Source organism: Chiloscyllium plagiosum, unplaced genomic scaffold (genome assembly GCF_037043375.1).
Source record: "Chiloscyllium plagiosum isolate Xiang-an unplaced genomic scaffold, Cpla_swu_hap1 HiC_scaffold_11, whole genome shotgun sequence".
NCBI classification, from domain to species: domain Eukaryota; kingdom Metazoa; phylum Chordata; class Chondrichthyes; order Orectolobiformes; family Hemiscylliidae; genus Chiloscyllium; species Chiloscyllium plagiosum.
In genome coordinates, this window is record NW_028270149.1 from 13370937 (window position 1) to 13431065 (window position 60129).

The 60129-nt window shown below is 40.8% G+C and overlaps 1 protein-coding gene across 3 annotated transcripts; it reads right to left on the reverse strand.

Moving 5' to 3' along the window:
* Positions 1-4227: 4227 nt before the first annotated feature.
* Positions 4228-45776, reverse strand: commd5 (COMM domain containing 5). 3 transcript variants are annotated; one of them, XM_043705161.2, is made up of 8 exons: positions 45655-45776; positions 43714-43823; positions 40689-40849; positions 40094-40122; positions 27207-27257; positions 21509-21604; positions 20497-20572; positions 4228-4406 (listed from the first exon to the last, which is right to left on the reverse strand). In XM_043705161.2, exons 2-8 carry the CDS (start codon positions 43820-43822, stop codon positions 4311-4313), a joined length of 618 nt encoding a protein of 205 aa, XP_043561096.1. In that variant the 5' UTR covers position 43823; positions 45655-45776; the 3' UTR covers positions 4228-4310. The 3 variants fall into 3 exon arrangements, with proteins under 3 accessions (XP_043561096.1, XP_043561094.1, XP_043561095.1); XM_043705159.2 differs by lacking the exon at positions 4228-4406 and adding an exon at positions 8841-9864 and having other exon boundaries at positions 45655-45771; XM_043705160.2 differs by lacking the exons at positions 4228-4406; positions 45655-45776 and adding exons at positions 8841-9864; positions 45035-45053.
* Between the last annotated feature and the right edge of the window lie 14353 nt (positions 45777-60129).

Below are 60129 nucleotides of genomic sequence, written 5' to 3' on the forward strand. Positions count from 1 at the left end.
CTATCACCTTCATCTCCTCCCCCACTCACCCATTGTACTCTATGCTACTCTCTCCCCACCCCCACCCTCCTCTAGCATATCTCTCCACGCTTCAGGCTCTCTGCCTTTATTCCTGATGAAGGGCTTTTGCCCAAAACGTCGATTTTGCTGCTCGTTGGATGCTGCCTGAATTGCTGTGCTCTTCCAGCACCACTGATCCAGAATCTGGTTTCCAGCATCTGCAGTTATTGTTTTTACCTAGCCAATGATGACATCAACAGCATGGGTTGAAATGTTCAAAGAATGTAAGTTTTTCCATCGACTCATCTGTTCTGGCCTTGTTTGTTTCTTACTTCTCAGTAACTAGAGTAGAGATGGGGGGAAAAAAGCCCCATTTCACCAAAGAATTGGTCTTTCAATTGATGCAGCTCTGACTCCTGCTGCATTGTCAACTCATTAAATGCATGTATCCCGAAAGGTAACCAGCATGTCCAAGTTGATGCATGAAAGATGAGTGGTAAACGCTGCAGGAAATTACAATGAAATCTTCTAAGATATTGAATGGATCAGCCTGTAAACAGTGCCCTAGATTAGGTAATAAGGTAAAAACATTCAGAATCAATCTTTTGATTACATATGTTGCTATAAGATTAGCTACTCCCGATGACTGTGCAGAAAATTGTGATTACATTGTTGAAATAAATTCCATTGTTTATGGATAAATGTTTAGACAGTTTGACAATAATGGGGTAAAAATAACTAATGGTTCTGTTTACATTTGACCCAGATACATGGCACAGTGGCACAGAACAAATATTTTAAGTACCTAATGACCCATTTTGTTTCCCTTCAAGGAGGGACAATTGGATTCTTCCATTACATCAGTGGCTCATTCCAAAATAAATCTCATTAATGTATTGTACTAGCCAGTGAATTGTAAGTTTACAGCTAGTCATCATTTTGATTATTATCGAACTGATTATTATCGAACTATTAAGCAAAAAGAAGTGTTACTAAAATAACTCAGCTTGTCACTCTGATGACTCTCCAACATTCTATTCAAAAGATGGAGAAGGCAAATGTTAGAAATCTATAAACGTGATATGAAATAGATCAGTCTTGCTTTTTTATGTGCAATTTATTGTCACGTGTATTTTTACAAACAAAAGTGAGAATTTTTATAAGTCGCCATACCACAGAGCCTGTATTAATGATAGAAGTCATAGACAAGAAGAAATAAGTAAAAATTAAGACACAGTTCATCTCAGATTAATTTCAGTTCGGGGAAAGTTGATTAAGATGATGAACACTGGAATACCTGGAAGCTGCTGACGACCTCCACACTAACAAGACTTTCACGCCAAGTCAAGACCGTCAAACTTGCAACCACCACACCAAGCCAAGACCACCCCTCTGGACGGGTATCCCACAACTATTAAACTAGAGCCCTTTCATTAAGCATTATGACATGATTTCCACATAAGACAATTAAGACAAAGATAGTAGCTTTTGGGATTAAGCAGAATGTAACCATATAAGTGTACATATGGCAAAAGGTTAAGGTGTGGCATATTGTATTCTTCAAGGGACTGTGCTGGAATTACTTATTCCTTGTAAACTCAAATAGTTCAGACTTATACTGAATTATAATAGGTCAAAATTTCCTGTTGCAGAACGTGGAAATGTATAAGATCATAAGACGTAGGATCAATGCTTAGTCATTCAGCCCCTCAAATTTGCCACTATTCAATAAGATCATGGTCTGATCTGATAATCCACAATTCCACTTTCCTGCCTTTTCCACATAGCCCTTGATTCCCCTACTGATTAAAAACCTTTAATCTCAGCCTTCACTATACTTGAAGTGGAGGTGCTGGTGTTGGACTGGAGTGGACAAAGTTATGAACAGGTTACAGTCCAACAGGTTTATTTGGAAGTACTAGCATTTGGAGAGCTGTTCCTTAATCAGGTAAACATATTAAAATCGCCATCCCCTATGGACAAGCCCTACGCATACACAGGATCTGTTCAGATGAGGAGCAACGCGATGGATACCTGAAGGTGCTGAAGGACGCCTTCATGAGAGCAGGGTACGATGCTCAACTCATTGATCACCAGTTTCGACGTGCCACAGTGAGAAACCGTAATGGTCTCTTCAGGAGGCAGACATGGGAAGTGACTGATAGGTACCCTTCATTGTCCAGCACTTTCCGGGAGTGGAGAAACTACGCCATGTTCCTCGCAGCCTGCAACACATTATCGACGAGGATAAGCACCTCGCCAATGTCTTCCCTACACCTTCACTCCTCACCTTTAAACAACAACCAAACTTTAAGCAGACATTGTTCACAGCAAACAGCCCAGCCTTCAGGACAACATCGATCACATCACCATGCAACCCTGACATGGCAACCACTGCAAGACGTGTCAGAGCTTTGACATGGATACTACCATTACACATGGGGACATCACCCACCATGTATGCAGCCAGAACTCATGTGACTCGGCCAATGTTATTTATCTCATACGCTGCAGACAAGGATGCCCCGAGGCATGGTACATGGTGATACCAAGCAGATGCTACAACAATGGATGAATGGACAACACAACAATTTTCAGACTGAGATGTTTCCTCCCAGTCAGAGAACACTTTTGCCATGAGGGAATTTGGCCTCGGATCTTCAGGTGACTGTTCTCCAAGGCGGACTTCTGGATATGCAACAACAGAGAGTGGCCAAGCAGAGGCTGATAGCCAAGTTCAATATCTATGAGGATGGCCTCAGCCAGGACCTGGGGTTCTACAGGTGACCCCACAACACTATCCATTCTCACACACACACACACACATAAGCACACATACACACACTCTTACATACGCACAATCACGCAGACCCTCACTCATACACAGACATATGTACACCCCCCACACTCTCACCCACGTGCATACCCTCTCACAGGCTTCTACCCCATCACACACATGCACACACACTACCAAGCATGCACACATACACTCTCTCACATGCATGCACACACATATTAGTCTTTGGGGTGAATTTGCATTTGCAGAATTGTATTTGCATTATATTTTCTTCAAAAAGCACATAACCCCCAGGCAGTCAATCCACGTGACATTTTATAAATTCCTACTTTGGAAACAAAACCAGTCTGACTGAAGATTGGAATACAGACAGACTCTAACTTCACACCTTTAATGGACTATCTGAGCTGAGATGTCAGCTTTTTATAAAAACCTTAAGGTATCTCAGGAACGTGACTTGAAAAAGTTCTGGGATTTATATATAATTGAACTGAAACCTGCAATCCATTCTAAAAAATGAAAGATTTAACAGCACCCTAGTTTATGTCATGTCAAGCAATATGTCATGTCAGTTGCATGACAGCTTGATCTTGTGCTCTAAATTCTGTGTCTTATGATCCTGCCCGACTAGCAGTGCTCCAAAAGCTAGCACTTCTAAATAAACCTATTGGACCCGGTGTTGTGTGATTTTGATCTTTGAATATACTTGGCAGCCCTCTGTGGTAAAGAATTTCACAGATTCTTACCCTCTTGAGAGAAAATATTCCTCCTCATCTCTATCCTAAACATGCAACCTCTTATTCTGAGGTAATGCCCTTAGGTCCTAGACTCTTCCATTACCTTTCTGCAGCTACCTTCTCAAGTCTTCTAACAATCTTATATAGTTTTGCTGATAGTCTTATTTTTTAATGTTTAGATATTTTTCTCTGTGCCTGTTTGATCCAATAATAGAAGATTGTTGGAAACAGAACAACTATGTATCACTTTAATCATAAGCAAATGGAGAAAAACCACATAAGGTGGAGTATAAAGTACAGTGGATTATTTTGCTATTGGTAGAATAAGGTAGAACAGGAATAAGGAGTCAAACGCTGGCAAATGGGCCTAGATTAATTTAGGATACTTGTAGGCATGGACAAGTTGGACCGAAGGGTCTGTTTTTGTGCTGTACGTCTCCATGACTCCATGATGGAAACACTGGATTTACAGAATAAATGCACAATGGAAAAGTAAAAAGAAAATGGCATTTTCAAATTGTTGAAAAATACCTGGAGAAATGAAACTCTGTACTTGCAAACTTTCAGTCTTCCCTGGACTCGAGGGAGGTGCCAGAAGATTGGAGAATTGCAAATGTTATGCAGACATAATTCAAGAACATTTGTAAGGATGAATCCAGCAATTAGAGACCAGTCAGTTTAACCTTAGTGGTGGGGATGCTTCTGGATTTAAGATGGCACATACACACGAAGCCTCTTTGTAAGCTCTCTTTATTTCTTACAATTGTTCAGCATTTTTAAACCTCAATTTTAAGTCTGTAAAAATTACTACACCTTGATCCATTCAATCTTCCTATGATCTTTATGCCCTTGTATGTTATGGTCTGCCTGTACTGCAAAACAAAATGTTCACTGTTCATGGTTTAAGTGACAACAATAAATCAAAATTAGATCAAAATTCCATAAACAATTATGCAGAACAGAATTAGCAGTCATGTGGAAAAAGGTGGGTTGCTTAGGAAGGCAGCACGGCTTTATGAAGGGGCAATTGCGATTGATTAATGTACTGAAGTTTTTTGAAGAGAGTAACAGAAAGACTTGATGAGGGTAGCATTATTGATATGATGCACTTGCACTTTCAGAAGGCATTTGATTCAGTGCCACATAACAGACTTGCGAGAAAAGTTTGTGACCATGGTATAAAAGGGACAGTAGCAACATGGTTACAAAATTGGCTGAGTAATAAGGAAAAGGAAAATGCCTAGTTATGTTTTTCAGGCTGGAGGGAGTTTGTTAGTGGAGGTCCCCAGGGTTTGAGATTGGGACCCTTACTTTTGTTGATATATCTTAGTGTGCAGGGGACAATTTCAAAGTTTGAAAATAACTCAAACATTGAATTGTAAACCATGAAACAATGGTGTAGAACTCCAAAAGGACATAGCGGTGGAGTGGTGGACAGTGTGGAAGAATGTTGCAGGTTGCAGGGTAACTTGGTTAAACTGCAGAATTGGGCTGAGAAGTGGCAAATGGAATTCAAAGAAGCTAAATGTGAGGTGAATCACTTTGGGAAGAATAACAGGAAGGCAGAATACTGGGTCAATGGAAAGATTCTTGGTAGTGTGGATGTGCAGAGGGCTCTTGGTGACCATGTACACAGATCCCTGCCACGCAGGTTGATAGTGCTGTTAAGGCGGCATATGGTATTATCGGTTTTATTGTTAGAAGGATTGAATTCCGAAGCCATGATGTCATGCTGCAACTGCACAAAAATCTAGTGGAATATGGTGTACAGTTCTGCTCACCCCCTTACAGGAAAGATGTGGAAGCATTGGAAAAGGTGCACAGGAGATTTACCAGGATGTTGCCTGGTGTGGAGCGAAGGTTTTATGAGGAGAGGCCGAGGGTCTTGGGTCTGTTCTGATTTAAGAGAAGGCTAAGAGGGGATTTAATAGAGACATACAAGATGATTAGATAGATTGGACAGTGAGAGTCTTTTTCCTAGGATGATGAAGTCGGCTTGTATGATGGCATAGCTGCAAATGGAGGGGTGATAGATCTCAGACAGATGTCAGAGGCAGGTTCTTTACTCAGAGAGCAATAAGGGCATGGAAAGCCCTGCCTGCCAATATAGTTAACTCAGTCACATTAGGGGCATTTAAACAGTCCTTGAATAAGCATATGGATGATGATGGGATAGTGTAGGGGGCTTAGGCCAGTTCACAGGTAGGTGCAACATCGAGGACCGAAGGGCCTGTTATGTGCTGTATTGTTCTATGTTCTAAAAGCTGGAGTGGTCAGACAGGTTCAATACAGAGAGGTGTGAGGTTATGCATTTTGGTAGAGAAAAATATTGAAAGGCAATATAAAGTAGGGACATCAGTCTAAAAAGGATGCAGGAGCAGAGGACCTGGATGTATATGTTCACAGATCATTGAAGATGGCAGGACAGACGAAGAGAGCAGTGAATAAAGCATACAGTATCCTCAGCTTTATCAATAGGGGCATAGTTCACAAGAGTAAGGAAGGCCTCCTTCTGCACCCTAACATTTCTCTGATTCTGTAATAGTTGGTTTCATTGCCAGAGAAGTTGATTGGCAGTAATTAACATTGGCTACAGTGGTAAAAGGTACTTACTTTAAATGACAAATTATTGAAGTGTTTAGTTCTATCAAGCATGCAAACACATCAATGCCACAACAGTGTATTTTAATGGCTTAGCAGCCAGCAATATGATTTTTTTTTTGCAAAGTTAATGCTATGGTGCAACTCAGACAGCAGCTTTTGGATTTTCATAATTAACTAAATTACTTCCGTGCATGAAGTTGCTCCACCAACTTTGCATTAAAAAAAAGTGAGTACTATTATTCTCATTGTTGTTTTAACAGTAAAGTTTAGCCCCTTACTTTCCATGACATTACCAAATAGACACGCTTATGGTTTTTTTTTGGAACTACACTGAAAATCGCAAGTGTTCTGAATTGATGACAGAGATCGTAAAGAGCACAGGAGCAGATCAACAGGTAAACAGGATGCAGTGCATTGTAGAGAAACTTGAAATAATACATTTTGAAAGAACAGGAAAGGATATGGTAAATAGCAAGATTCTATCTATCATAATGGTGCATTACTTTTCCATTGTTTAATCACACTGGCCTTATTAAGGCTTTGATCCCCAGATCCTTTCTGTCAACAACCACTTAAAATTGTTAATGCCTACTTTTAACAAACATGCAACTATTGAGATTAACATCACTGAAATGTTGACAGTTGTAAGTGCGTTTGAAATATAATAATTATTGTATGTCTCAAGAAATTTTAGGTTAAAGATGGGCACAGAAATTTAGGCATTGAAATTTATTTTTAGCTCCTTGTGAAATAATATTCTCATACTTAAAATATTTAAAATTGAAGAATTCTTCCAACTCTTAGACATAATAAAAATATTGAAAAAATGAGAACCTAGAATCTCTAGTGTAGATGAGGCCCTTCAGCCCATCAGGTTTGTATTGCCAAAGTACACTAAATCCACACTAGTCCCACTTTCCAGCACTTGGCCGATGCCTTGAATGTCATATTTCAACTGCTCACCCAAGCACTTTCTAAAGGTTGTGCGGTTATTTACCTCACCTACCCTCTCAGGAAGTGCATTCACTCTGGATGAAAAGAAATCCCCACTAAACCTCTTTCCTTTTGTCTTAAAATTCTGGCTCCATGTTAGTTGTTTTCTAATCAACCTGTTCAGAGACGTTACGATACACTCCTGCAGCAAGTCAGACTCACTCCTGGTGCAAGTAGGACACGGCGTCTTGATTTAATGTTCAGAATACTACCTCTACACCACAACAATCTAATGGCTCTTTGTTATCTATCCTTTGAAGATAGGGAATAGCTGCTTTCTATTCACACTGAAACCAATTCGATCCATTGAGCCTGCTCTGCCATTCAACAAGATTGTGGCTAATTGGTTTGTGGTTTGAACTTCACTTTACTGCCTGCCCCAACCTCTTCCCTCGGAACCTTTGACTCGCTTCATTAAAAATCTAACTCAAGCCTTGAATATGTTCAACTATCCAATGGTCACTACTCACTGGGTTAGAGAATTCCAAACACTAATAAACAGAAATAATTTCCTCTTCAGCTCCATCTTAAATGGGACACTATTTTGAAATTGTGTCCTTAATTCTAAAGTCTGAGAGGAATATAAAAAGTATGACACCTTTATATAACAAGTTATACAACATTTGAAGTCTCATTTGGAACTGAATGTTATTATGCAAGCTCAAAGTGGTTTGTAAAGAATGACTAGTATAAATAAAAACATCTCTGTACCTTACAATATCACTCAATGTTCCAAAACATGTTATGTACAATTTCAAATTCAATTAATTGGAGACATTTAAGAGGATAAATACAATTAGCACACATTGCTCAAGTTGGATGAATGCCAACTTAATTTGTTTTTATTGATATTCGTAGAGGGAGAAATATGAGCTGAGGGTACCAGAATAATTCTGCTCTCCTTAGAGTTTCAACATAGCTTTCCCTCAGCATTGCACTCACGTGGGAGCCGAGACTACGGGAAAACCTGACTGAGATAGAAACATTGAAACTTCTGACTCAGGTGGTGTGGATGTTACCAAATGAGTCAAGTAATAATTACATAATACCATCATTATGCATGCAACATTTCAAAGAATGCACATGGAATGTAAGGAGTCACAATAAGTATAGGAATTGCATAACTTATCAGGAAATTCTTATTTTACTTTTTACCCCTAAGACTGTCAAACCAAATCCAAGAACACTCCAAGATCACAGCAGGTGAAAACTCATTTCAGGACCAATGCTGACAAAGGTTCTAGCTTTTTTTCCTGTTGATGTTATAGTGGCAAAATTATCAACTTTTTTTTTTAAAATCGGACCTATTTTTCCTAATCAATCTATTCAGAAATGTTATTATGTACTTATGGAGCGGCTGGGATTTGAACCTGGATCTCTTGGTCCAGGGATAGGGACACTACTACTGTATCAAAGAGGGTCCTAAACCTTTCCTACTGCACCTCTCTGGAGTAGGTGGGACTTGAACTAGGTCTCCCGATCTAGGGGCAGGGACGCTGGCCACTGTGCGGCTATGAGGAGATGTTGAGATCAGCTGTGAAACACTTGAGATCAGCAGGCTGATATTTACCATAAATAATCTCACATGAAAAAGATTCCATTTGGTAAAGTTGCAATGACATTATTTCTCATGAAAATGTCAGATACCATCATGAGGTTTTAAAGGGAGGATGGGAGGAAGGGGGAGAGAGAGAGATTGAGAGACAAACCATGTTCAAATATTTTATTGTTTTAATTGTTTCCCAGTTCTTATCAGTTTTGGGAGAGACTTACACTGAAAACATTAGGCTTCAACTGAGTAACAAATGGGATCTTACAATGCAAGTCTGAAGATTTGACATCAATAGTTCCTGTCTGAATCCAAGATCCTTGAAGCAAGATAAATAGGTGTAGATTCACACATAGGCCTAGACAAATACACTTCCTCTGCAAATCGATTTTTCACTGATTTGGAGCCACAAACAATGCTTGGGCTCCGTACTGATCAGAAACTTCCACAGTGAAAAAACAAATGACAAAAGTATAGTGCCATATACACCAAGTTCCACCAGTTTTGAGGTTTTATTACATTTGAAACTAGATTTGTTATCGTACAAGCTAAAGGTCACTCCACTCAAAACTTTACATAAAAGGGCTGGTCATGTTCAAACACGTGACTTTCATTCTTTAGTCATTTTCCAGTTTTAACTTATACTATTGCCCTTGCTTAAAGCTCTTGCATAATTTTGTTTGATTTCACTCCATAATTCAAATTTCCCCTCTCTCTACCACTCCATATACAGACTACTGCCAATGTAATTTTCCTGATTAAATAAACTCCTGGACAGTAGGAGACTTGGGCTGATCTATCATGCCAGTTGCATCAGCCCTAACTGATACACAGGCTGCCTCCGAGACAGACAGACATTTTAAGGCTGTTGAATACTGAAATTAATTCAAGAAGTTGTGACATACCAGTAATCTCAGTTCACAAATCACGATTGCACGTAATAAAAATAATGGAAAATTCTCTAGGTTAGGCAGCTTTAATAAAGCTAGATTGCCTTTGATATAAAGGCTCTATATATTATATATAGATAAAGGTCCTGACATACAACACTGGTTTGCAGTTTCGTTTTGATGACAAATATGCTAATCTTGAATTTTGAGAATGCTTCTCTTTTCCAAGTCATTCATTTCCTTCAGGATTAGGGCAACATTGTAACGCATTTCCTGGAACTTTGAAACTGGTACCTACAAAAATAACATCACAGGGAGTAATGAAATTGACATATTTGCCAGTTAGTAATATACTGGAAGTTATTAAAAATCAACATATCTTGTATTTACAACGAGGGAGAGATTATACCCATTGAACAGATATCTTGTTCTTTTCCATAACAAGAGAAAAGCTGAGGGATGACCTGACAGAGGACTTTAAAGATTGTAACAGCATTTGACAAAGATAAACTGAGGATTGTTATTGCATGACCCAGGGCATATACATTGATAATAAATCCTAGAAGACCAAAGACAGAGGAACAAAAATAGGCCATTCAACCCATCGAGTCTGCTCCTCCATTCAATGAGATCATGGCTGATCTCTACCTTAAATGTGCAAGCCCTCATTCTGAGGTTATACCCTCTGATCCTAGACTGTGCCACAAGAGGAAACAGCCTTTCCGTAAATACCCTGTCAAGTGCCTTGAGACTCTTGTATGATTCAATGAGGTTGTCTCTCATTCTTATAATGAGTACAAGCCCAATCCACTCAACCTCTCATCACAAAACAGTACCTTCATGTCTGGGAATAACCTAGTGAACATTTTCTGGATTGCCTCCAATTCCACTAATCTTCCCTTAGATTAGGAACGCCAACTTGTTCATAGTATTCCATCTGTGATCTGACCAGTACCTTGTATAATTTTAAGCAAAACCTCCCTATGTTTATACTTTATTCCCTTGAAATAAAGGCCAACATTCCATTTGCCTTCCCTATTACCCATGGAATTTGAATGCTAGCTTTTTGTGATTTGTGGACAAGCACTCCAAATTTTTGTTCACTTTGGCTTCTTTCTTCCTTTTCATATGTCTAAAGAAGCTCTTGCTGTTTTGTCTTGATATTACTTCTAAGTTTACCCTCGGAATTTACTTCCTCCTTCCATATTATGCTTTTGGTTGGGTTTTGTTGGTTTTTAAAGCTTTCTGAATCCATTGGCTTACCACTAATCTTTGCCACATTATATTTATTCTTTCTATTTAACAATAACCCCTTCCAAGATTCTTTTTTTCCTCACTGAACTATATCTTTGCTGTGAGCCATTAACTTTTTTTTAAAACATCTCTCATTGTTCCGCAATGGTCTTTACTGCTAAACCCTTTCCCCAGTCCACTCCAGCCAGCTCTATCCTCATTCCGTTGCAATTACTCCCATTTAAACTGAAATTTTTCAGATCCAAGTTCCTCCCACACAAACTGAATGTGAAATTCAACCATGTTCATCATTGTTTCCGAGTGTATCTTTTACTCTGACATAATTTATTGAACCTGCCTGATTATCCATCACCAGATCTAAAACATATTGTTCTAGGTGAATTCAGCAGGTACACCTTTACTCTGGAAATGGTCAGCATATAGAACAAATAGCATAGATGGATTTAAAGTAAGCTAGATAAAGGCACGCTAGGAGAAGAAACGAAGAAAATGAAACATTAAAAGCAGCATGGACTGAGTGGATTGAGTGGTCCACTTCTGTGCAACATTTAATGGCCCTTCAGCTCAATTGTCTCATGAACTCTGCCTCATCAATCGACATTGGAATTACAGTAAAATAAAGCTCATTTAGCTTTCAGTTACAATACTGCTGCAGCTAATGGAAAAAGAGTGCTTGCACTTGCAATAAACTGAATTCTGGCCCTCACAATTTCAAGTCGCTGTTACCAACACCTTCAGGAAGACCCTCTTGGTGCTTCAGCTTTCCATCAAATTTTCCAGCATCAATGGTCAACTTCACAATCAAATTGGAACTATAGAAAGATTAATACTGGCTCAATATCACAGTACTTGGGAGCAGAAACCAATGAATGGGAGGATAATCTATTTCAGTTTCAATGCTATTAATGACAGAGGATTTTCAATGGATACTTGCCATATTGCCAGCGTTGGGCTGACATTTACCATAGGAGTAGAAGCTGAAAATGCTGGCACACAATGACAGACAAACAATTTGCAAGTCAGATAGTCTGCCAAATCACATGGCAGATCTCACTGAATATTCCAAATATGCGTCTTCTTGGATTAGTGTTCTTGTGTCCTTGTTCAAACTGAACAACTGATTGATAGTTGATCACTTTTGAAATTGAGGAAAACTTGTTTCATGTACCACCCCGGGTACACCTTTTCAGTTCCCCCCAGGTACTACAACAACTTGCTTTATAAAGCACCTTAGTTGTAATAAAATGTTCCAAGGCATTTCAATTTTGATACTGAGCTAGAAAAGGGGATGTTGGGTCACGTGATGAGACTGTATTTAAAAAGGAACATCTTAAAAGGAGGAAAAAGAAGATGGAGAGGCTAAGAGGTTTAGGGAGAAATTCAACAGCTTGCACCTAAACCCCATCAATCAATGGTAACTAGTGAAAAATCAGATACACCGAAGGCCACAACTGGATTGAACAATAAATAGTGAGAAATCCTTGCACAGCACGGTATCTAAAACAAAGGCTTCACCTTCTGGTTTTAAAGTCACACTGTTCTGAGAAAATATACAACTACCGGGGTTGACAATGGCCTATTAGCATTGTCGCTAAACTAATAATCTAAAGAGGTAAAAGGTGAAGCTCTGGGGACCCAGATACATTTTATTTTTTCAGTGTGCTGTGACCCAGTGATGGCGCCCAAACCTCGTAGCCAGACAGCTGAGTTCAATTCCCACCTGTTCCAGAGGTGTCTCATATCACATATGGACAGGTCAATTAAAACATCTACACAGCTTTGAAGATTTTTTCAAGGATTTCTAACAGGAGTGGTGGAGGCTGGTACAATTACAACATATAAAAGGCATCTGGATAGGTACATGAATCGGGAGGGTTGAGGGGGATACGGGCCAAATGCTGGCAAATGGGACTTGATTAATTTGGGATATCTGGTCGGCATGGATGAGTTGGACTGAAGGGTCTGTTTCCGTGATGTACAACTTTATTACTATAGGAATGGGACCAATGCATTGAAAATTAGTTGAATGTAGACGACAGAGGTTGAATTGGCACCTTTCAACTATCAAAACACAGGACAATCAGAGAAAACAATGACTGTTACAATTCACAGAACTCCACTTTAAAAATTAAATAGTCTCATTTTAATATTAAGCAGAATGGAAGACACAAAACTGGATGGACATAGACTAGCAATCAGTCAATGCCCACTTTAATAAACTAACCAGAGTGGAGGTCACTTTCAATCCTACTGATGTTTAAAAATAAACACAGTAAATAGTCACTACTATGGTCACAAAATCAAGTAGTCTTGGCATGCAATGCTTGGTAAGTTGACAATTGTGTTTGTATTTATTTGTGAATTCATGGGAACTGATTGATATATTGCCCATCCTCAAATGCCCTTGAAAAGGTAGTGCTAAAATCCTTCTTGAACCACTGTCTCCATGTGGTATTGGTCCACTCACTTTGTTGTCAGAAAGACAGCTCTCAGATTTTGATCAAAAGACAGTGAAGGAACAATGATATTTTTTCAAGACCACGTGGCTTTAAGGGAACTTGTAAATGTTGACTTTCCCATGTATTTGTCCTTCAGTGGGGCTGGGAGCTTGCAAGGTCCTGCTAAAGGAGCCTTGGTGTGTAGCTGTAGTGTATTGGAAAGGTGTGTGCGGAGTTAATGCTTAAGATTCCCATAAAATGGGCTGCTTTGTTATATCTTCAGGATTAAACGCAACATAGACTATTCTTACTTTGTTAAAAAAAAAACTTAAGTTCCATCTCATGATGATGATTAATGGACACATTAAGAACTTTGCTTGGAATCATTTTCTGGTCTTTATAAAAAATGGTCACATACTCAAGAAAGTTAATGGCTTGCTATTAAATGCAAGAGCATATCCCTGATAACACTTGGTTTAACTTCATTTATAATGCACACTGGAAGACTTTGGTTTGATAATCGCTTTTATGATAATAGAGTGCTTACAAATTTGAACATTACAAAATTATATTAGCATACACTGTAGAATAAACAACTTTTGCATTAATAAAGCAGCCTTTCACGCAATATCCAAATATTTGAACTAGGAGCTGAAGGTGACCATTCAGCCCTTCAAACTTGGTACCCATGCACAAAGATCTCAGCAGATCTGTTTCTGTCTTGAATTCTACATTCCCACATAACCATGATTTCATTGCCGGACAAGAATATCTCTCGGCCTTGAAAACATTCAATAGTCCTGCCCAGCCATTCTGGAGAGTCAGAATGGTCCAAAATCTCTCAAATCTCAGGAAAAAAATTCTCATTCCCTAAAAAGGTGACCCCTAATTTTCAAACAGTGCCCCCAGTTTTGGATTCACCCAAAAGAAACATTGTTTTCATGTCTGTCTTCTCAAGTACATCCAGGATCTACACTTCTGAATTCCAAAAGAATCAAGCCCAGTCTGTCCAACCTTTCCTTACCAGACAACCCATTCCATCCAGACATCAATCTAGTAAACCCTGACCAAATCTGAACATGGTACTCCAGATGTGGTATCACCAATACCAGTATTTAACCGAAACATAACCTACTTACTTTTTTATGCTCAATTCTTGTTGAATAAAGTATAGCATCCTATTTGCTTTCTTAATTACTTGTACTTGCATATTAACTTTTAGAGACTTGTAGTTAAACAGCAAGTTCTCTCTCCAGTTGGGAATTCTGCAGCTGTTCTCCATTTGAACAACATTCTGTTTTTCTACTCTTCCTGACAAAGTGAATAATTTCATTTTTTGCCATTTTATGTGCCATCTGCCAGATTTTGCCCACTCATCCTATCCAATTTCATGTCCTTTTCACATAGGTTCCTACCTTTGCAGCATTCGTGAACTCAGCTACCATGCTTTTGCTCTCATCAAGGTCATTGATATAACTGTTAAAAAGCTGAGCCCCCCAGTGCAGACCCCTGCAATGCTCTACTTGTCACATCTAGAAAATCAGAAAAAGATCTATTTATCCAGTCTCTGTTTTCACAAAACAGCCCAACATCTATCTATGCTAATAGGTACCTCCATAGATATTTTTAATCAACTCACTCATACATGTTACGATGATTTGGAGGAGCCAGTGTTGGACTGGGGTGGACAAAGTTAAAAATCACAACACCAGGTCATAGTTTATTTGGAAGCTTTCTGAGCACTGCTTCTTCATCAGGTGGTTGTGAAGCAGGACCATAAGACACAGAATTTCTAACAAAAGATTATAATGATACAGTGATACATTGAACAAACCAAGATTGTTAAGTCTTTCATCTTTTAGAATGGATTCACTGGTTTTGGTTCGTTAATATGTAAATCCCAGAACTTCTTTTAAGTCACATCCTCAAGAAAATTTAAGGTTTTATAACCAAAGGTGACATTTCAGTTCAGACAATGCTTTAAAAGGTGCGAGTCAGACCAATCTTGAGTCAGGCTGAAAATTGCAGAACCTGCAAGCAGTCAATGAATCCATATAATATTTGTAAATTCCACTTTGGAAATAGAACCAGTCTGACTCACACCTTTAAGGCATTGTCTAAGTTGAGATGTCACCTTTGGTTATAAAACCTTAAATTTTCTTGAGAATGTGACTTGAAAGAAGTTCTGGAATTTACATATTAAACAACCAAAACCAGCAAATCCATTCTAAAAGATGAAAGACTTAACAATCTAGGTTTGTTCAATGTATCATTGTATCACTGTAATCTTTTGTTATAAATTCTGTGTTTTATGGTCCAGCTTCACAATCACCTGTTGAAGCAGTGCTCAGAAAGCTAATGCTTCCAGAAATACCTGTTGGACTATGACTGGGTGTTGTGTGATTTTATACATGTTGCGATGCACCTGTGCAGCAGGTGGAACTTGAGATAGGGACATTACCACTGTGCCACAAGTGCCCTTATGTATCCCTTAGACCAGGAGTTCTACTATGTGAAATAACCTGTGCTAAAGGCCTTCTGAAAATCCACTATATGTCTGCAGGCCCCCCTTTACTTCCTCAAACAACTCAAATAAATTGATTAAATACAATTTCTCCAGCTCTTTCCTATCACCTTGGGTATTCTCAAAGTGCCCAGCTACAAATATCTTTTCTATTTTCTGTCTCCCTGCCTTCTTGAATAAAGGGATTACATTTTATACTTTCTGTCTAATGAAGTCTGTCCAGAATCTAGTAAATTGGGGGAAATTAACACCAACACATCTACCACTACACTGTTCATCTCTGTTAAGATACTAGGATGAAATCCATCAGGACCTGGGGTCTTGTCAGCCCTGCAGCTCTCTTAGTTTGCTCAGTACCACTTCCCAGGCGATCATTAACTTCTCCATCAAATCCATATCTCCCTTCCATTTCCTGATTTACAGGTATTACTGCAATGTTTTTATATCCCCGACAGTGAATATAAAAGCATAAGATTTGCTCATTTCATCTGTCATTTCCTTATTATTAGCTACCCATTCTCTCTTGAGGACCAATATTCTTTTTAAACCCCTATCTTTTTTTTTTAAGTATCCATTGAACCCTTGCTATCTATTTTTCTTTTCAATTTCAAACTGGCTTCCTCTCATACTTTCATTCCTTTCTCCCAATTAGACATGTTCTGCCAGTCTTTATATTCGGTCCAATCATCTGATCTCTGTAACTCATCATTGCATAATTACAAGCTTTTTCCTCTAGTTTGGTGCTTTCATTAACTTCTTTAGTTAACCACAGATAATGAGTCCGACCCTTCCATTTTTTTGCAGCAGTAGCAATATGCTTATCTGAATACTCCGAAATACACTCTTCAAATGGCTGTCACTGTTTCTTAATTGATCTATCCCAAAGCCCAGTCTCCCAGTTCATTCCAGCTCATTTGGTTTTCATGCCCAGGCAGTTGCTCTTAATTAAGTTTAAGAAACGAATCCTTTTTTGTGTGAATAAAGTACGTATTGAAATAAGAAAAAAAGAATCTTTGACTCATTCCTTTCCTTTTCAAATTGAATGTAACATATAAACGGCAGCATGGTGGCTCAGTGGTTAGCACTGCTGCCTCACAGCACCAGGGACCTGGGTTTGATTCCTGCCTCAGGTGACTGTCTGTGTGGAGTTTGCACATTCTCCCCATATCTGCGTGGGTTTCCTCCGAGTGCTCCACTTTCCTCCCACAGTCCAAAGACGTCCAGGTTAGGTGAATTGGCCATGCTAATTTGTCCATAGTGTTTGGGGATGTATAGATTAGAAATGTTAGTCAGGGGTAAATGTAGAGTAATAGGGGAGGAGAATGGGTCTGGGTGGGTTACTCTTCAGAGGTCGGTGTGGACTTGTTGGGCTGAATGGCCTGTTCCACACTGTAGAGATTCTCTGATTCTACGATGAATAAGGAGCTAAACCAAAGGGGGATATTTTAGGTAGGATGACCAAGATTTAATGAAGGGCCCTTAATCCAGATAAAGAAACAGATAAGCTCAAGGAGGCAGAATTCCAAAGTGTATGTCCCAGGTGGGTGAAGATATGGTTGCCATTTAAATCAATACAGGCAACAGTAGAATGCACAAGCGCCAAGAGTCAAAGAGGTTATGGTTCTGAATTAAGTTACAGGGATTGTGGAGAAATGGACAATGGACACATTTGAGCACCGGGAAACTAATTTTAACCTTGATATAGTGGGGAACTGGAAGTCAATGTAGGTCAGAAAAGCCTTGATGGGTGACTGCAAACAGGAGTGAGATGGGACAACAGCAGCTGCGTTTTGGATGAACTGAAGTTGAGAGGATACGGGGTGATTATCCTCCCAGGAAATATTGGAATAGTCAAATGTAGTGTCATCTTCACAGCTCTCATTCTTAATGCTGTGCAAATTTATGGGAGAAAGTCACAACCTAGATTTAATGCTAAGTAAATGTCACAAACGCTCAGACCAAATAGTTTTGCTTGCAGTTTGTAGCCTTTAATAGAAGTCGGTGCAGGAATGGGCAGCCAACCAAATGGGTTATATAACGTTTGCAATTGGCAGCAATTCATACTTATATAAGTTTGATGCATCTCAGATTCTAATTACAATTCATTTTCAGCACTGGCCCCTCCCATGTTTCCTGATTAACTAAATTTACAATTTGATTTCCCTATTATGATCCCAAAAACTTAACATTTAGGGTTAGATCATGACAATTTGTTCACAGAGCGAAATTCTACACATTTTTTTAAAACTCTGGAGAAACTAAATCCCACAGGCTGTGGTTGTTCAGCCTGCACAGACCTCAGGCCTTCCCTTTGCTGCAATGTGTGATGTTTCTATATCTGGTTATACCTTTAGGCGAGACTCGACATCTTGAATTTGGCAGGACAGGCAGTTTGGAAAAGTCTGCTTTCAGCCCTCTGATCTCATTGGAAACGGTTCTGAAGCTATCAACCGAGTGCCAAAATGGAGAACAACCCTTTACAGATCGCACAAATTGCAATGGTTCAGGAAAATGGCTGACTACTACCTTCTCAAATGGCAATTTGGGACGAGCAACAAAGTGCTGATCCTGCCTTCGACTACACCATCCCACAAATGAACTTTTTTAAAAATCATGGAAAAGTGCAGCAGGTCAGGCAGCATCCAAGGAGCTGGAGAATCGACGTTTCGGGCATGAGCCCTTCTTCAGGAAGGATTCCTGAAGAAGGGCTCATGCCCGAAACGTCGATTCTCCTACTCCTTGGATGCTGCCTGACCTGCTGCGCTTTTCCAGCAACACATTTTCAGCTCTGATCTCCAGCATCTGCAGTCCTCACTTCCTCCTTTTTTTGAAATCATGTCAGCATAAGGAACTCAATAACATTTCTTTAAAATGTATTTGCTCTTAAGGTCAAGGTGACTCTGAGAGAACAGTATTATGGTCTTGATGGTATTGTCAAGTACAACATGCAAATTGCCAGAAATAAAAAGCAGATATTGCAAAAAAGACCCTGGGTTTTGAGTTACCTGCCAGTTCAACGTACCAGCCTGTTCCCTGGCCAACATCTGTCTCAGGCTTGCTGCAGTGCTCCAGTGAAGCTTAGCACAAGCTGGAAGAACCCCGCATTTTCCACATGGGAACAAGACAGCCTTTTGGACTCTCCCATGTCCTTACCCCAAACCTCGCACACCAGGCCTTGTAATCACACAGTCTGCTATTTAACACAACCCACTGTTAGTCACTAACAGTCTCCATTAATAACTACTCGCCCTCCTAGCTGGATCGTTATCCACTCTTTTGCCTGTCAAACTGTCCTTCTCTCTCTTTGGGCTCTATTCCCACTATCATTTACTCCTTATCCCCTCTCCCTCACCCTATTTTCTGCATAAAAAACAACATATTCCTAGCTACCATCAGTTCTGAGGAAGGGTCACTGGATCCAAAGGGTTAACTCAGATTTCTCTCTGCAGATTTTACCAGATCTGCTGAGTTTTTTCAGCAATTTCTGTTTTTGTTTCCACTTACAGCACCCGCAGTTCCCTTTGTTTTTATTGTGAATAGCCAGACCGGATTGCAGGTCCTGATAGATGTTAGTAAATCAATGGGGATTTTATAACAAGCTAGCAAATGTAATGGCAATCTTCTGGTATTAGCTCAGGAATTACCAGATTTACCCGATTAAGTTAAACTAATTACAACAGCAAGATTTAGTTTCCTGGGAATCATGGTTATTAAGACCAGTACTGGAATCTGTGTTGTACTTCAGGAACGTACAGCAGCAAAATACTGCCTTTCATTAAATTAGTTTGAAACAGTAACGAATGATAATGGTGGAACACATCAATAGAAGATGGAAGAGGATGTTAGGAAGTATCTAAGCGATCCCACATGGAGAGAGAATACGTTTTTAGTTTTAATTAGGAACAAAGAGGGTTGGGACCTGCTGAGTCTTGAGGAGCCAATCAAAACTTGGCGAAAACAAACATCTTCATTTATTTAGTGTTTTTCACTATCTCAGGATGACCCAAAATGCTTTAAAGTGAACAAAGTACTTTAGAAACGTAGTCACTGTTGTAATGCAGGCAAAGCAACAAATAATTTGTAAATAGTAAGTGCTCACCATGAGCAATATGATAACAAGCTCATTTATTTTAGGGATTTTGATCGAGGGATAAATTTTGGTCAGGACACTGGGGATAATTTCACTGCTTTCACTCTTATGTCCATCCAAGGGAGAAAATGGGATCTCTGTTTAACAGACCACCTCGAAGATGCCATCTCAAGCAATGCCACACCTCTTCAGTGCTGCACTGGAGGATCAGCCTAAACTTTTTGTACTGAAATCCCAGAGGTGGACGTGAACCAACAACATGGTGACACAGAGCTGACAGCTCTGCCAACTGATGCCCAGCAACTGAAAACTCTTATGAATCAGTTTCACGAAGCAGGACAGGATCAAACTACAGCATCAATGTTTTATTATAGCCAGCTCCAATATTTCATCCAAGCATTCTGCCAAGGACATGCTGGTAGACAAAGTGCTACTGAAGTTAGCATGACAAATCAAAGTGTGAGACTGCTTCGTTCGTAGATATAAAAGTCTACAAGAAAGAAAAACAAGCAGCAATTGGGCTCAAATTCAGTTACCAAGGGGGCTCAGACCATTGGCTCAAGTCAGTTGATAAAGAGTATACCAAAAGATACAAATATAATTTTCTGCAATGTACTCACTTCAAAACGATGGACATTACCATTCGACAGTTTTAACTGCATCAGTATAGCAGGCTGCAAGGCGCGAGTCAAAGAACTATGAACAGAAAATCAGCATGAGTGTCAGAGTAAAGACAAACAAATCATTTGCTCGAAATTGAGAATTACCCGAAACCAAAATCTGCACAGAAAGATTATGGCACAGAAAGAGGCCATTCAGCCAATTGTGCATTGGTGAAATTAAAACGAGCCTTCTATCTTGACCCCACTCTCCAACACTTGGCAAATAGCCTTGGAGATTAAAACACTTCAGGTGCATAATCCAGGTATCGTATCGTTTAAATGAGATAATGATTTTCACCTCTACCACCAAACAGGGCAGTAAATTCAAGAAACCCACCACTTTCTGGGTGAAATGGATTTTTCTCAAGTTCCTTCCAATCCTTAACTAATCACATTAAAGTTGCGTCCCCGGTAATTGACCTTTCCGCTACGGAAAGGCAACTCAGTCGAAGAATCTCAAGTTTTTTTTATCCCGCAATTAAGACAACGCTCAGCCTCCTCTGTTCTAAGAAAATAAACCTAGTCTTGTCAATTTTTCCTCAAACATGCAATTGTCAAGCCTTGGGAAGTGACTACCCTTTAAAACCTCATCAGATGTAAAGAGCTCTGAATGCATTAAGGTTAAGAAAGGCACTACAGAAATCTTTCTATTTCTTGCTTTACAACTCACCTCTTAAAATCTCTCTATTCATGGTCACCTATCCCACTAACTTTGTTGGTGGTGTTGGGTCTAATTTTGTTTCATTGTACTTCTGTGAAGCACCTTGAGGCCACTTGCCATGGTATATAAATGTGAAATATTGTTCCTAAGAATGTTGTGCTACCTTTGTTCACCTGCCACAAGATTCCAGACAGGAAGATAGCAGCATCAACAGAAGCTTGGGCAGAGGATACTTGGGCAGAAAAATAATGTAGGTTGACTGAAAATAAAAATCAAAAGCCAGAAAAAAAATTGAAAATGCTATTTTACCTGGAAGAAATAGCCACATCAACTCTCCATCTGAAATCCTTAAGAGTTGGCAATCGAGTCCGGTTTTGCAAGGCTGCAGTCTCCAATACTGACCTTCTAAAATCAAAAATAGTATTTATTGTAAGACCATCACATTAAGAAGCAGGAGCAGTGATTTGTTAGGTCAGTTCCATTACTCAGTGACATCACAGCTAATCTGATGGCGTCCTTAACTGTATGTTGCTGCTTATCTCCAATGACCCTCAACTCACTTGTCAATCAAACTTCGGTCTAATCCAAGCTTCAAATATATTCAATGACAGCCTCCACTGTTCAGCGAGAAGGGCAATTCCAAAGGCCGAGACACCCACATACCAAGAAAATTTCTCCTTATCATAGTCTTAAATTGGAGATATTTGATTTTTAAAGTATATCTCCTAATTCTAGATTCATCTATGTTTCAGTAAGAGTCCGTTATTTTTATCAACTCAAATGAGTATCAGCCAACCTATTCAAGCTTTCTTCTGAAGATAACTTTCATCTCATCAAACAGCCTAGTTTACCTTCTCGGAGTGTTTCTGAATGCAGGTAAAGGGGTCCCCAAGTGTGGACGTCCAATTTGGTCATACTTAGAAACTCAAGGTGCAATTTTAAAGAGCCGACATACAAATACTTCTTACTACTTATGAAAGGCTACTTTATATTGCCCTGCACCATGTTCCAATTTGTGTGGAATCAACAGACTCAAGAATGGAACACGGTCACAAACAAGGGACACCCTGTCTATCCACTCCATAAGTAACAAGACCAAAGCTGCACACAATACTCTCAGCAAAGTCTCACCTTCAATGCCCTGAGGTTGCATCAAGACTTTGACTTTCATACTCCAATACCATTGCGAGCATTTAAAAATAGAGTTCAAATAGGATGCTTTCAAAAGTCACATGACCACTTAATATGAACACAAGCCAAGTAATAAGTTAAGAAAATTATTCTGCAAGAAATTGAACATTTCGCAAACTAGTTTTTACCTTCTGCAGAGAGTTTCTGCCCGATTTTCTGTTGTGGGCCATTCTAACCATTGCCAGAATTACACAGAAATTGCAATTCTGAAACAGGTTGTCTGTATTCATCTTGCTCACTAGCTTTAGAACTATCTCCATGTTTGTCATTTATATAAGTGATTTTGATGAGAATATAGAAAGCATAGTTAGTAAGTATGCAGATGAAACCAAAATTGATGGACAGTGGACAGCGAAGGTGGTTATCTAAGATTACTAAGAGATCTTGATCAATTGGGTCATTGAGCTGAAGAGTGATAAATGGACAAGTGCAAGATATCTCATTCTGATAAAACAAACAAGGAAAGGACTTATATAATTAATGGTAGGGCTCTGGGCAGAGACCGAGGGGTTCAGGTACATAATTCTTTGCAATTTGCGTCATATTTAGACAGGGTAGTTAACAAGGCATTTAGTATGCTTGCCTTCATTGCTTAGATCTTTGAGTGCAGAATTTGGGATGTCATGTTGAAGTTGTACAGGATGTTGGTGAGGCCTCTTGTGGAGTGCTACACGCAGTTCTGATTGCCCTCTTTTAGGAAGGATATCATTAAACTTGAGAAGGTTTAGAAAAGATTTACCTGGCTGTAGCCAGGGATGGCAGGTTTAAGACATAAAAATATACTGGGAAAGCTGGGACTTTATTCACTGGAGCGTCGGAGTTTGAGGAGTGACCTTATCAAGGTTTTATAAAATCATGAGGGGCATAGATAAGGTGAATGAGAAGGCAGGTGGGACTAGTTGGGTTTGGGAATGTGGTCGGCAGGAAACGGTCGGACCGAAGGGTCTGTTTCTATGCTGTATGACTCTATGCAAATAATCTCCATGATTGGATTAGATTAGATTACTTACAGTGTGGAAACAGGCCCTTCGGCCCAAGAAGTCCACACCGACCCGCCGAAGCGCAACCCACCCATACCCCTACATTTACCCCTTTTAACCTAACACTACGGGCAATTTAGCATGGCCAATTCACCTAACCCGCACATCTTTGTGACTGTGGGAGGAAACCGGAGCACCCGGAGGAAACCCACGCAGACACGGGGAGAATGTGCAAACTCCACACAGTCAGTCGCCTGAGTCGGGAATTGAACCCGGGTCTCTGGCGCAGTGAGGCAGCAGTGCTAACCACTGTGCCACCATGCCGCCCACTAAACTATAAACTAAACATCAAGCATTCTGAAACCATAGGCAATTCAAGTTACCGACAATGGCCTTTAATCATCAAGCCCTTTTACAAGGCAGCACTATCTTTTTTCGAAGGGCGACCTCTCTATCCAGTATCTCTAACAGCCAAGAAATTCACCATCTCTGGAGTTAAATTCTTGCATTGTTGTTACACAGAGATAGAACGGTTTCACCGTTGCTATGGATAGCGGATGAAGCATGTCTATTCTAATGATTTTTTTTAAAAACAGTTAAATACCCAGACCGTTTTGAAAAAAGGTGCATGTGAAAATACATGGCAATTGCAGCCATGTACCTCCGGCATCTATAATGAAAATATTTCACTCTACACGTGGTCATTTATATTAGGCAGCATCCAAGTTCTTGCCCAAAACGTCGATTCTCCTGCTCCTCGGATGTTGCCTGGCCTGCTGTGCTTTTCCAGCACCACACTCTTGACTCTGATCTCCAGCATCTGCAGTCCTCACTTTCTCCTAGTATGGAGATTGGTCAACCATCACAACTCAGTCAGTGAATATCCTCACCTGATACCCACATCTGAAGAGGTGGATTATCATATGCTTCACAGCCAGGGATAATCAGTATCTAGCATTTTCTACTCCTCTTGGTTCTGAACTTAATCTATTGCCTCCTGGAGAAGATTAATTAATTAATTTAGCAGTGATTGATAATCTGTTGATTTTATGACCACGCCATTTGTATTCATTCACTAATCCAATGGTCAAGCTGCATGCAGACTTAACTACTCAATTCGCAACAAACCTTTTATGCTCTCACATTAAACTCCTAACAGAGAAATGCTTGGTTGGAAAGGGTCTATGTTTGGAATGAAACACGGTTAGAATTTAAAGGTAGCCCATGTGCCCTGGTTTAACATAATGGCACTGAGAAGAAGTTTGGAGACAATATAAAGTTAAACTGCAGCTGTAAAAGAACATTATGAAAACACATTTTCCTTATTATACGAAAAGTGGACAGGCACAGTGGGGTGCAGAAACACATGACCAATTCCCCCTACTCTATAAACTTCCACAATATCATGGGGGGGGGGGGGGGGGGGGGAGAATGTGGCATTCTGAAGTCACACAACTCTCCGAAATTGGGGGATGGCAGCCAAGGGGAGAAATGAAACAAAGCTTGGGGAAAAACCAACACAGAAAGAGGGAGAAGAAAAACAAACTGCTGTGGAATCCCTTTTGGTCTACCGTAGGCAGGGAACAGCCAATCTCAATTAGGGAATGAGATAGCTGAGTGGTATTATCACAAGACTACTAATCCAGTGATCCAGAATGTTCTGGGGAAGCCAGGTTCAATTTCCAACATTGCAGATAGTGGAACTTGAACTTATTTTTTTTAAAAAGTCTGTAATTAAGAGTCTAATGATGACCATTGTCATAATAACCCATCTGGTTCAATAATGTCCTTTACTGAAGGAAACTGCCATCCTTAGTTGGTCTGGCCTACACATGACTCCAGACCCACAGCAACGTGGTTGACTCTTAACTGTCTTCTGGGCAATTAGGGATGGGCAATAAATGTTGACCTAACTAGCAATGCCCTCATTCCATGAATGAATAAAAACAAAAACTACCCTATCAGTTGAATGGGTATTAATCGAGAAAGAATCTTTTTAAGAAGGGACAAATACAGACGCACAAAGAATAAAATAATTAAACCACCAGATTCGACTTTCAATACTACAGATTAATAGTATATTTTTCATATTCCAACTTCAGCCTGCTGGTATTTGGAATGGACTGGAGGGAAAAGAGGGTCTTTGCTTAAGACTGTCAATTAATAATAATTAACAGTCAATTTGCTTCCAGTCCAATGTTTGAAACATTTCATATTTCAGAGTTTTAGGGATGACGCACTCTATTGGCAGCTGTGAGTGGGTGATACACAAGAGCCATGGTGGGTGGTATTCAAACTCCTTTAGAGAACTGTAGAGATTGAAAGCAGCTACATAGTAAAGGAAGAACAAGGTCATGGAGAGAATTGAAAACAAGGATGAGAGTTGTTTTTAAAAATCAAAGTATCAATGGACTGAGTGTCAACATAGGTCAACATAGGCAGCATGGTGGCTCAGTGGTTGGCACTGCTGCCTCACAACAGCAGGGACCAGAGTTCGATTCCAACCTTGGGCAACTGTCTGTGTGGAGTTTGCACATTCTCCCCGTGTCTGCCTGGATTTCCTCCAGGTGCTTCGGTTTCCTCCCCAGTCCAAAGAGGCACACATGAGGCGAATTGGCCATGCTAAATTGCCTATAGTGGTCAGGGATGTGTAGGTTAGATGCATTCATCGGGGGGAATGTAAAGTAATAGGGGAAGGGTCTGGGTGAGATATCCTTCGGAGGGTCAGTGTGGACTTGTTGGGCTAAATGGCCTGTTTCCACACTGTAGGGATTCTATGATAAGTTAGTGAGCAGAGAGGTGAAAAGTGAACAGCACAGTGACAGCCGGGAAGGAGGCAGAGTTTTGATGGCATGGGAAGGAAGAAGAAAGGTTTGTCTGCAGAGCATTGGTCTGCTCAAGTCCTTAAGTAACAAAAGCACAAGATGTGGGCTTCAGCAACAGATTAGTGAAGACAGAGACATGGGTGATAACATATAGACACAAACCTTTATCAGAGAGACAGCATTAGGTTGTAAATTCAGCTCAAGATAAAGGAGGTGGAGGAAATGATTTTCATTTTAGCAGTACAGATTGATTTGAACACGAGTCTTAAGATCATGCTTTTACTCATCTCCGTTATAACGTTTATTTTCCATTTTAACATTCATAAAAAACATTATTGGTGATTTTACTCAATTCTGTTTCCAATGAATACCAGATCCAATCACTGAATTGTGCACTATAAATTACTGGCAATAAACTACCAAACCTTTACATCAGACAGTATCAAGATTCCATGCTTAAGTTGACTTCCAACAAACAACAGTTCCAGCAATTTCTGTTTTTGCTTTGAAAAGCTCAGCAGGTCTGGCAGCATCTGTGGAGAGAAGTCAGAGTTAACATTTCAGGTCAAATGACCCTTCCTCGGAACTTCTCTCCACAGATGCTGCCGTACCTGCAGAGCTTTTCCAGCAATTTCCGTTTTTGTTTCAGATTTACAGCATCCACAGCCTTTTTGGTTTTTAACAGTTCAAAGCAGCTGCTCCGGGTTAAGGCACTTTTTCTATCAACTGATTAACCATACTCTACTGACTGTGTGACGAGCAATAAATGACCGGAATCCCTGTTCTAATTTGATTGCTCACAAGAAAATAATTCAAAGAAATATAAATGAAGGCTTGAAGCAGCAGACATAACTTAGAATGGAGGTTCCCAGGGGTACTAAAAATCATAGAACATAACAGCGCAGTACAGGCCCTTCAGCCCTTGATGTTGCACCAACCTGTCATACCAATCTGAAGCCCATCATTGTAGTCTGTTCAGTGATACCTCATGAGCAATTAAAAATAACTAACCTGTTACCAAATACAACACTCGCAAAGTCAGAAATAAATTCCTCTGGAATCCTGAAATAGAGAAACGTTAGGAAACAGTCAAGTACTGATCATAAAAGGCAAGTTCCAAATGTTGATTGTAAAATCAGGTTGTGGGGAAGGGATCAAATTGCTTTTTATATGCACTCATTTCATTTCCTACATGGTGTAAACTTGCATACAAGGAAATATTTTACAAAAATAAAACACAGTGAATGCTGCAAATTCCCCTCCAAGCCACAGATTGTCCTGGCTTGGAACTATATGACTATTCTTTCATCAGAACAGGCAATTAACATACAGGATAGCACCAGGAAGAAGCCGCTAGTGTTTCTGGTTTAGGAAGGGGTGGCACAGTGGCTCAGTGGTTAGCACTGCTGCCTCACAGCATCAGGTCCCAGGTTAAATCCCTGCCTCAGGTGACTGTCTGTGGAGTTTGCACATTCTCCCTGTGCCTACGTGGGTTTCCCCCCGGTGCTCTGGTTTCCTCCCACAGTCCAAAGATGTGCAGGCCAGGTGAATTGGCCATTCTAAAATGCCCATAGTGTTAGGTGCATTAGTCAGAGGGAGGTGGGTTGCTCTTCGGAGGGTCGGTGTGGACTTGTTGGGCTGAAGGCCTGTTTCCACACTGTAGGGAATCTAATCTAAAAAAAAGTAAGATCGGTCACACTTAAATCTTAAAGCTATTGTGGCGGTAGGAAGGATCTTTTATCTGGTATGAATATTGAAAAAGGGGTGACTTGGATACTGCAAAAAAAGGTGCTACTTTGTTTTGGAACTTGTAACAAAGTGTTTTGAGATTAATGGAACTATACTTTTACTGTGCATTTAACACTCTTTCAATTGGTGTTACAAGTAAAGAGTTTGATATATTCTACCTTCATTTGTTCTGGTTAATAAGTCTGTGTGTTATTGTTAACAGGCAGATCTTGGACAGATATTATAGGATGCAAGCCTAAATGAAGGGAAAGGTGTGGCTAGGGAAAAGTGAAACAAAATGGAATGCAGGATTAATAAGCACTTTGTTGTGATCTGGACATTTCAACAGTAACTTTCAAAACAGAATTTAATAAATACTAAATGGAAGAAAACCCGAGAAGATTCAGGTACAGGACAGTGGCCTACATGCAACTTCAGTGGCTGAATAAAGTTGAAGAATAGAAAAGAAAAATATGGAGAATTAATAATGGAAAATAAGGAGATGATTGCATTAAGTGAACAGGTATATTGCACTAATCTTCACTATGGAGGACATAAAAGTGACATGAGTATTCTGATTTGTATGTATTTTTAATATCATTTATTTAAAGTTCAGGTTTCAGATTCGGGGTTAGTGATATATGAGTTTTGTGTGTGCCTGAATTTAATAATTAACCCAAGTATTTCTGTAGCCATGGTGATTTATTTTGAAACAGTCTGTCACAGCTACTTTGGCAACAGTAATGAGTTCCTGTTTACCGTAGAACGTTTTATGACTTAGCAAAGTTAACCATTATGCTTTTGGTCTAGACTTGTGGCTTGTAAGCTTTGAGAGACACCTAAGACATTTTGTTTTAAAAATTTTGTTTTGGTCAGTTAAGTCCTTGGATGAAAACAGTTATATAGAACAGTGCTGCCAAGAAGGGGAGAATATAGTAAAGCTAGATTATCTTGGAATAAGTCAGTGATGGTTCCAAACCAGAAGCATTAGAATAAAATCCTAATCTTGAATCTGAACATGTTTAAACTCAGGTGTATGATAGCACCGGTAGGGGGACGTCATCATTGTTTCCGGTCTAGGAAAAGTAAAAAAGGTCACACTTAAACCTATCAAGGTTTTAGGAAAGATCTTTTTCTCTTAGATGTGTATGTGAAAGGGGTGACTTGGATATTGCATGAGAGATGTTATTTTATTTTGAAATTTGCAATCAAATGTTTGGGATTAATAGGATTATACTTTCACTGTATATTTAAAACTCTTTGAATTAGTATTACAAGTTGGGGATATGTTCTATTTTATCTTCACTTCTTCCAGTTAATAAGCCTCTGTTTTATTGTTAAAACAAAATCCACAGCATTGTGGATTTACATCTCAGGTAGAGAATGTCTCATCAAAACCAAAACAAACAAAATTTGATCTATGAGGCCACATTTCAGCCTGGGATCTGACTGTTTCAGTAATAACATCAGTTGGGATCACAATACAAAATGTAACATTCCAGCTAGAAATCAGGAAATGGAAGGAAAGGAGGAACTCTGGAAAATGATAATGACCAGAGTAAATTGTTGGAGTTGTGGGCTGATAAATATCTAGTGTCCTGACAGACTTCATCCTAGCATCTTAAAAGAAGTGGCTTCTGGGATAGCAGAATAGTTGGATGCATTTGTTTAAATTTGCAATATTTTCAAAATTTGGGGAAGATCCCATTGGATTGGAAGACAGCAAATGTAATTACTTATTCAAAAAGGGAAGGAGACAGAAAGCAGAAATCTGTAGACCAGCTAGTTTAACATTTGACATAGGGAAAATGAAGTTGTTACATTGAAAAGGTCAATAAAGAAGTTACAGCAGGAATCTTGTATGAATGCATGGTAATCTGGCAGAGGCAAAATTGTTTTGTGAAAGGAAAGTAATATTTAATCAACCTATTAGACTTCTTGGAGGAAGTAACACATGCTGTGCATATTGAATGACTGTAGGATTTCCAGACAGCATTTTATCAAAGGTTGTTGCAGAAAATAAAAGCTTGAGGCATGGAGGCTAGTACATGGGCATGGACAGAGGTTGGCTGGCTAACAGAAGATAAGCAGAAATGGGCCTTTTTCAACCTTACAATATGTAACAAGTGCTGTGCCCCTGTTGGGGCCTGAAACGTTCACAAATAATGTGACGAAGATATGGAAGGTATGGTCAGTGAGGACACAAAGATAAATGGAAACCTAAGTCGTGAAGAGGACATAATGAGGCAACAAAGGGCTATAGATTGGTTAAGTGAGAAGGAAATTATCTGGCAAATGGATTATCATGCAGAAAATGTCAAATTGTCCATTTTGGCAAGAAGAATCAAAAAGCACATTAACAAATTAGTAAAATGTTGAAGAGTTCAGAGATGCAGTGAGATCTGGGTGAATCACAAAAGATCGATATGCAGAGATATCAAGTAATTAGGAAAGCTAATAGATCATCATTCATTCTAAAGTAGAGAAGTTTTGCTTCAAATATAAGGTGAGACCACATCTCAATTCCTGTGTCCAATATATGTCACCTTTTATAGGGAAAGATGCGAATGCTTTGGAGGAGCTTAAACGCTTACTAGACAAATACAGGGAACAATTGGTTACCTTCTCAGGAAAAGTTGCATGGGTTAGACTTATATCCGCCGGAGTTTGGAAGACTTAGAAGGGCCTTGAAAGGGGAGATGTGGGGAGGCTGTTTCCTCTCATCGGAGAGTGAAGAACTTGGGAGTAACTGCTTTCCATCAGGGTCAACCATTTAAAACAGAGGTGAGGCAATTTTATTTCTCTCAGAAAGTGGAGTGTCTTTGGAACTTTTTCCCTGATAATACAGCAGAGGCATAGCTTTTGAATATTTTAAAAGGCAGGGGTGGACAGATTCCGGTTAAGCAATGAGGTGAAAGGTTATTAAAGGTAGGCGGAAACGTGGATTTGGGGTTACAATCTGATCAGCCATGACCTTACCGAACAGTGGGGTAGGCTCAAGGGGCTGAACAGCCTATTCCTGCTCTTAACTGTAAGCTGATTCTTAAATGTCCTCTGAAGTGGTGTAGATAGCGATCTGGCTGTTTCAAATAATGACAAATAAAAAGTGGCTCAAGGAAGGGATGTTCTTAGCATTAGAAATGGCCGATAAATCTCAGCTCAGCTTGTTTTATCATGAGAATGATCGTCTGAACAGGACATCCTCAACGCATTTGAGGAAAATTAGTTACGTTTACTTAATTCAAATCCACGCTTTTAAAAAAAAAATTCAATTGCGTTTATCTAATGTCTTTCATTTCCTGAACAAAATTTTTCACTATCAGAATCAGAAGAGAGATTTAATCTACATATTACTCATTAGTGGAAGCTTCCTTTCTGTAAATTTGTTGTACAGAATACAGAGGGGCCTGGATAGAGTGGATGTGGAGAAGATGTTTCCATGAGTAGGAGGGACTAGGAACGAAGGGCACAGCCTCAGGAGAACCCTTTACAAATGAAAGGAGGAGGAGTTTCTTCAGCCAGAGGATAGCTAATGTGAGTAACTTACAGCTGTGGAAGCTGACTCATTGAGTGTAATTAAGACAGAGATAGATCGGATCTTGATTGGTAAGGGGATCAAGTGTTACAGGGAGAAGACAGGAGAATGAGGTTGGGAAACATAACAACCATAATCAAATGGTGGAGCAGACTCGACGGGCCTAATTATGCTCCTACATCTTATGGTTTTTCAGTTAATCCATTAATACCATTATGGAAAGCTCAAGCAAATTCTCAAAAGGAAAAAAGTGATCTCATTGCAAGTAACACGGAACTGAAAGGACTGCTTAATCTGGAACTGCTTACTAAATGAGGAATAATCTTCTCCAAGAGAAGATCTGAGAAATTTAGCATTCATTAGATTAGACACGCAGTAGTAGAATAGTCTTAGTACTGGTGTACCGTGAGACACTTGACAGATTAATGCAAGTAAACAGCTGCAACTAGGAAAACAGATCAGCGACTGATGTTAGAAATTTACATAGAATCATTTCTGTTTCAAAATGGGAGTTTAAGTAGCATAACACTTAAAAATGTGAACACAAATTGCACCAAAGAAACACAAAAGACATAGGGACAGCAAAGATACCACATGAACAGGGTCTAATTACAGCTTTTATAATTAATGTGCCTTTTCTTGTTGGGTACAAATATGAAGAGGTTGGAGGCCAAAACACTTACTTCATAAACTTATGGTTTATACATAATTTATTACAAACTCTCTGCAATTAAGGGAATTCTGCTAACAGACAGCTTAAGCTTTGACTATGATGCATCAACGTTAGTATTCCAATTCTTAAAAATGCATATTATTTCACTTAACAATGACTTAATCTTTATTTTAATAATGCTCAAGCATTCTAAAATGCTTTATAATTAAGTACTCTTAAAGTCTGGTCAATGTTGTTATTAGATTAGCTGGAATTATAGAATATAGAAAAGCACAGAACAGGCCCTTCAGCTCACAATGTTGTGCCGCAGATTATTCCTAATCTAAACTAAAATAACCTAACCTACGCACCCCTCAATTCACTGCTGTCCATGTGCATGTCCAGCAGTCGCTTAAATGTCCTTAATGACTCTGCTTCCACCACGACCACTGGCAACGCATTCCATGCATTCACAACTCTCTTATGGGATCAAATTTCCTTTGGGAAAGGTCCCTGAAAAAGTCATTACAGGATTGTTCCACGATGTTGGTTAAGGGATAGATAATGGCCAAGTGAAAGTTTTTTAACTTTTCTTTTTCAAATTTAATGCTGGCTTTTTTGTATCATTTTAATTTTGAAAAAATGTTGCTAGAGTTTTCTAATTTTGCAATTATTCCAAGATTTCACACCCCATCTAATTTATGCAGGGAAACTCAGCTTCCTCAAAACGACAGAGGGAGGTGAAGTAAGCCACATGGGGTGCCTAGCACTAGCTTTCACAACATCAATTTTTTTCATTGTAAATATGATCAAAACCAAAAAAAAATCTCTAATTCACAAATTACTGTTGGGTTTCAAATTAAATTTAGAAGTCACACAACACCAGGTTTAGTCCAACATGCTTATTTGAAATCACAAGCTTTCATAGCGCTGCTCCTTCAGCAGGTGAAGTGCAGAGAGGTACATAGGCACAGAATTTATCGGAAAGAGATCAAAAGATCATACAACTGGTGAGAGTGTCGACACAAGGAGTCATCATCATACAGAACATAGAACATTACAGCGCAATACAGGCCATTCGGCCCTCGATGTTGCGCCGACCTGCGGAAACAATCTGAAGCCCATCTATCTACACTATTCCATTTTCATATGTTTATCCAATGACCATTTAAATGCCTTTAAAGTTGGTGAGTCTCCTCCTGTTGCAGACAGTGCATTCCATGCCCCAACTACTCTGAGTAAAGAAACTACTTCTGACATCTGTCCGAGAACAGAATGGACTACTGCTCACAATTGAACAACCAGGAACGCTATAGAAATCTACCTGCCAATCCAAGCAAAGAATACATCCATCAACTCAACAGGCTGATCAAGACTTTTGATCTAGACCTTCAAGGTATCCTACACACCCTCATCCTGCATACTTGTCTCATAGGAGACTTCTACTGCCTTCCGTAGATACACAAAGTCAACAGACCTGGATATCCCATTGTATCAGGCAACAGTACCCTGGGAGAGAACGTCTCTGGCTGTGTCAAGGGCATCTTGAAACCTATTGTACAAGGAAACCCCAGCTTCTGTCGCGTCACTACAGATTTCTTACAGAAACTCAACACCCACGGACCAGTTGAACTAGGAACATTCCTCTTCACAGTGGACATTTCAGCACACTACACCAGCACCCCCAACAACAACAATACTCAATAACAACTGCCATCTCCAGGCACCATCCTACGATTCATCTGCTTCATCCTCAATCACAATGTCTTCACCTTCAACAACTAGTTCTTCATCCAGACACAGAACAGCCATGAGGACCAAATTTGCACCCCAATATGCCAACATTTTCATGCACAAGTTCAAACAGGATTTCTTTGCTGCACAGGACCTCCAACCAACACTATAGTCTAGATACTTCGACAACATTTTTTTCCTTTGGACTCACGGCGAGGATTCAGTGAAATGACTACACAACAATATCAACAAGTTTCACCCCACCATCAGACTTACCATGGACTACTCTTCAGAATCAGTCCCATTCTTGAACACATGCATCTCCATCAATGATGGATACCTGAGTACCTCACTCTAACACAAGCTCACGATGCTGCACTTCTCTAGCTTCCACGCGAAACATATTAAAGAAGCCAATCCCTACGGACAAACCTTATGGATACACAAGATCTGCTCAGGCAAGGAGGAAAGGTGCTGAAAGAAACCCCCATAAGAACAGGATATGATGCTCAACTCATCAATCGCCAGTTCTGATGTCCCACAGCAAAAGAAAAGTGACAACCTCCTCAGAAGATAGACACAGTACATGACCAATAGAGTACCCGTCATTGTTCAGTATTCCTCCGGAGCTGAGAAACTAAGCCATGTTCTCTGCAGCCTTCAATATGTCATTGATGATGATGAACATCTCGCCAAGATCATCCCTATGCCTCCACTTCTCATCTTCAACCAGCCACCAAACCTTAAACAGACCATCGTTCACAGCAAACTATCCAGCCTTCAGGATAACATTGACCACAACACCACACACAACCCTGCCATAGCAATCTCTGCAAGAAGTTTAGATCATCAACATGGATACTACCATCATACACGGGAACACCACCCACACATACATGGCAGATACTCATGTGACTCTGCCTATGTTGTCCACCTCAGATGCTGCAGACAAGGATGCCGCAAGGCGCAGATGCTATGACAGTGGATGAACGGACACCATGCAACAATCACCAGACAGGAATGTTCCCCTCCCAGTTGGGAGGAACACTTCTGTGATCAAGGACATTCAGCCTCTGATCTTCAGGTAAGCATCCTCCAGGGTGGCCTTTGAGATACAAAACAATGCAGAATCGCCAAGCAGAAACTGATAGCCAAGTTCCGTATTCACAAAGACTGCCTCAACTGTGATCTTGGATCCATGTTGCACTACATGTACCCCACCACACTGTTCTGTATCTGTAAAATCTTCCTTACTGTCCTGTTTTGACACCATTACCTTGATAACTTGCTATGATCGCTCTACTTTAATTAGCTTGTACAGCTTTGGATTATTTGTTACTTTGGTTATACCCTAAGCATGCGACCCTTATACTTATCACGTTATTCCAGCCATTTGGTTTGTCTCCTTCCTTTCAATTTTTTTGCAATTATCTCTGCTTCAATTAAATGGATTATAGCTTATCCCCTTGCTTGCTATCCAGCTGTTGACACTTTACTCACACTGGCTGACACTTTGATCACCTGCAGAGACTATTCAACCGGTTGACACTCCTGTCACACCACTCGTAGGATCTTTTGATCTCTCTGCTACAAATTCTGTGCCTACATGCCTCTCTGCACTTCACCTGACAAGCGCTCAGAAAGCTTGTGATTTCAACTCAACCTGTTAGACTATAACCTAGCGTTATGTGACTTCTGACCTTGGCCACCCTAGTCCAACACCAGCACCTCCAGATCAAATTAAATTCAGAAACAGAAAACTTATCCTAAGAAATGGGTAAATATTTGACATGTGTGCATTCAATTTACAACCATGCCTCTGGCTGCTTAAGGTCTGGAATTTGCATCCTAAATCTCTCCGCACCCCTTTAAGATGCTCAATAAAATGTGTTGCTTTGACCAAATGTTTGGCCTAAGTGGCTCAGTGTCAAATTTTGTTTGACAACATTCCTGTGAAGTGCCCTGGGATAGTATAGTACATTCAAAGTGCTAATTAATTATCAGTAGATGCTGTTCAGGGGGAGAAAAGTGCAAGGTGATGGTGAGCAAATAGGACTCATTAGATCGATCCTTCAAGAAGCAAGCAACAGAAATATGGAACAAATGGCCTTCAGTGCTGTTCTATTCTATGACTAGCAACTGCAACATTTTGAAGTCCTTGGAAAATAATTTTCCTTCACATTTTGGAAATGAAGGTAAGTTTAATCACACATTCATCTTACTTATCTCTTGCAACACAGCACATATATTCGCAAGCCATCATCATCATCCAGTTTATTTTAAATTAAACAATCTTCTTGATTAACCTCAGTGGTAGAATACAGATACAATTCCAGTTCCTCTGCCATCTGCTGTCATTCTTGGGTAGTACAAATAAGGAAGCTAAATATCACACAACACCAGGTTATAGTCCAACAGGTTTATTTAGAAGCACTAGCTTCAGGCGGTTGAGCAGGATAAGATCATAGGACAGAATTTACAGCAATAGTTTACAGTGTGATGTACCTGAAATTATATTTGAAAAAGACCTGGATTGTTTATTAAGTCTCTTTTCTGTGAGAATGGGCACGTTGGTTTCAGTTCTTTCATATGTAAATCACAGAACCTTCTTGAAGTTACAATTTTAAGTGAACTTTAGCAATAGGTGCCATGTTGGCCCAGATAATGCATGAAGGTATGAGATGCCCTGTGTGAGGCTGTCTGTGCCCCAATGTTCAGTTTGATTCTAATCTAAAACAATTTCCACAATCTTACATGGATTAATGCAGTTTTTGAGCAAAATAAAATGTAATCCTGCAAGTACAAATTCATCCCGCAAAATTCTGCGCGTGTGCAGAGGGGTATGAGTATCTGTGAGACAGTGCGTGTATGAGAGTGTGAGTGTAAAGGGGTATATGTCTGTGCGTGGGTGTGTGGTGCAGTGGAGTCACCTGTAGTGTGACAAGAACCCAAGGTCCTGGTTGAGGCCATCCTCATGGGTACTGAACATTGTTATCAGCCTCTACCTGGCCACTTTTCGTTGTTGCTTGTCCCGAAGTCCACCTTGGAGGACGGTCACCCGAAGGTCCAAGGTCAAATGTTTCAGACCGCTGAAGTGTTCTCAGACTGGGAGGGAACGCTCCTGTCTGTTGATTGTTGTGCGGTGTCCATTCATCCGTTACTGTAGCCTTTGCTCGGTCGCATCAATGTACCATGCTTCAGGCCATTCTTGCCTGCGGCATATGAGATAGACAATGTTGGCCGAGTCACAGGAGTACCTGCCACATACATGGTGGGAGGTGTCTCCACATGCAATGGTGGTATCTGTGTCGACACTCTGACATATCTTGCACACACAGACCCCTACAGACCCATACACACACGCAGATCCTCTCTCATATGCTCACACACATGGACCCTCTCCCAACCTTGTACCCCTACACGCACACGCGCACACACACACACGTACGTACGTTTGTGGGGTGAATTTGCACTTTCAGAAGTACACTTTATTTTGCTCAAAAACTATATGAATCCATGTAAGATTCGGTAAATCCCTTTTTTAGATTAGAATCAATCTGAACATTACCTCACACAGGGCACCTCACACCTTCAATGCATTATCTGGGCCAACATGGCACCTATTGTTAAAGTTCACTTGAGAATGTAACTTTGAAGGAGCAGCCTCCGAAAGCTCGTGCTTCCAATTAAACCTGTTGGACTATAACCTGGTGTTGTGCCATTTTTAACTTTGTACACCCCAACACTGGCACCTCCAAATCTTGACAAATAAGGAACTAAGAGTAGGAAACTGGCAGAAAGTTCTAATGTTTATTTCCTGTAATTGTTCCTTCAATTCTTTTACCTCTCTGATTCAAGTTGAATGTTTGCTGATCATTCGATCCAGATTTCCTTTAACTTTCTTGTCTTTCGCTCTCTCTCTCTCTCTCCAGAAGCTGAAACCTATTTTTGTCAAGTCACCTGGCAGTTATGATAAACGATCTAGTCTAAAACATGAAATCAGACTTTCCTCTTTACACAAGCCGCCAACTATTGTTGAACAGACAATACTGGATCCCGATGAATAAAACTGAATTGTCCTTTGCCTGTGCCTGAGTAATTGATGATCTCAGGTACATGTTTTAGATGCTGACTACAGCAGCAAGAGTTCACGACTTGCTTAGTGAATTCTTTACACATTTTCAATCGATAATCTTAAAAATAGGACCCAAAAGAGTGTGAAGTGCTGTTACTTAGAAATAAAACATGTGCTGCTCGTGTAGGAAAGCATGAGGTAATGAGCTTTGGCAGGAAGAATAGAGGAGTTAAATATGTTTTCAGTTGAGAAAGACTGCAGAGAGCTACAGAACACAGGAATTTGGGGGGAGGGGTCTTACCCATAAATCACAAAAAGCTGGCTTCGGAGTTCAACATGTAATCGGGTAGGCAAACGGAATATTGGCCTTTGCATTAAAAAGAACGGAGTACAAAAGTGCAGAGATTTTGCTAAAACCATGCAAGGTTTAACCGGACCACAGAAGGGATATTGTCAACAGTTGCGGACCCCTTATCTGTAATCGTTGGAATATAATTGAAACATACAAGACTGGACAGCGTAGATGCAGAAACATTGTTCCCCCTTGTGGGAGGGTCTTGGAACAGGTGGCATAATTTCATGCTTCAAGCCTGGTAGTCTGACTGATCAAATTGCATCCGGAATACAATGCCTTACACTTGTTTTCAAAATTTCTTCTCTCAAAAGGTAATGAATTTTTTTTTACTGCAGAGTATTGTAGAGGCTGAGCTAGAGAGATTTCTAAGTCAAGACGAAATCAAGGGTTATGGGAAACTGGCAAGAAAGTGAAAATAAGCATGATAAGACGAGCCATGATCTCACTGAATAGCAGAACAGACTCAAAGGGCTGAATTGTGATGATACTAGAGCTTTAAGAGCTGTATTTTGTCATGGCATTTTTTCACGAAGACAGCTTTAGGCAGAGGTGTCAAACGGTCTGCTCCAAGTCAAAAAGTAAACAGCATGAGGCCTTGCATTTTTTGTTTCAAGTTGGAACTACAAAAGCAGCCTGAATGGGTGGGGTTAAGCCCCCAACAGAACCAGGGTTTTAATTTAACTTCCAGTAGCTGTTTGGGTTGGGAAGCTGCAATGTATCTCTCCCTGCTATAGCATAATGCTGGAGTTCTCTCTCTCTCTGAGCTTTCGCTTGATGTTTTTCTTCCTGGACTGGAGAGTTACATGTCAGACAATCTATTTTACTGAATTTGCCTTTGCCACGGGTGTCTTTATGAGATGCTACTATCTTGGAACAGCAAATCAGAGGTAGTTAACATATATTATCTTGTTAATTATTTCAATACAGTTACAATTAAGCTTTTTTTTTGTCTGTACTTTAACCGGAGCGTAATAATAAAGTGAGTTTTGCTTCAAGCCTGGTAGTTTGACCAATCAAATTGCATCCGGAATACAATGCCTTACACTTGTTTTCAAAATAAAAATATGGCATCTAGGCTACCTTTTTAAATATATTTGAGGGGTGGGCGACTTGGCCTGGTCCATAACAGAATGCTGTACTCTGCTCCGACCTTATGGGTTAGGAGGCCAAAGTTCACTGGCTCAGAATTTGCCACAGCACACTTCAACCATCACAGTGATCAAACAAAGTCAATATGGTTTTATGAAAGGAGAAGAAAGGAAATGGTGTTTGACAAATTCGGTTGGTAAGGGTCATGATCGTCTCCTGCTCCTATTTGTTTTCCTCTTGTGTGCCAGAAGTGATTTCCTTTCAGAGCAGTCACCAACTTGTACTATAAAGTGTATTTAAAGTAGTAAAACATCCCAAGACAACTCACGGAAGCAGTTACCAAATAGAATTTGACACTGATTATAACAAAGAGATATGAGGATGGGGCAAGATATTAAAATAGAAGTTTGGTCAAAGTTGCAAAGTTTAAGGAGTGCCTTAAAAGTATAGAGGATTTTTCAAGAGAATTCCAAACATTAGGCTTATGCTATACATCAGGCAACTGACTTTATAGTTTCTCATGTGCTAATGTACTATAGCAAATCTAAGAACAGAACTTATCTTCAAACACTTGCGATTCAAAGCAGCAAATGCACTGAAAATTTCTAACAGCCAGCAAAATCAGTAAAAATCCTTCACTTTCTTAACTTTGTACAGCAATAGGAACAAATGAACTCATTAATGTGAAAAGATTTCATTTCTTTGTTCAGCACGAAAATGTATTATTTACCTGAGGTCCCTTAGATCCCCCTTAAAAACCTGCAAACAAAATTCAAACAAAATTTTAATCAGAAAGCACGTTGTTCCATTTTCACAGACTAACAACACTTAGATACGAAGGTTGCAAGCATACACACAACTAGTTGACTCTAACGCAGGTTGAATATCAAACTCTGGCATCCTTGGGTTATATTAGATTTTCCTGGAATTACGACACTTGCGGTGGGTGGGTCAAGGATCATTTGATTCAACTCAGTTATATAATTAAAAGTGTGTCACTGTAAATAAAGCAGAAAATCTAATCACTAGTATGGCCTTCCATGGAAAACTAGCAACTGGCTGAGTTACGCCAATATTTAGGTAATATTTCTTCATTCTATTTAACTAAATCCAGTAAACAAAAAAGTATTATCAAGTTGATTATTTTTAAAGACATCGAGTAGTCAAACATCAGGAATCTGCATATCCAACCTGCACTGATAATCATGAGCATTTTCAGAACGGCACAGCTTATGTCACTAGAATTGGCTTTATGTATGGTGCGATTAAAAGCCACGAATAGGACTGGACTTTTTTCCTTTATTTTATCCACAACTCACACTCACCTCTTGCTTGAGGGATGTTTGTGGTAACCGCAGAGCTTCTCCAAGCAAAGTGTACATGCCCGCTAGGATATAACTTAGCTGCTCCTCAGACAGGCTTTCTGTCTCGACGATACTCCTCACAGATTCTCTGGAATCTTTTCCTTCGAGTGAATTGACGACAACTATGGAAGATAATCGCGTTTTCTGTGAAATTATATTTAATATCTGGTCTGTGATACAGAACTTAAGCAGTGCGTTTAAAAAGAGAGATACAAAGTTAAAATTTTTCATCCATCACACATCAGGGCTGAAATTCAAATAAACCCAACATTAGAAAGGGCACAACAGTCTGTGCATTATCAATGTATTGTTGTTCAAGTTCAGAAGACCACTATTTCTAGATTTTGGCGAGAATATTAGTTTAGTAAATGTTTTAAAAACAATGCAAATTTTTATAAACTGCTTCCTGTTTAATACATGTGCAATACAACCTGCATCCACAGGAAAATATTTTAATAGCTCTAATGATTTTGTTCCACAACACATATGCAACAGCAAGCTGCATTTAATATTTTTTTTATTTTTGAAGGATGAAAAGCCGAATACAATGACTCACATGTGAAACTATTTCAGCAAGAAAATACTATGACGCTGGCAGAGGGAGAAGAGATTAAGTGCAAGGTTTTGAGACTCTGGAACAACAAGAGAAGGAAATAGTACAATTCAGGGAAGATGGCGGTAACGTCCAAAAGGAGGATCATCAGATTAGCCATACTCTCACTGAATGGCAGAGCAGACTCAATGTTTTATGGTTGAAGAGGGCAAAGTTCATTGGCTCAGAATTTGCTGTGGCACATTTCAAACCTCACAATGTGATCAAAGCAAGAAAACAATGGTTTTAGGAAAGAGAATGGAAAGGGAAATAGTGTTTCACAAATTCGGTTGGTGGGGCACATGATCTACTCCAGCTCCTATTTGTTTTGCTCGTATGCACCAGGAAGGACTTCCTTTCAGGACAGTAACCAACTTGCACTTGTAAAGTGCTTTCAAAGACAGTGGTAATGTCACGGATAGTAAGCCAAAAGCCAAGGTTAAGATACTGGGAATAAGAGTTCAAATCCCACCGTGGCAGTTAGTAGACTTTGCATTTAATTCAGAAGTCTGAGATACGAAGGTTGTCTCAGACATGGTGGCCCACCTGGATCTGATGTCCTTCACTAAAGAAATCAGCTATACGTGTAACTCCAGATCACAGCAACGTGATTGACTCTTAACTGCTCTATGAAGGGCAATTACAGATGGACCAAAAAAATGCTGGTCTTGTCAGCAATACCCACATCCCATTAATGGCTAAACTTAACAGAGAGAACAATGGCTTCCCAATAATGATGTACAGTAGCGAAAGACATTGACCCCTTGATATGCTATTGAAGATTCGGAAGAATAGTAATGAGATTAAGTTTAGTAAAACAGAGGCAGGTTAGGAGGGTCAAAAGATTATTTGTTTGAGGACAAACATTTCTCTTACACATGAACTTCAACCTTAGGAAAAAGGAAACTGTCCATTTCTACAGAGCCTTTCACACACTAGTGCGGTTCCAAAACACTTCTTCATCAACTTACACAGCAAAGACACACTCAAACAGGTGAAATAAATAATGTTCATATCATAAAAACACTCAAAGCATCATGCAGCATTGGAAGAGCAAGAAACGAGGTCAATGATCTTTTCTCAGAACTGGAGAATGTGAAAGGATCAAAAGCTGCCTGTCAGATTCTATGTCCTCCACCATATTTTGTTTCTAATTTCAGAACTCCAGCATCCAGACCAACTCACTTTTGTTTATCTAATTTTAATGGTGCTGCTTGAGAGACAAACATTGCCAAGTAAACTGCTTATTTGTAGTGAAAGTGTGCCTGGGGAATCTTTTACATCCAATTAGAGAAGGCAGATTAGACGTCGCTTGGTTGTCAAATTCATAGGGCAGCATCTCCGCTGCAGTCAGAATTTAAAGCCTTTGTGAGGCAAAAGAGATATTTGGCACAAAAACAAAGTTAAAATACTGTTGATTAAAATATGTCAATTGTGAGATGCAAGCAATTCAGTTAAACCTGTAAACTGTACAATTCTGGGGATGTGCAGTGAGCAGGTTAGTGTCTGAAATGTTCAGAAGGCAAAACATGGCACTGAGTTCATTTGGAAAGCTCACACAGAAATGATGGGCTGAATGACCTCCTTCTGCTCTGTAACAATGTTGTGATTTGTGACTGCCACCAGCATATATGGCAGCAAGGAAATTATCCAACATCTGGACTAAGAGCTGAGCAAGTATTTAATCTAGAGATAGAGCAGACTCCCTACTCAGATAGAGAACACTTGCTGCTACCTTGTGGTGCCTAATAGAATGCACCGACCAGACCAGGATATGAAGAGAGAAGTGAAGTAAACTGCAAGTTCAAAATGTCAGTGATTTTAACTTCGTAAAAGTTCCAGATTCTGCAGCTTTGTAACAGGCTGCCTCCCATGTTCTAAGTTGTAAAAGGGGTCAGTCCATTGAAAGCGGCTCTTAATTCATAATTTGCAAGTGTCATGGATTCTGACTGCCTCTTATGTATTACCACTGAAGTTTGTTGGCACTCTGAAAGTGTGTGGATTTTTAAGGTGGGTGGAGATAGATTTAAAAAGGACCTGAGGAGCAATTTTTTTCAGACAAAGGGTGTTGCATGTATGAACAAGCTGCCAGAGGAAGCGGTGGAGGTGAGTACAATTATTACATTTAAAAGGGATCTGGATGGATATGTGAATATGAAGGATTTAAAAGCTGGCAAATGGGAGTAGGTCAAATCGGGATATCTGGTTGGAGTGGATGAGTTGGACTGAGGGCTCTGTTTCGGTGCTGTGAGACTCTATGATTCGATTTCATTACATTTCATTTCAGACATTGTAACTACCAATTTTGAATATTTTTAAAACCCATGAAAATTGGAATTTGATGTCCATCTTCTTAGCAAAATTATAATCCCAGTCATAATCATTAACACTCACCTTTAAGTATTTTTCTGAAGATTTCTTTGTCTAAATCCTTTAATTGCTTTACCATCAAGTCAACTTCCATTGGTGTTCTGGATCCAAGGAAACAACTTCCGTGGGACATGCTAAAGCAAATAAAGTTACGCCAAATGAGAGTACTTTCTGAGGACAACATAGCAAGAATTACAGTAGGCTATTCAGCCCATCCAGTGTGTTCCAGCAGCATCGTAAGCAGCATTTACAGTAAGTGTCCGGTACCTTGCATATATAAAGTGGAAGAATCACACACAACAATCTGTAACTTCACAGCATGATATCACCCTCACTATACCAATACCATCAAGCCAGGAGATCAACCCTGATTTAGTGAAGGCTGCAGAAGGACACAGCAAGAGCAGAACCGAGCAAGTATACGAATTAAGCGTCAACCATCGGAAAATAAAAGCATGACTACTTTCCTGCCCAAAAGCATAAGTGACAAATGATGGACAGAGCCATGCGATTCCACAACTAATGAATCAGATCAAAGGTCTGCAGGTCTGTGACATCCAATTACGAATGGTGATGGGACAATTAAAAACTTATTGGAGGAGGAGACTGGACAAAAAAACCCTATGCTCAATGATGAAAGAGGCCAATGCATCAGTGCAAAAGACAAGGTTGAACCATTTGCAACAGTCTTCAGCCACACGTGGTGACAGGAAGATCCATCTCGGCCTCCTACAAGAGTGCCCCAGCATCATGGATGCCACTCTTCAACCATATCGATTCACTCCATGTGATGTGAAGAAAGGGCTGCAAGAATCTCTGACAGGATTCCGGCAATACTACTGACAACATGTAGTCCAAGACTCACCACTCCCCTAGCCAACCTGTTCCAGTACAGTTATAACACTGGCATCTACCAGACAATGTGGAAAATTGCCCAAGTATGTTCTATACACAAATAGCAGGGACAAATCCAACCCAGTCAATTACTATCCCATCAGTGCAAGTGTGAAGGCTCTCAGCTTGTAAGTTTTATATAAGGCAAGGTTGAATTATTATTTAAGTGATTTATATTGTAAACAAAGTATTACAGCAATGCGTACATACCCTGCATTACATTTCTATCAGTTACTGTATGTGGACCTTTTGATTAACCAGAACACTCCTGGTCCCATAGGTGCCGGTTAATAAAAAGTCTCAAACAATTCGCATCTTACTCTTCTAAACTCCAGCTGATACTGGAGGCTAGACCCTCTAGCTTTGCCTCAAAAAACAACCTGCCCATTCAAGGTATTAGTCTGAACCACATTAATGTTTTTCACTCTTCATTAAATAAAAGGTGTCCAACCCTGTGTGGAGTACTCCAGTTGCAGCGTCATCAGTGTCTTGTATAATTGAAATATAATCTCCTTATTTCTGCATTAAATTGCCTGCAATAAATGACAACATTTATATTAGTTTTCCTAATAATTGCACAGCAGGCAGGCAACATCAGAGGAGCAGGAGAGTTGACATTTCAGGCATAAGCCCTACAACAGGAATTCTTGACAAAGGGCTCTTGCCCAAAACATTGATTCTCCTGCTTCTCGGATGCTGCCTGACCTGCTGCGCTTTTCCAGCACCACACTCTCGACTCTCATCTCCAGCCCTCACTTTCTCCTAATTAATTGCAGACTAACTCTGCAGAACTCATGGGCCAGCACACCCAGATCCTTCTGCATCCCTTCGTCATTTAGAGCGTGTGGTCCCCCCTGTATCAGAGGACATGGTGCTACCACTGTTGTTGTTGTTGTTGTTGTTGTTAAAGGGGCACAACCCCCGCCTGTCTGTATACCGCAATAAAAAAAACTGGCATCAAAGCCCAAGGCACTCAAAGGTTAAGGTTGTCCCCTGGCTGTGGACCATAGAGGCCCCATACCCCCAAGGTAGTCAGCTCCAACCTCCCTCGCAACCAGCCCTCACACTCACTTCGGGTGACTCTCCGAACCTCTTCACAATCCGTTCCCCAGGCAATGGCTTAACTTCCGCCCCGCCCGAGACCTCACATCCGTTCCGATGCCACCAGACAGCCGACAGGCCTCCCGCCCCGCTCGTGACCTCACATCCGTCCTGCTGTTTTCTCAAACCAATGGTAATCCTTCCGCCTGTGAGCTCATATCCGTTCCGCTAATTTCCCAAACCGATGACCGTCCGGCCGCCCCGCTCATGACCTCACATCCGTTCCGCCTGTTCCAGACCGGAGACAGTACTTCCGCCCCGCGCTTGTTCACGTCTGCCTGGTCGGCCAAGGTGAAAAAATCACACGACACCAGCTTTCATGGTCCAAAGGGTTTATTTGAAAACACAAGCTCGCTCCATCATCAGGTGTTAGTGAGACTTAGTGTCGTCGGCAACGACGGAGAGCGACAGCATTTCAACCTCAAATCCGCCTAGCTGGGAACGTACCGGTGACGAAACATCCGCCCCGCGCACGACCTCACACCATTACCCCATGTGGCGACAACACTTCCGCCCCGCTCATGACCTCACATCCGCTGTTGTTCACGGTCTCCTTGAGGATTCAATGAGCCCCTCCCCCTGGGGGAGGGTCAGGCATTTCAAACAGTAACTAATTCACACATTAGTTGCAGTGTAGCCATTCGGCCCGTTGTGTCTGTGGTGGTTCACTTGCACCTTTTTAATCTTTTCAGATAATCATCCAATTACCTGTTAAAGTCCTCAATGGACCTAACATCAAACGCCCCCCCCCCTCCCCCCTCCCCCTCCCCTCCACCCCACCATGGCAGCACTGGGTGAAACAGTTCCTCTTCCATATCTCCACTGCTTCTTGGAATCATCTCCAACCGGCTCCTTCATTCCTTCAGCAATGTCAAAAATCACAAGACACCAACTTTAAAAACACAAACTTTTGGAGCCTTGCTCCTCCTTCAGGTGCTAGACTATAACTTGGACAAAAATCTTGTATAGTGTGATTTTTGACCTTGTCTAACCCAGTCCAAAACCGGCACCTTCACGTCATGTCTTCCAGCAATGGGTATGGTTTGTTCCCATCTACTCCGTCCAGCCTCAGGGGCTGGGGGGTGGAGAGATGCTGCCAGACAGCAGGTGTGAGAGCCCCCTCACGTTGACTAATGTTAGATTGGTGTTCCCAGTCCAGCCTAAGCAACCATCAAACAGCTGCAGCCTGTAGTCACATATAGTCATACAGCCCACTGACCAAGATTAAAATCAGGACAAACACATCCTTGGAAGGTGTGGCCCAGGCTGGAATGGCTAATGTGAGAAATAAAATTCACATATTAATAAATTTCAGTCCAAGTCAAATTCTGAAGCAGCGAAATTTATTGATACGTACTCGCAAGAATGGGTGCCTAACGAGTAAGCACCCTAATCTGAGGGTTACATTCTGATTTATGCTGTTCAGTTGCGTCTCTCGGTCCTCCCCTTTCACCCCATAGGCTACGAGCTACAGCAAAAGTAACCAATCACAAGCCCTAGCTTCACTCCACCTGTGTCTAGCTTCTCTCCGCCTCTGTTTACTTCTCCCATTACTCTAAGCCTGTCGCCCCTTACTCTTATTTATCTCACTCCTTATATGTGGCTATCCTGGCATAGTTTGCTGTCTTCGTGTGATCATCCTGCCAAACTAAATTCCATCCGTTGGCCACATCCCCCCCTGCGACTGGCACACTATTCTCCTGTTACTGGTACATCCTGCTACACGGTCGCTCTGCTGTATTAGTCATAGATAATTCTACCTGTTTTCGTTTCTTCTGTTTTCCTATGCCTGGTACATCCTGCTACACGATTGCTTTGCCCTATTAGTCATAGATCACTCTACCTGTTTTTGCTTCTCACTGTTTAGTCTTGGCATGCGCAGCCTAATTTTATAATGTAAGCTTTTGCAGAAGCAACACCTGTTCCCTTATTCTGCACAATTTTAACCCTATACCTTACAGCTAATTATGGGGCAGATTGGAAAATTTGGGATGATTGCTCACCTTGAGCAGACCTCTCAGAATTTTGATAAACTTTATCAAACTTCCTCCCAACTTTCTTCAAATATAATAGTGCCATCCTTTCTAATGGCTCAATATAAATCAACCTCTGAAGCATCCTCATTAATCTTTCCAGCATTCTCTCTAAATATTTGTGTCTGAGCCTGGTGCCCAGAACTGGACACAACATTCCACTTGAGCTTGAACTGTTACGTGTTATTCATTATGGTGAAATGCAAACAAAATAACCCAGATTGTGCAGAGTCTTGCACACACACAAGATCTCTCAAAGTGTAGCACAGCCAAATATTCAACTATTTACTATCGGAAAGCATACTCAGAAGATGTTATGGTGTATGTCCAACATTTTGTGGTAAAACAATTTTTAGTTACTGTGAGGCACTATCTCAAAATGAATATGAGTTTGCTCTGAAGATCGTTCTTATATCAATAAATATTTTTATCATTAAAGCATTGATGACTACATTAAAAATATAATATTCACAATTTTTCTTCTATCACCATTGAATTCCCAATCTCTGACTTGCATTCATGACAAAGCATTGTATGGCTTGTTAAACTTCTGCACACTTTAATATCTGAAGCTTTGCAAGTGGTACTGACCACTGCACAATCACCTACAAACAGTTCTACTATTGACATGTAGGATAGAAAGTGATTAAAGAAGAGGCTAAAGTTCATTGGCACTACCATGAGGAACTCCTTGAGTGATGTCCTGGGGTAGAGATGATTAGCATTACAATCATTTTCCTTTTTGCTAGAAGGCATAGACTATTGTGGTACCACAGGAATCAGTGCTGGGGCCTCAGCTATTCACAATATATATCAATGATTTGGATGAGAGAATCAAATGTAATATTTCAAATTTAGTGGAGTACACAAAAAGCAACGGAATTGTGAGTGGTGAGGAGAACATAAAGAGCTCTCAACACACTTGAGACAAATTGAGTGAGTCTGGGCAAAAGCATGCAGATACAATGTAACATGTGAAGTTGTCCATGTGAAAAGCACAATGGTTAAGTCTAATGTAAATTGTGGGTTTGGGAAATTTTGATGAACAAAAGGGACCTGGGTGACACTGTACATCAGTGATTGAAGGCATGCAAACCTTTGCAGCAAGCAGTTAGGGATAGATAAGCCTTCATTGTGAGAAGGTTTGAGTATAAAAGCAGGATACCCTGATGAAGGCTTTTGCCTGAAACGCCGATTTTACTGCTCTTCGGATGCTGCCTGAACTGCTGTGCTTTTCCAGCACCACGAATCCAGAATCTGGTTTCCAGCATCTGCAGTCATTGTTTTTACCTTGGTGAGATCACACCTGGATCATGTGCAGTTTCGGCTTCCTTACTGAAGAAAAACATACTTGCCTTGAGGGAATGCAGGGAAAGTTCACCAGACTGATTCCTGGGATGAAGAGACATTAGGTCAACTGAACCTTAGTTTACAGATGTTTTACAAGAATGAGAAGGGATATAATTGTAATATCAAAAATTCTGGCAGACTGGGTGTGAGGGTGTTGAGGGTAGAGGAGCAGATAGAGTTTAAGAGAATAAAGATGTCGAGGGAGAGAATCTGATCAAGGTGTCAAGATTAATGATCACCAATGACCACATTGAATGGTGAATCAGGCTCAAGAGATCTTCTCATATTTTCTGTCTTTCTATTAATTATAATATTCACGTTAAAGAAGATTCTTCCATGTTAAGGAATCATCTTTATCACATTAAGAATTTTAGCAGTTTGATGCAGATTGACTTACTCAGCCATTTCAGGGGGCAACTATGAGTTGACCTCAGTGCTGGGTCTTGAATCACATCAGCCTGAATAGCTGTGGACAGATTTCCTTCCCTAAAAGATATTAGTAAATGAGATGGAAAGTTAAGATAATTATTGCATGGTCATCATTCGATATTTAATTCCATATGTTTTTTAAAAACTCAAATTTCACAACCCATGGGGTGGTCGGATTCAAACCAGAGCCTTACCTTAGTCTCTCAATTATGAGCCCAGCAAAAAATACAATTAAAGCATTGCCTCTGCTACTGCAGCGCATCAAGAAGCAGCTGACCACTGGGGCAATTAGGCATGACAAATATGTCAGGTTATAAAACTAAACAATGGGCAGCCTCTGGAAAAGTAAAATAATTTATCATGCGGTAATGTTTGAATTGTAGATAGTATCACTGATGTAAGGCAGTCTCTGCAACAGTACAATACTTTCACTTTTGCTGTAGTATTTGGATTTCTGAAGGAAAGGCAGTCTCTGCAATCTTTACAATTGTTGCAGCAATAATTAAATTGCAGGTAGTGAAGGTAGACAATCTCTGCAATAGTGAAATACTTTATCTTGTTGCAGTATTAGTTGGATTGCAGGTGGTAACAATGAAAGAAGGGCAGTTTTTGGAGTAGATAAAAACTATTAACTTGTCGTAATATTTGGATTTCAGGTGGTACCACTGAAGTAGGGTCAATCTCTGCAATAGTAAAATACTTTATGATTAGATTAGATTACTTACAGTGTGGAAACAGGCCCTTCGGCCCAACATGTCCCCACCGACCCGCCCCCACCCAGACCCATTCCCCTACACCTAACACTACAGGCAATTTAGCATGGCCAATTCACCTAACCTGCACATTATTGGACTTTGGAAGGAAACCAGAGCACCCAGAGGAAACCCAGCAGACACGGAGAGAATGTGCAAACTCCACACAGTTGCTTGAGGCGGGAATTGAACCCAGGTCTCTGGCGCTGTGAGGCAATAGTGCTAACCACTGTGCCACTGTGAGTAATATTTGAATTGCAGGCAGCAACACTGACGTAAGGGTAGTTATCTTATTGCAGGTAGTAACACCGAATGGCAGTAACACTGAAGTAAGGGCGGTAACACTGAATGGCAGTAACACAAGTCAGGGCAGTAACATTGAAGGGCAGTAACAGTGAATGGGAGTAACAGTGAAGTAAGGGCAGTAACAATGAATGGCAGTAAGACCAAAGTAAGGGCAATAACAGTGAATGGCAGTAACACTAAAGTAAGGGCAGTTACACTGACTGGCAGTAACATTGAAGTAAAGACTGTAACAGTGAATGACTGTAATACTAAATGGCAAGAACAGTGAAGTAAGGGCAGTAACAGTGAATGGCAGTAACACTAAAGTAAGGGCAGTAACATTGAAGCAAGGGCAGGAACAGTGAAAGACAGTAACATTGCAGTAATGGAAGTAACACCGAATGGCAGTAACACTGAAGTAAGGGCAGTAACAGTGAATGACATTAACAGTGAAACAATGGCTGTAACAGCAAAGCAAGGGCAGTAACACTGAATGGAAATAACACTGAAGTATGGGCAGTAACAGTGAATGGCAGTAACAATGAAGTATGGGCCGTAACAGGGAAAAACAGTAACACTGAAGTAAAGGCAGTGACACTGAATGGCAGTAACACTGTAGTAATGGAAATAACATTGAATGACAGTAAGTCTGAAGTAAGGGCAGTAACGCTGAATGGCAGTAACATGGAAGTATGGGTAGTAACAGCAAATGGTAGTAGTAGTAAAACATTGACAGTAACAGTGAATTAAGGGTAGTAACAGTAAATAGCGGTAAGGACAGTAACTCCAGCAACAATCTCCAGACAGGCACTTACTACAAACCCACAGACTCCCATAACTATCTGGACTACACCTCCTCCCACCAAGTATCCTGCAATAACTCCACCCCAATCGACCAAATCCTCTGCCTCCTCTGCATCTGCTTGGACAAGGAGACAGTCCACTCACGAGCATTCCAGATGTCCACCTATTTCGAACAATGTGCTTTTCCTCCCTCTGTCATCCAGACAACCCTCTGCCACACCACCACCATTCCCTGTTCCATTGCTCTAAACACCCACAAGGCAATAAAGAGAGAGTCTCCCTTTTCCCCATTAGTCTTTGCATCCGATGTATCTTCCTGAACCACTTGCGCCAACTCCAACTAGACTCCACTACCAAGAACATCTTGCCCTCACCACCCTTCTCTACCTTCCAAAAGGACCATTCTCTTTGACAATCCTTGATTTGTGCCACTCAACCCAAGGACCACCCCCTCCAAGCCCCCAAATACCTCCTCCTGCAACCCAAAAGATGCAAAACCTACTGGTACACCACCCCTTCACTTCCATCCAGGGCTGCAAACAGTCCTTGCAGGTGGTTCACCAGTGGTTCACCTGCCTCTCTTCCAAACTCGTTTCCTGCATCAGGTGCTCCCGATGTGGTCTTCTCTACACTGGGGAGAACGAACATAGACTGAGGGAACAGTTTGCTGAGTATTACAGACTGGCCCCCAGGGGCTGACTGGACCTCCCAGTAACTGCCCATTTTAATTCCCATTCCCACTCCCTTTCCAACATGATCATCCTTGGTCTCCTCCATTGCCACAACAAACCACACTACAAACTGGAGGAACAACACCTCACCTTCTGCCTGGACTCAACATTGAGTTCTCCAATTTCAAATAACCTCTCTTCCCATCCCCCAACTCCTTTCCCAGCCCCTCTCCGTCCCTTCCACTTCACCCTGCCACCACCAACTATATTCATTCCTCCCATTGACCAATCAGGTCATTCCCTCTACCTGTCTTCACCTATCCCCACTTCACCACCCTGTCCCCATCACCCCCTTTATCTGCAGCTCCACCCACACCCACACCCAGTCCTGAAGAAGGATTACACCCAAAGTGTCAACTTCTCCACCACCTGATGCTGCCTGGCTTGCTGTGGTCTTCCAGCCTCCTGCCTGTTTACAGTAACAGTGAATGGCAGTAACAGTGAAGTAAGGGCAGTAACAGTGAAGTAAGGGCAGTAACAGAGAATGGCAGTTACACTGAAGTAAGAGCAGTAACAGTGAATGGCAATAACAGTGAAGTAAGCGCAGTAACACTGATTGGCTATAAGGGCAGTAACACTGCAGTAAAGTGGGGTAGGGGCAGTAATACTGGGGTAAGGACAGTAACACTGAGGTAAGGATAGTAACAACGCTGTAAGAGAAGTAACACTGGGGTCTGGGCAGTGACAGTGGATGAGGAGCAGTGACACTGGAGTAAGGGCAGTAACAGTGTGTAAGGGCAGTAATACTGGGGTAATACAGTCATAGAGATGTACAGCAGAGAAACAGATCCTTCAATCCAACTCGTCCATGCCGACCAAATAGCCAAACCTAATCTAGTCCCAGTTGCCAGCACGTGGCCCATATCCCTCTAAATCCTCCCTATTCATATACCCGTCCAGATGCCTTTTAAGTATTGTAATTGTACCAGCCTCCACCACTTCCACTGGCAGCTCATTCCACACACGCACCACCCTCTGCGTGAAAATGTTGCCCCTTAGGTCCCTTTATATTTTTACCCTCTCATCCTAAACCTATGCCCTGCACTGTCCCCCATCCTAGGGAAAAGAGTTTGTCTATTTATCCACAGTGCAGTAAGGACAGTAACAGTGGGGTAAGGGCAGTGTCAGTACAATAACACTGGGGTAAGAACAGTAATGGTACAGTAAGAGCAGTAACACTAGTGTAAGGACAGTAATGGTGGAGTAATGGCAATAACATTGCAGTAATAATGTAGTAATACTGGGGTACGGTCAGTATCAGTGCAATAACACTGGGGTAAGGACAGTAACATTGCAGTAATCATGCAGTAACAATGCTGTAAAACTGGGGTAAGGGCTGTAACAGTGCAGGAAGAGCAATAACACTGGGGTAAAGTTAGTAACAGTGGGATAAGAACAGTATAATGGGCTAAGGACAGTAACAGTATCATAATATTGCAATAACACCGGGGTAAGGATGTTAACAGTGCAGTAATAATGCAGTGACATTGGGGTAAGCACAGTAACAGTGCAGTAATAATGTAGTAACAGTGCAGTATGGAGAGTATCAATACAGTAACAGTGCAGTATGGAGAGTATCAGTCAAGTAATAATGCAGTAAGCACAGTAATAATGCAGAATGGATAGTGTTAATGCAGTGACACTGTCATAAGCACAGTAATAATGCAGTATGAACAATATCAGTGCAGTAATGATGTGATAGTGGGGTAAGCACAGTGATATTGCAGTACGGACAGTATTAATGCAGTAATAATGCAATGACACTGGGATAAGCACAGTAATAATGCAGTATGGACAGTATCAATGCAGTAATGATGTGACAGTGAGGTAAGCACAGTGATAATGCGGTATGGACAGTATCAATGCAGTAATAATGCACTGACACTGGAGTAAGCACAGAATCAGCACAGTAATAATGCAGTGAGACTGGGGTAAGGACATTAATAATGCAGTATCAGTGCAGTAATAACGCAGTAACACTGGGATCAGGACAATAGTAATGCAGTATGGACAGTATCAGTGCAGTAATAATGCAGTGACAATGGGGTAAGCACAGTAATAATGCAGTATGGACAGTATCAATGCCGTAATAATGCAGCAACACTGGGGTAAGCACAGTAATAATGCAGTATGGACATATCAGTGCAGTAATGATGCTGTGACACTGGGATTAGGACAGTAATAATGCATTACGGACAGTGTCAGTGTAGTAGTAATGCAGTGACACTGGGGTAAGCACAGTGATAATACAGTATGAACAGTATTAGTGCTGAAATGATGCAGTGGCGCTGGTGTAAGCACAGTAATAATGCAGTATGGACAGTATAAGTGCAGTAATGATGCAGTGACACTGGAGTAAGCACAGTAATAATGCAGTATGGACAGTATCAGTGCGGCAATGACACAGTGACACTGGAGTAAGCACCATGATAATGCAGTATGAGCAATATCAGTGCAGTAACGATCAGTGACACTGGGGTAAGCACAGTGATAATGCAGTATGGACAGTATCAATGCAGTAACACTGGGGTAGGCACATTAAAAATGTAGTATGGACAGTATGAATACCATAACACTGGGGTAAGCACAGTAATAATGCAGCATGTACAGTATCAATGCAGTGACACAGGGGTGAGCACAGTGATACTGCAGCATGGACAGTATCAATGTAGTAATAATGCAGTGGCACTGGGGTAAACACAGTAATAATGCAGTGACAATGGGGTAAACACAGTAACAGTGCAGCATGGACAGTATCAATGCAGTATCAATGTAGTGACATTGGGGTAAGCACATACATAATGCAGCATGGACAGTAATAATGCAGCGACACTGTGGTAAGAACTGTAATAATGCAGTATGGACAGTATCAATGCAGTAACACTGGGGTAAACACAGTAATAATGCAGTATAGACAGTATCATGCAGTGAGACTGGGGTAAGCACAGTAATAATGCAGCATGGGCAGTATCAATGCAGTGACACTGGGATAAGGATAATAATAATGTAGTATGGACAGTATCAGTGCTGTAATGATGCAGTGACACTGGGGTAAGCACAGTAATAATGCAGTGTGTACAGTATCAATGCAGTAATAATGCAGTGATACTGGGGTAAGCACAGTAAAATAATGCAGTATGGACAGTATCAGTGCTGTAAAACACAGTGTCACTGGGGTAAGCGCAGTAATAAAGCAGTGAATACAGTATCAATGCAGTCATAATGCAGTGACACTGGGGTAAGAACAGTAATCAGTGCAGTAATAACGCAGTAACACTGGGGTAAGGACAGTAATAATGCAATGTGGACAGTTTCCGTGCTGTAATAATGTAGTGACACTGGGGTAAGGACAGTAATAATGCAGTGTGGGCAGTATCCGTGCTGTAATAATGTAGTGACACTGGGGTAAGGACAGTAATAATGCAGTGTGGACAGTATCAGTGCTGTGATAACACAGTGACACTGGGGTAAGGACAGTAATAATGCAGTATGGACAGTATCAGTGCAGTAACAATGCAGTGAAACTGTGGTAAGGTAAGTAATAATGCAGTGTGGACAGTTTCAGTGCAGTAATAACACAGTGACACTGGGGTAAGGACAATAACAATGTAGTGTGGACAATATCAGTGCAGTAATAACGCAGTAACACTGGGGTAAGGGCAGTAATAATGCAGTGTGGACAGTATCAGTGCTGTAATAATGCAGTGACACGGGGTAAGGACAGTAATAATGCGTAATGGACAGTATCAGTGCTGTAATAATGCAGTGACACTGGGGTAAGGACAGTAATAATGCAGTGTGGACAGTATCAGTGCTGTAATAATGCAGTGACACTGGGGTAAGGACAGTAATAATGCACTGTGGACTGTATCAATGCAGTAATAAGGTAGTGAAACTGGGGTAAAGATAGTAATAATGCAGTGTGGACAGTACCAGTGCTGTAATAATGCAGTGACACTGGGGTAAGGTCAGTAATTATGCAGTATGGACTGTATCAGTGCTGTAATAATGCAGTGACATGGGGTAAGGACAGTAATTATGCAGTGTGGACTGTATCAATGCAGTAATAATGCAGTGACACTGGGATAAAGACAGTAATAATTCAGTATGGACAGTATCAGTGCTGTAACAATGCAGTGATACTGGGGTAAGGACAGTAATTATGCAGTGTGGACAGTATCAGTGCAGTAATAACGCAGTGACACAGGGATAAGGACAGTAATAATGCAGTCTGGACAGTGTCAGTGAAATAATAATGCAGTGACACTGTGGTAGGACAGTAAAAATGCATTGTGGACATTATGAGTGCAGTAATAACGCAGTGACACTGGGGTAAGGACAGTAATAATGCAGTATGGAGTGTATCAGTGCTGTAATAACGCAGTAACACTGGGGTAAGGACAGTAATACTGCAGTGTGGACAGTATCAGTGCAGTAATAACGCAGTGACACGGGGTAAGGACAGTAATAATGCGTAATGGACAGTATCAGTGCTGTAATAATGCAGTGACACTGGGGTAAGGACAGTAATAATGCAGTGTGGACAGTATCAGTGCTGTAATAATGCAGTGACATGGGGTAAGGACAGTAATAATGCACTGTGGACTGTATCAATGCAGTAATAAGGTAGTGAAACTGGGGTAAAGACAGTAATAATGCAGTGTGGACAGTACCAGTGCTGTAATAATGCAGTGACACTGGGGTAAGGTCAGTAATTATGCAGTGTGGACAGTATCAGTGCAGTAATAACGCAGTAACACTGGGGTAAGGACAGTAATAATGCAGTGTGGACAGTATCAGTGCAGTGATAATGCAGTGACACTGGTGTAAGGACAGTAATAATGCAGCGTGGACAGTATCAGTGCAGTAATAATGCAGTAACACTGGGGTAAGGACAGTAATAATGCTGTGTGGACAGTATCAGTGCTGTAATAACGCAGTAACACTGGGGTAAGGACAGTAATGATGCAGCATGGACGGTAGCAGTGCAGTAATAACGCAGTAACACTGGGGTAAGGACATTAATAATGCAGTATGGACATTAGCAGTGCAGTAATAAGACAGTAACAGTGGGGTATGGACAGTAATAATGCAGCGTGGACAGTATTAGTGCAGTAATAACACAGTGACACTGGGGTAAGGACAGTAATACAGCAGTGTGGACAGTATCAGTGCAGTAATAATGCAGTAACAGTGGGGTAAGGACAGTAATAATGCAGTGTGGACAGTAGCAGTGCAGTAATAATGCAGTAACACTGGGGTAAGGACAGTAATAATGTAGTGTGGACAGTATCAGTGCAGTAGTAACACAGTAACAGTGGGGTAAGGACAGTAATACAGCAGTGTGGACAGTATCAGTGCAGTAATAACGCAGTGACACTGGGGTAAGGACAGTAATAATGTAGTGTGAACAGTATCAGTGCAGTAATAATGCAGTAACACTGGGGTAAGGACAGTAATACAGCAGTGTGGACAGTATCAATGCAGTAATAACGCAGTGACACTGGGGTAAGGACAGTAATACAGCAGTGTGGACAGTATCAGAGCAATAATAATGCAGTAACACTGGGGTAAGCACAGTAATAATGTAGTGTGAACAGTATCAGTGCAGTAATAACGCAGTAACACAGGGGTAAGGACAGTAATAATGCAGTGTAGACAGTATCAGTGCAGTAATAACGCAGTGACACTGGGGTAAGGACAGTAATAATGCAGCGTGGACAGTATCAGTGCAGTAATAATGCAGTAACACTGGGGTAAGGACAGTAATAATGCAGTGTGGACAGTATCAGTGCAGTAATAACGCAGTAACACTGGGGTAAGGACAGTAATAATGCAGCATGGACGGTAGCAGTGCAGTAATAACGCAGTAATACTGGGGTAACGACATTAATAATGCAGTATGGACATTAGCAGTGCAGTAATAAGACAGTAACAGTGGGGTAAGGACAGTAATAATGCAGTGTGGACAGTATTAGTGCAGTAATAACACAGTGACACTGGGGTAAGGACAGTAATACAGCAGTGTGGACAGTATCAGTGCAGTAATAATGCAGTAACACTGGGTTAAGGACAGTAATAATGCAGTATGGACAGTATCAGTGCAGTAATAATGCAGTAACACTGGGTTAAGGACAGTAATAATGCAGTATGGACGGTAGCAGTGCAGTAATAATGCAGTAACACTGGGGCAAGGACAGTAATAATGTAGCGTGGACAGAATCAGTGCAGTAATAATGCAGTAACAGTGGGGTAAGGACAGTAATACAGCAGTGTGGACAGTATCAGTGCAGTAATAACGCAGTGACACTGGGGTAAGGACAGTAATAATGTAGTGTGAACAGTATCAGTGCAGTAATAATGCAGTAACACTGGGGTAAGGACAGTAAAACAGCAGTGTGGACAGTATCAATGCAGTAATAACGCAGTAACACTGGGGTAAGGACAGTAATACAGCAGTGTGGACAGTATCAGAGCAATAATAATGCAGTAACACTGGGGTAAGCACAGTAATAATGTAGTGTGAACCATATCAGTGCAGTAATAACGCAGTAACACTGGGGTAAGGACAGTAATAATGCAGTGTAGACAGTATCAGTGCAGTAATAACGCAGTGACACTGGGGTAAGGACAGTAATAATGCAGCGTGGACAGTATCAGTGCAGTAATAATGCAGTAACACTGGGGTAAGGACAGTAATAATGCAGTGTGGACAGTATCAGTGCAGTAATAACGCAGTAACACTGGGGTAAGGACAGTAATAATGCAGTGTGGACAGTATCAGTGCAGTAATAACGCAGTAACACTGGGGTAACGACATTAATAATGCAGTATGGACATTAGCAGTGCAGTAATAAGACAGTAACAGTGGGGTAAGGACAGTAATAATGCAGTGTGGACAGTATTAGTGCAGTAATAACACAGTGACACTGGGGTAAGGACAGTAATAATGCAGTGTGGACAGTATCAGTGCAGTAATAATGCAGTAACAGTGGGGTAAGGACAGTAATAATGCAGTGTGGACAGTATCAGTGCAGTAATAATGCAGTAACACTGGGTTAAGGACAGTAATAATGCAGTATGGACAGTAGCAGTGCAGTAATAATGCAGTAACACTGGGGCAAGGACAGTAATAATGTAGCGTGGACAGAATCAGTGCAGTAATAATGCAGTAACAGTGGGGTAAGGACAGTAATACAGCAGTGTGGACAGTATCAGTGCAGTAATAACGCTGTAACACTGGGGTAAGCGCAGTAATAATGCAGTGTGGACAGTATCAGAGCAATAATAACGCAGTAACACTGGGGTAAGGACAGTAATAATGTAGTGTGAACAGTATCGGTGCAGTAATAACGCAGTAACAGTGGGGTAAGGACAGTAATACAGCAGTGTGGACAGTATCATTGCAGTAATAACGCAGTAACACTGGGGTAAGGACAGTAATACAGCAGTATGGACAGTATCAGTGCAGTAATAACGCAGTAACACAGGGGTAAGGACAGTAATACATCAGTGTGGACAGTATCAGAACAATAATAACACAGTAACACTGGGGTAAGGAGTGTAATACAGCAGTGTGGACAGTATCAGTGCAGTAATAACGCAGTAACTGGGGTAAGGACAGTAATACAGCAGTGTGGACAGTATCAGTGCAGTAATAACGCAGTAACACTGGGGTAAGAACAGTAATACAGCAGTGTGGACAGTATCAGAGCAATAATAACGCAGTAACACTGGGGTAAGGACAGTAATACAGCAGTGTGGACAGTATCAGAGCAATAATAACGCAGTAACACTGGGGTAAGGACAGTAATACAGCAGTGTGGACAGTATCAGTGCAGTAATAACGCAGTAACAGTGGGGTAAGGACAGTAATACAGCAGTGTGGACAGTATCAGTGCAGTAATAACGCAGTAAAACTGGGGTAAGGACAGTAATACAGCAGTGTGGACAGTATCAGAACAATAATAAGGCAGTAACACTGGGGTAAGGACAGTAATACAGCAGTGTGGACAGTATCAGTGCAGTAATAATGCAGTAACAGTGGGGTAAGGACAGTAA

Bases quoted from the DNA above. Each gene is read 5' to 3' on its own strand.
- commd5 (XM_043705159.2), bottom strand. From the start codon at position 43,822: ATGTCCCACGGAAGTTGTTTCCTTGGATCCAGAACACCAATGGAAGTT. The intron at 40,850-43,713 runs GTGAGTGTTAAT...TATCTTCCATAG, and splicing joins CTTCAGAAAAATACTTAAAG to TTGTCGTCAATTCACTCGAA. The intron at 40,123-40,688 runs GTGAGTGTGAGT...TTTTGTTTGCAG, and splicing joins AAACATCCCTCAAGCAAGAG to GTTTTTAAGGGGGATCTAAG.